This window comes from Chiloscyllium plagiosum, chromosome 35, assembly GCF_004010195.1.
Source record: "Chiloscyllium plagiosum isolate BGI_BamShark_2017 chromosome 35, ASM401019v2, whole genome shotgun sequence".
NCBI lineage: Eukaryota > Metazoa > Chordata > Chondrichthyes > Orectolobiformes > Hemiscylliidae > Chiloscyllium > Chiloscyllium plagiosum.
In genome coordinates this window covers 14,178,927-14,251,015 of record NC_057744.1, presented here as the reverse complement: position 1 = coordinate 14,251,015, position 72,089 = coordinate 14,178,927, and the positions used below count along the sequence as shown (strand labels likewise).

The 72,089-nt window shown below is 40.3% G+C and overlaps 3 protein-coding genes across 9 annotated transcripts in view; all 3 read right to left on the bottom strand.

Annotated features, from left to right (window-relative positions):
• Window positions 1-34,214, bottom strand: part of LOC122540666 (E3 ubiquitin-protein ligase TTC3-like) — a 110,066-nt gene extending 75,852 nt beyond the window's left edge. For 4 of the 5 annotated variants that reach the window (XM_043676702.1, XM_043676704.1, XM_043676703.1 and 1 more), the window contains exons 1-10: window positions 33,052-33,212; window positions 25,031-25,082; window positions 21,507-21,669; window positions 17,507-17,594; window positions 17,364-17,417; window positions 16,668-16,794; window positions 9,920-10,002; window positions 9,164-9,258; window positions 8,443-8,505; window positions 5,829-5,883 (exon numbers count right to left, since the gene is read on the bottom strand). In XM_043676702.1, coding sequence (XP_043532637.1) covers window positions 5,829-5,883; window positions 8,443-8,505; window positions 9,164-9,258; window positions 9,920-10,002; window positions 16,668-16,794; window positions 17,364-17,417; window positions 17,507-17,594; window positions 21,507-21,669; window positions 25,031-25,082; window positions 33,052-33,132 — 861 coding nt within the window. In that variant the 5' untranslated portion in view covers window positions 33,133-33,212. Of the gene's footprint in view, window positions 1-5,828; window positions 5,884-8,442; window positions 8,506-9,163; window positions 9,259-9,919; window positions 10,003-16,667; window positions 16,795-17,363; window positions 17,418-17,506; window positions 17,595-21,506; window positions 21,670-25,030; window positions 25,083-33,051; window positions 33,213-34,175 lie in introns of those variants that run through there. The other variant, XM_043676701.1, reaches the window with a different exon arrangement.
• Window positions 34,215-48,253: 14,039 nt separating this feature from the next.
• LOC122540665 (heat shock cognate 71 kDa protein-like) lies at window positions 48,254-53,345 on the bottom strand. Of its 2 annotated transcripts, none has more exons than XM_043676699.1 (9): window positions 53,219-53,345; window positions 51,688-51,897; window positions 51,172-51,377; window positions 50,944-51,096; window positions 49,895-50,450; window positions 49,604-49,806; window positions 49,251-49,449; window positions 48,814-49,046; window positions 48,254-48,606 (listed from the first exon to the last, which is right to left on the bottom strand). In XM_043676699.1, the coding sequence occupies exons 2-9, from the start codon at window positions 51,890-51,892 to the stop codon at window positions 48,430-48,432; spliced, it is 1,932 nt and encodes a 643-aa protein (XP_043532634.1). In that variant the 5' UTR covers window positions 51,893-51,897; window positions 53,219-53,345; the 3' UTR covers window positions 48,254-48,429. The 2 variants fall into 2 exon arrangements, with proteins under 2 accessions (XP_043532634.1, XP_043532635.1); XM_043676700.1 differs by having other exon boundaries at window positions 53,243-53,267.
• On the bottom strand, window positions 48,970-71,555 carry LOC122540664 (heat shock cognate 71 kDa protein). 2 transcript variants are annotated; one of them, XM_043676697.1, is made up of 9 exons: window positions 71,455-71,555; window positions 69,695-69,904; window positions 68,380-68,585; window positions 66,960-67,112; window positions 65,160-65,715; window positions 64,483-64,685; window positions 61,716-61,914; window positions 60,975-61,207; window positions 59,033-59,388 (listed from the first exon to the last, which is right to left on the bottom strand). In XM_043676697.1, the coding sequence occupies exons 2-9, from the start codon at window positions 69,897-69,899 to the stop codon at window positions 59,206-59,208; spliced, it is 1,938 nt and encodes a 645-aa protein (XP_043532632.1). In that variant the 5' UTR covers window positions 69,900-69,904; window positions 71,455-71,555; the 3' UTR covers window positions 59,033-59,205. The 2 variants fall into 2 exon arrangements, with proteins under 2 accessions (XP_043532633.1, XP_043532632.1); XM_043676698.1 differs by lacking the exons at window positions 59,033-59,388; window positions 60,975-61,207 and adding an exon at window positions 48,970-49,250 and having other exon boundaries at window positions 71,455-71,553.
• Window positions 71,556-72,089: the final 534 nt, after the last annotated feature.

Genomic DNA, 72,089 nt, shown 5'->3' with positions numbered 1-72,089 from the left:
GTGGTGGCATCTTAAAAAAAGTCCATACTACACAGTTGGAAGTGCTGGATGCCTTGATACGCATAAAAGTGGATAAATCCCCAGGACCTGATCAGGTGCACCCTAGAACTCTGTGGGAAGCGAGGGAAGTGACTGCTGGGCCCCTTGCTGAGATATTTGTATCATCGATAGTCACAGATGAGATGACAGAAGACTGAAGGTTGGCTAACATGGTGCCACTACTTAAGAAAGGTGACAAGGAAAAGCCAAGGGACAAGAGACCAGTGAGCCTGACATCGATGATGGACAAGTTGTTGGATGGAATCCTGAGGGAAAGGATGTCCATGTATTTGGAAAGGCAGGGACTGATTAGGGATAATGAGCATAGCTTTGTGTGTGGGAAATCATGTCTTACAAACTTGATTGAGTTTTTTGAAGAAGTAATAAAGGGGATTAATGAGGGCAGAGCAGTGGACATTATTCATATGGACTTCAGTAAGGCGTTCGATAAGATTCCTTATGGTAGACTGGTTAGCCATGTTAGATCTCATGGAATACAGGGAGAACTAGCTATTTGGATACAGAACTGGAAGGTAGAAGACAGAGGGTGGTGGTGGCGGAGGGTTGCTTTTCAGACTGGACGCCTGCGACCAATGGTGTTCCACAAGTATCAGTGCTGGGACCACTGCTTTTTGTCATTTACATAAATGATTTGCATGTGAACAAAGGAGGTATATAGTTAGTAAGTTTGCAGATGACACCAAAATTGGAGGTGTAGTGGACAGCAAAGGAAGTTACCTCAGAGTACAATAGGATCGTGATCAGATGTGTCAATGGGCTGAGGAGTAGCAGATGGAGTTTGATCTTGACAAATGTGAGGTGCTGCATTTTGGAAAAGCAAATCAGAGCAGCATTTATACATTTAATGGTAAGGTCCCGGGGAGTGTCACTGAAGGTGACGTTGGAGTGCAGGTTCATAGTTCCTTGAAAGTGGAGTCGCAAGTAGATAGGATAGTGAAGGCAGCATTTGGTATGCTTTCCTTTACTGGTTAGAGTAGGAGTACAGGAGTGGGGAGGTCATGTTGGCAATGTACGGGACATTGGTTAGACCACGTTTAGAATGTTGCGTGCAATTCTGGTTTCCTCCCATCGGAAGGGTGTTATGAAAACTGAAAGGGTTCAGAAAAGATTTAAAGGATGTTGCCAGGGTTGGAGGATTTGAGATATAGGGAGAGGCTGAATAGGCTGGGGCTGTTTTACCTGGAGTTGAGGGGTAACTTTATTGAAGTTTATAAAATCATGAGGGGCACAGATAGGATAAATAGACAAGATATTTTTTCCTGGGGTGAGAGAGTCCAGAACTAGAGGGCATAGGTTTAGGGTGAAAGGAGAAAGATTTAACAGGGACCTAACGGGCACTTTTCACGCAGAGGGTGATGCATGTATGGAATGAGCTGCCAGAGGAAGTGGTGGAGGCTAGTACAAAAACAACATTTAAAAGACATCTAGATGGGTATATTAATAGGATGGGTTTAGAGAGATATGGGCCACGTGCTGAAAATGGGACTGCATTAAGTTAGGATATCTTGACGCATGTTTTCATGCTGCACATCTCTATAACTCTATAAAATTGGTGGCATTGTAGACAGTGATGAAAGTTCTGTAATATTCCAAAGGGATCTTGATCAAATGGATCAATGGGTGGAAAAATGACAGATGGAGTTCAATGTGGATAAATACGAGGTATTGCATTTTGGTACAACAAACAAGGGTAGGGCTTGTACAATTAATGGTAGGGCCTTGATTAGTGTTATAAAACAGAGAAACCTAGGGATGCAGGTACATAATTCTTTTAAGTTTGCTTCACACAGAGACAGGGTGGTTAAAAATACATTTGGCAAGCGTCTGTCCCTTGAGTACAGGAGTTGGGAAGTCATGTTGAGGTTGTATCGGACATTGGCGAGGCCTCTTCTGGAATATTGTATCGAGTTCCAGTTGCTCAGTTAGAGGAAGAATATTATCAAGCTGGACAGGGTTCATATCAGGATGTTGTCAGGTTTGAGGAAAAAAAAGACTGGATAGGCTGGGATGTTTTACAATGGAGCATAGCAGGTTGAGAGGTAATCTGGAAGGAGTTTATAAAATAATGAAAGATATTAATAGAATTAATGGTAATTGCCTTTTCCCTACGATGGGGGATTTCAAGACAAGGAAGTACATTTTTAAGTGCTTGGGAGCCTCCTGTGAAGCGCTTCTGTGATGTTTCCTCCGGCATTTATAGTGATTTGTATCTGCCACTTCCGGTTGTCAGTTCCAGCTGTCCGCTGCAGTGGCCGGTATATTGGGTCCAGGTCGATGTGCTTATTGATTGAATCTGTGGATGCGTGCCATGCCTCTAGGAATTCCCTGGCTGTTCTCTGTTTGGTTTGTCCTATAATAGTAGTGTTTATATGAACAAATCAACGGCACATCCATGGGCTCACCCATCTCTAGACTCATAGCAGAAGTGGTAATGCAAAGGTTAGAACAAACAGTCTTACCGCAAATTCAACCTAAACTCTGGGTCAGGTATGTAGATGATACCTTTGTAATCATTAAAAACACAGAAATAGAGAACACACACAGGATCATCATTGCAACACTCACAGAAATCCGATTCACTAGAGAGGAAGAAAAGGACAACCAACTCCCATTCCTAGGCGTGATGGTACAGAAAACACCGAATGGAGAATTCACCAAAGGTGTACAGGAAAGCCACTCACACAGACCAAGTCCTAAGCTATGAAAGCAACCACCCCAACACACACAAAAGAAGTTGCATCAAGACACTATTCAAAAGGGCCACAACACACTGCAGTACACCAGAACTGCAAAAAGTGGAAGAAGAACACCTGTACAATGTATTCGCCAAAAACGGATACCCCCGCAATTTCATCAACAGATGCCTAAGGGAAAGACAACAGAATGAGGACATGCCACAACCCAAAGGACTAGCCACACTACCATACATCAAAAACATTCCTGAACTGACAGCCAGACTACTGCAACCACTAGGACTCATAACAGCACATAAAACAACAGCCACTCTCAGACAACAACTCACCAGGACGAAGGACCCGATACCCAGCATGAGCAAAACCAATGTAGTGTACAAACTCCCATGCAATGTAGTGTACAAACTCCCATACAAAACACTACATAGGACAAACAGGAAGACAGCTAATGATCCGCATCCATGAACACCAACTACCCACGAAACGACATGACCAGCTATCCTTAGTAGCCACACATGCAGATGAGTTCGACTGGGACATACTACTATTATAGGACAAGCCAAACAGAGAACAGCCAGGGAATTCCTCGAGGCATGGCACTCATCCACAGATTCAATCAGTAAGCACATCGACCTGGACCCAATATACCGGCCACTGCAGCGGACAGCTGGAACTGACAACTGGAAGCGGTAGATACAAATCACTATAAATGCTGGAGAAAACATCACAGAAGCGCTTCACAGGAGACTCCCAAGCACTGAGGATGTCACCTAGACAGGGGACGAAACGTCTGCAACACAAATTCCCAGCTTGGTGAACAGAACCACAACAACGAGCACCCAAGCTACAATTCTTCTCCCAAACTTTGAGTACATTTTTAAGGTGAGAGGATAGACATTTGAAAAAGATATGAGGTTTTATTTAGACACAAAGGGAGGTTCACATGTGGAATGGACCTCCTAAGGAAATGGTGGATGCACATACAATTACAACATTTAAAAGACATTTGGATAAATACATGAGTAGGAACAGTTTGGAGGGATATGGGCCAGGAGCAGGCAGGTGGGACTAGTTTGGTTTGGGATTATGTTTGGCATGGATTGGTTTGATCGTGGGGTCTGTTTCCATGCTGTGTGACTCTATGACTCTAAAGGGGGTACAGAAGCACTGAACATAGCAGTACAGTTCTGGTGGTGCAAAGGTAGTGTCTCTTCTTTTCGGCTAGATAGCTTGGATTTGCTTTTCATCTAATCATTGGTGTATATAACATGTTTGAATGGTCTGATTAAAAATATCTACAATATCCTCAGCTTTACTAATAATAGCACTGAAGGTAAGAACAAGGAAATGATGCTGAACTTGTTTCACACACTCGTTAAACTTCACTGTGTCCAGTTCTGGGGGCACATTACAAGAGAGTGCAAATGCAATTGACAAGGCTGTTCCAGGGATGAGAAGTTTTAATTAATGGGGATGGACTGCAGAAATTAAGACTGTACTCTGTGAAGAAACTCAGATGAGATCTGACAGAGGTTTACAGTGTCACAGGCAAGCCTGATAAAGTTGTTAGGGAGAAACTGTTCCTGCTTGCAAAAGGATCAAGAACCAGCAGGCACAGATTTAAAGTGAGTTGCAGAAGGTATAAATGTGAATGTAAGAAAAAACATTTTCACATGAGTAATTAGATTATGGAACGCACTATCTGGAAGTATGGTGGATATAGGCTCAATTGGCATTCAAGAGGTTACTGGATGATAAGATGAACAAAAATAAACTGAAAGGGTATGGGAGAAGTGTAGAAAATTGGCAGAAGAAAACGATACTCATCTGACTGCGATGATACTTGTAACTGTGGACGCAATAAGCTGAATGATCTCTTTCTGTTTTTCTTCTTTGCATGCTTGAGGAGTGTGTGCACTAACACATATTAATGAGAAGTAGAACATTTGTACAATTTAAAGTTTTTTATACTTTCATATGAGTGAGTGAGTTCCTGAAGAAGGGCTTATGCCCGAAACGTCGATTCTCCTGTCCCTTTGATGCTGCCTGACCTGCTGCACTTTTCCAGCAACACATTTTTAAGCTATGAGTGAGTGAGTGTTAACATGTCGGACAATTTTTCAATTACAAATAGAGGCCACACACTGATCTTGTGAAATTGATGAACACTGATTTATTTCTCATAATATCGTGGGAAGAATTGACTGGACTGATGCAAAACAGACACTTTGCACAGTTAAGTCAAGGATTCTCCTCTCCGAGCAGTAGGTACAGTCAGTTTTATAGGGTTACAGCAGTGTAATGTTAATTACAAGACAATGCAGTTTCAATTACACTTAATATAAAACAATTGCTTGTCCAGCAGTATCCATCAGTTAACACCTATAACAGGAGGTTTAGCTAATCTGCAGAAACGGATACTAATGGATAGCATCCTGGCTTCAATAGGTCCCTAGGGTAGTATTAATCCTTGTCAGGTTTCTGGGTGCCATCTAGTCTGCGTGGGCTTTGTAGGGATTGAGTACCAGGGGAGACAGGGAATGCCCTCGGGGCTTCAGGAGCAGCGATACTATTGTAAGGTAGGAAAACCAGTTAGCAGATCATCGCGGCAGTGTATTCTTTCAGTTGGGAAACTGTTTAGGTAATGTCTCGTTTCACTGTTAGTTCCTGAGTGGAGTCTGGTCAAGTTGAGGTGCAAGTGGCATTACAGGTAGACTGTCTTTGACTAAAAATAGACATGCTTTCTGTGAGTAAGTAGTGGGCAGACAAAGTGGTTTGCTTTTCTCCCACGTAACAATAAACTAATTTGTACAGTGCTTAACTGAAACATCACTTTAAAAGCTTCAGTGAGGATGTCATCAAACAATAATGGAAAGAATCCTAACATTTTCCACTAAGAGTCACCAAAGGCAGCAAAAACGGTCTTCGCAACCCAATCACATAAAACGTAGGATGCAACTTCTCAGCAGTTATCATAAGGGGTTCAGATGCACTGAAGTTTTTCTTGCTTATGGTGTATCAATTGAAACTCCCAAGAAAATCTAATTATTAACTGAATGCCTATGTTAAACATACCTCTATGGAATGAGGGCTCAGAACAATGCACCTTTTGGCATCACTCCATGCTTTTCTGTCCAAAATATAAAGTGGCACAATATGAACAAAATGTTATGCATAAATACAACAGTTTAATAAAGATTGGACTTGTTATGATGAATGCATTCAAACAAACTCTGATTTTGTCATGGCCACTTATCAAAACTGACGCAAAAATTCTACTTTAAGGACAGAACATTTACATTATTTCCCCACTGGGAAGTTGTACGAAGAAATGGCAAAGGCCTGGTCCAGTCATTTTCCAAAACCCATAGATGGCAACATTTTATCTTTTAAATCTTAAGAAGTAAACAGGAAAAAGACATGGGCTTTCACCAATGAGTCACAGTATTTGACATAATTCTGTATTTTCAAAAGCATACTTGTGGTCATGGCAAGTTTGGATTTAATTGAGCAATGAGCAATAAGATGGAACATTACACATGGCAACCTATATATTAATTGTACAAACATATGATCAAGCAGCAGGAATAGGTCATTCAGCTTTCAGTCTGTTATGCCATTCAATATCATGGACGATCTGATTATAAGCTCACAACCAATTTTAGCCTAAGCCTGATGACCTTTCACCTGCTTGCTTAACAAGAATATACCTACCTCTGTCTTAAAAATATTCAAGAACACTGCTTCTACTATCTTCTCAGGAAGAGTCCCAAATGTTCACAATCTTTAAAAAAGATTTTTTCTCACCTCAGTTTTAAATGGGCATTTGTAATTTTTAAGCAAAGGCATCTATATCCAGATTTGCCCAAAAGAGGAAGCACAATCTCCATATCTATCTTGTCAAAACCCATCAGGGTCTTGCATATTTCAATAAAGCCTCCTTTTATTGTTCGAGACACCAGCTGGTGCCAGCCTAATCTATCCAACCTTTCCTCATAAGAAATCCTACTCATTCCAGATATTAATCAAATAAACCTTTCCAGGTCTGCTTCCATGCACTTACATTCTTCCTTAAATAAAATGTCCACTATTGTATACAATCATCCATTTGTAGTCTCAGCAGTGCTGTGTATAACTGAAACATTACTTGGTTCCTTTTGCATTCAACTCACCTCTCGATGAACAATATCAATATCATTTCTTGCTGTACCTGCATATTAATCTTTTGCAATTCACATACTAAGACCCTTCTGCAAATCAAGACCTCTTCAATCTCAATTTAGAATTACTGAATCCCTACAGTGTGGAAAAAGGCCATTTGGCGCTACAAGTCCACACAAACCCTTCGAAGAGTAACCCATTCAGACCCATTCTCCTACCCTATTACTCTACATTTACCCCTGACTAATGCATCTAACACTATGGGCAATTTAGCGTGGCCAATTCTTTGGATTTTGGGAGGCAACCAGAGCACCCGGAGGAAACCCACGTACATTTACCCCTGACTAATGCATCTAACACTATGGGCAATTTAGCATGGCCAATTCATCTAACCTGTAATTCTTTGGATTTTGGGAGGCAACCAGAGCACCCGGAGGAAACCCACGCAGACATGGGGAGAATGTGCAAACTCCACACGATAGTCGCCTGAGGCTGGAATTGAACCCCGGTCCCTGACACAGTGGTTAGCATTGCTGCCTCACAGAGTCACTGTGCCCTATTTTCATTCTTCTGGCCAAAATGGATCATTTCAGATTTTTCCACAAGGCATCCAGTTGCTAGGGCTTTGCCCACTCACAACCTGTCGATATCCCTCTGCAAAATCCTTACGTCCGTTTCACAATGTACTTTTCTACTTGCGTGTCATTAGCAAATTTGACAACTATACCTTCTTTCTCTTTTTCAACTGTAATACCTGTGGTCCTAAATTCAATAATTTCCTTATAATATACCCATTGTAGTAAGATGCCACAGCTATAATTCAGTATTTAATTGCAGGCAGAAAAGAAGCCTTCATGCATAAGTGCTTAGATTGACATGGTTAGCACAGTGATAATGTAATATATTCACAACTTTTTCCACAAAACAAAATTAGGGACTGCACTTGAGTCATTCCATAAAATGAATCAGAATAGGTCTACTTGCTAGAGGATGAAGATGGAGAAGAGTGGAAACATCAGCAGTTCCTCTGATGGGTATGCCAAGCATTCAAAGCAGATGTTACAATATTGATTATTTATTGGCTCAATAAAAGAGGGCTTTTAATTTACATGTTAGCAAATTCAATGAAAGTATGGTGAAAATTGTTTGAATCTTAACTTCTTGTTCAAATTCATGTCTACAGGATGACAGACTCACTGCAAGCTGATTTACAACATTTGTGTAACACCAATCAAACACCAAAATAAGAACAATCATAAGTTTTTGTTCAAGAAGACTGGTTCTAAACTGGCTTTAAACCTAATTAGAAAGAACAAGAACACTAAATAGCAAATTTACTGTAGAGACATTTTGGCTGGTGCTGCTTGATAATTACATCTTATGGAGATCAGGGAAAAGTTCCTCAAATACTTCAGACCATACTTTTTAAAACATAATATCTCATCAGGTGATATCAAAATCTAAGCTTTTCCAAGTGTAATGGATTATCTTGAATTAAATAATATTTAGTGAACAAGTGCAAACTTACTTGTATTGACACAACTGGAAATAGCAATAAGATCTCTTCTCATACAGCAAATGATTAAATGCACTACAACAAAATTAACACAAATCAGTTCTCCATACAATCACATGCTACAGAATGCAATAAAAATCACATTGTTCACAAATGCATAATTTGCGATAACATAAACAAATAAAACATTTGTGTGGACTGCAGGTTCTAAGTAAAAACCATAATTTTGAGCATCTACTTTGTGTTTTATTGGACAATCGAGGCATCTTATGAAGTTCCCTTTGAAAGTTGAGTCACAAAATACAAAAATAAGGAGGAAAAAGCATATGAGAGGGGAAGAGTTCCAGGGGTATCTAGATTTTCATCAGCTTCATTAGTCCAAGGAAAACAGATATTGCTAATGCTCTATGAATGAACATTATATAGCTGAAAAAGCAACCTGGGGTAACCTGCCACAGCCTCAAGTCCTCCACTGAAATCACAAACTCATCACTTGAAAGGAAAAAGCAAAACATCAGATACTTTTATGACCTTAGGTCTTCTCATCTTCAGAGTAGCAATCGTTGCTGTACAGAAGGCAACAACTGTAGGATTCCCAGATAGATAACATGAAATTAATTTGTGTACCTAGCCAGGGTACTAAAAGGCTTACAGTACTAGAATAAGCCATTAGTTTCATTTACAAGAATGTACAAACTCACTTTGTATGTGAATCCTTAATATTGAAACTTACCATACTCGTATTGCCTCATTCAAAGACTTCACTGCTGCTTCATAATGTTGCTTCTTCATATCTGATTCCCAATGCTCCTGAAATATTTTTGCTCGCTGATCATAAAGAGAGTGAAATACATTAAAAATACTAATTCTTGTTTTCTAACACACTGGCAAGGCACAGAAAATGAATTCTAAATGTCTTTGCTTGCTTGGCAGCATTTTCTTATACATTACAGAATGCTGGATTTGAAAGAAAAAAATTAAAAAATTGAAGTACAACAGACGAAACAAACAACTGAGGAGGCTTAACTATACATCAAATTTGTACTATCAAGATTGAAACAGTACAGGACATTAAACAAGGAATCCAAGGCTGAATAATGATTTTATTATACAGCAAAACCTTTCATTTCGATACTTCAGTATACATTTTTAAAATACATTTTTTAACCAAAGAACGAGTTGCTGCGAAGAAACTGTGATGATGAAATATGATTATTGGTACATGGTTCAGTGATACGTGCTATTGTACTGACTGCACAGGACAGACATTGGCACGTGGTCATTTAATTGCAATGCACCTCAACACAGTATCTGTACACTGATCAATATACGTTGTGTTTCAAGGAAGACTTTAAAAAAAAGTATTCATCATCCCAAAATTCAAAAATATCAAAAATAATTAGCTAAACATTTTGAAATGATTGCATTTTTCTATAATTATTTTTACAAAGATTGACTTTCAAAATAAAGGGTCAGTTGAATCTCTTACCTCCTCTTCCTGAAAGCACTGATCTTCAAATTGCTCAAAAAGATCATTATGATCAATAGAATATTGCTTTATAAGACTGAAATCTACAACAAAGAAATAAAAGATGGTGTTGTAGCTGAACTCAGGTACAGAACAAGTACGAAGTTAAATCCTGAATTGATAAACTGTAACTCAAAAGGTAAGAGAGGTAGGCATCTAGTGCAGGAGTCTTTTGTGGATATACCCATTTCAAACAGGTATGATGTTTTGGAAAATGCAGGGGGTGATGGATTCTCAGAGGAACGTAGCCAAGTGTCTGCTATGGAGACTGGTTCTAATGCAAAGAGGGGTACATCGGCTTCCAAGAGATCAATTGTGTAAGGAGATTCTCTAGTCCGAGGTATAGACAGACGTTTCTGTGGCCAGCAGCGAAAAAGCAGAATGGTGTGTTGCTTCCCCGGTGCCAGGATCAAGGATGTCTCAGAGAGGGTGCAAAGTGTTCTCACGAGGGAGAGGGGCCAGCAAGAGGTCATTATCCACATTGGAACCAATGACATAGCAAGGGAAAAGGTTGAGATTCAGAAGGGAGATTACAGAGAGTTGGGCAGAAATTTAAAAAGGAGGTCCTCAAGAGTAGTAACATCTGGATAACTGCCACTGCTATGAGCTAGTGAGGGCAGGAATAGGAGGATAGAGCAGATGAATACATGGCTGAAGAGCTGGTATATGGGAGAAGAATTCACGTTTTTGGACCATTGGAATCTCTTTTGGGGTAGAAGTGACCTGTACAAGGAGGACGGATTGCACCTAAATTAGAAGTGGACTAATATCCTGGCACGGAAATTTGCTCGAACTGCTCGGGAGGATTTAAACTATAAGGTGGGAGGGGTGGGACCCAGGGAGATAGTGAAGAAAGAGCTCGATCTGTGACGGGTACAGCTGAGAACAGAAGCAAGTCAAACAGTCAGGGCAGGCAGGGACAAGGTAGGACTAATAAATTAAACTGCATTTATTTCATGGTGTGTTGCTTCCCCGGTGCCAGGATCAAGGATGTCTCAGAGAGGGTGCAAAATGTTCTCACGAGGGAGAGGGGCCAGCAAGAGGTCATTATCCACATTGGAACCAATGACATAGCAAGGGAAAAGGTTGAGATTTAGAAGGGAGATTACAGAGAGTTGGGCAGAAATTTAAAAAGGAGGTCCTCAAGAGTAGTAACATCTGGATAACTGCCACTGCTATGAGCTAGTGAGGGCAGGAATAGGAAGATAGAGCAGATGAATACATGGCTGAAGAGCTGGTATATGGAGAAGAATTCACGTTTTTGGACCAATGGAATCTCTTTTGGGGTAGAAGTGACCTGTACAAGAAGGACGGATTGCACCTAAATTAGAAGGGGACTAATATCCTGGCACGGAAATTTGCTCGAGCTGCTCGGGAGGATTTAAACTATAAGGTGGGAGGGGTGGGACCCAGGGAGATAGTGAAGAAAGAGCTCGATCTGTGACGGGTACAGCTGAGAACAGAAGCAAGTCAAACAGTCAGGGCAGGCAGGGACAAGGTAGGACTAATAAATTAAACTGCATTTATTTCAACGCAAGGGGCTTAACAGGGAAGCAGATGAACTCAGGGCATGGTTAGGAACATGGAACTGGGATATCATAGCAATTACAGAAACATGGCTCAGGGATGGACAGGACTGGCAGCTTAATGTTCCAGGATACAAATGCTACAGGAAGGATAGAAGGGAGGCAAGAGAGGAGGGGGAGTGGCATTTTTGATTGGGATAGCATTACAGCTGTGCTGAGGGAGGATATTCCCAGAAATACATCCAGGAAGTTATTTGGGAGGAACTGAGAAATAAGAAAGAGATGATCACCTTATTGGGATTGTATTATAGACCCCCTAATAGTCAGAGGGAAATTGAGAAACAGACTTGTAAGGAGATCTCAGCTATCTGTAAGAATAATAGGGTGGTAAAAGTAGGGGATTTTAACTTTCCAAACATAGACTGGGACTGTCATAGTGTTAAAGGTTTAGATGGAGAGGAATATATTAAGTGCCTCCAAGACAATTTTCTGATTCAGTATGTGGATGTACCTGCTAAAGAAGGTGCAAAACATTTCCTACTCTTGGGAAATAAGGCAGGGCAGGTGACTGAGGTGTCAGTGGGGGAGCACTTTGGGGCCAGCGACCGTAATCCTATTAGATTTAAAATTGTGATGGAAAAGGATAGACCAGATCGACAAGTTGAAGTTCTAAATTGGAGAAAGGCCAATTTTGATGGTATTAGGCAAGAACTTTCAAAAGCTGACTGGGGGCAGATGTTCGCAGGTAAAGGGACAGCTGAAAAATGGGAAGCCTTCAGAAATGAGATAACGAGAATTCAGAAAAAGTATATTCCTGTCAGGGTGAAGGGGAAGGCTGGTAGGCATAGGGAATGCAGGATGACTAAAGAAATTGAGGGTTTGGTTAAGAAAAAGGAAGAATATGTCAGGTATAGACAGGAGAGATCGAGTGAATCCTTAGAAGACTATAAAGGAAGTAGGAGCATATTTAAGAGGGAAATCAGGAGGGCAAAAATTGGACATTAGATAGCATTGGCAAATAGAATTAAGGAGAATCCAAAGGGTTTTTACAAATATGTTAAGTACAAAAGGCTAACTCGGGAGAGAATAGGGCCCCTCAAAGATCAGCAAGGCAGTCTTTGTGTGGAGCCGCAGAAAATAGGGGAGATACTAAATGAGTATTTTGCGTCAGTATTTACTGTGGAAAAGCTTATGGAAGAAATAGAATATAGGGAAATAGATGGTGACATCTTGCAAAATGTCCAGATTACAGAGGACGACGTGCTGGATGTCTTGAAACGGGTAAAGGTGGATAAATCCCCAGGACCTGATCAGGTGTACCCGAGATCTCTGCGGGAAGCTAGAGAAGTGATTGCTGGCCCTCTTGCTGAAATATTTGTATCATCGATAGTAACAGGTGAGGTGCCGGAATACTGGAGGTTGGCAAACGTGGTGCCGCTGTTTAAGAAGTGCGGTAAGGACAAGCCAGGGAACTATAGACCAGTGAGCCTGACCTCGGTGGTGGGCAAGTTGTTGGAGGGAATCCTGAGGGACACGATGTACATGTATTTGTAAAGACAAGGACTGATTGGTCAACATGGCTTTGTGCGTGGGAAATCACGTCTCATAAACTTGATTGAGTTTTTTGTAGTAGTAACAAAGAGAATTGATGAGAGCAGAGCAGTAGATGTGATCTATGTGGACTTCAGTAAGGCGTTCGACAAGGTTCCGCATTGGAGACTGATTAGCAAGGTTAGATCTCATGGAATACAGGGAGAACTAGCCATTTGGATACAGAACTGTCTCAAAGGTAGAAGACAGAGGGTGGTGGTGGAGGGTTGTATTTCAGACTGGAGACCTGTGACCAGTGGAGTGCCATAAGGATCAGTACTGGGTCCTCTACTTTTTGTCATTTACATAAATGATTTGAATGTAAGCATAAGAGGTACAGTTAATAAGTTTGCAGATGACACCAAAATTGGAGGTGTAGTGGACAACGAAGAGGGTTACCTCCGATAACAACAGAATCTTGACCAGATGGGCCAATGGCAGATGGAGTTTAATTCAGATAAATGCGAGATGCTGCATTTTGGGAAAGCAAATCTTAGCAGGATTTATACACTTAATGGTAAGGTCCTAGGGAATGTTGCTGAAGAAAGAGACCTTGGAGTGCGGGTTCATAACTCCTTGAAAGTGGAGTCGCAGGTAGACAGGATAGTGAAGACAGCGTTTAGTATGCTTTCCTTTATTGGTCAGAGTATTGAGTACAGGAGTTGGGAGGTCATGTTGCGGCTGTACAGGACATTGGTTAGGCCACTGTTGGAATATTGCGTGCAATTCTGGTCTCCTTCCTATTGCAAAGATGTTGTGAAACCTGAAAGGTTCAGAAAAGATTTACAAGGATGTTGCCAGGGTTGGAGGAGTTGAGCTATGGGGAGAGGCTGAACAAGCTGGGGATGTTTTCCCTGTAGCGTCAGAGGCTGAGGTGTGATTTTATAGAGGTTTACAAAATTATGAGGGGCATGGATAGGGTAAATAGGCAAAGTCTTTTACCTGGGGTCGGGGAGTCCAGAACTAGAGGGCATAGGTTTAGGGTGAGGGGAGAATGGTATCAATTAGATTAGATTCCCTACAATGTGGAAACAGGCACTTCGGCCCAACCAGTCCACACCGACCCTCTGAAGAGTAACCCACCCTGACCCATTTCCCTCTGAGTAATGCTCCTAACACTACAGGCAATTTAGCATGACCAATCCACCCTAACCTGCACATCTTTGGACTGTGGGAGGAAACCGGAGTACCCGGAGGAAACCCACGCAGACACGAGGAGAATGTGGAAACTCCAGACAGTCACCCGAGGCTGGAATCGAACCTGGGACCCTGTTGCTGTGAGGCAGCAGTGCTGACCACTGAGCCACCCTTAGGTATAAAAGGGACCTAAAGGGCAACTTTTTCACACAGAAGGTGGTACAGGTATGGAATGAGCTGCCAGAGAAAGTGGTGGAGGCTGGTATAATTGCAACATTTAAGAGGCATTTGGATGGGTATATGAATAGGAAGGGTTAGGAGGGATATGGGCCAGGTGCTGGCAGGTGGGACTAGCTTGGGTTGAGATATCTGGTCGGCGTGGACAGGTTGGACCGAAGAGTCCGTTTCCATGCTGTACATCTCTATGAGTCTATGACTCTATAATAGGAAGCCCTGATGACATCAAAAGACAAAAGTATACAAATATCTGTTCTTTCATGGACAAAATCCTATGTTTTGAGAAAAGGAATCAAGTTTCTCATTACACACCCTTGCAGATGTAATGAGGGAAGTCTCAGAATATTCTACTTTACAATGTATACTGTTTAATCTTAGCCTTTTGCAGAAAATTGTAATGTTCTGCTGCTGCTGAATGCATGTTTCATTAAAGAGAGGGTGCAACGTAAGAGTGTGGCAAAGCAAACATGGAAGTACTGCTGCTAAGTCAGTCTCCATAGAGTCGTACACAATCGGCATTCTTTTAGATCCTGAAACAAGATGGCATTCAACACAGATCACAACAAACTATGTGTTGTGAGAACTATTTTGATACCGAAAAAGAACCCATTCTACCAACGGAACTGACTTTGTACAGTTCAACCTTCCAGTCAAAGTTCAGTCATTGAAAAACTGACATTCATATCTGACTCTGAAGATGGTGCAATTGCCAGAATACAGTTATGTAAAATCACATCTTTAGACCATGGTTGTCAGATAAAGTCATGGAATCAATTTTTATCTGAATAATTTTTGGAGAGTTAATATGCATGTCTGAATTTGGCCAAAAATGGACCATCATAGTGGAAGAAAGCAAAAGTAATCTGAATTCATTTGAATTATAAATTCCTCATCAGATCACAAACATAATTTGAATAAATAAGAAATCAAAGATAGAAAAGCCTTAAGCATTTACTCATTATCATTCATTTTCATTACTATCTGGATTAGAGGGCCTGAGCAATACCGAGAGGCTGAACTGGCTCTCTGGAGTGACGGAGGGGTGGCCTTGTAAAGGTTTATAAAATAATAAGGGGTATATATAAGGTGAAGAGCCAAGATCTTTTTCCCAAGGTAAGTGCGTTCAAAATTAGACAGCACAGGTTTCAGTGAGAGGGGAAAGATTTAAAATGGACTTGAATGGCAACTATTTAAGTCAGAGTATGGCCCATGTCTGGAATAAGCTGCCAGACGAAGTGGTGGAGGCGATTATAATTACAACATTTAAAAAGCACCTGGATGGGTACGTGAATAAGAAGGGTTTAGAGTGATCTGGGGCAAATGATGGCAAATAGAACTGGATCAGTTCAGGATATATGGTCGGCATAGACGAGTTGGACCAAAGGGTCTGTTTTCTGTGGTATATGACTCTATCTGTACACTCATAATGTAATAGATCATTAATCTCTCTAGTTTGGTTTTGAAATTTTTGGGTTTTGATCTTTGAAAATCCAAGGTCAGCTTTTGCAAGACATCAATGAAAAGTTAGGCCAATAACGAGGGTTCTGAACTTTTTACACAAATGTACATGCTAACTTTGTAATGGTATGGCTGAAAATCATTTTTCCTTCTGTCTTATAAACTAGCCACAACGAAACCAAATTATAATGTCTAACGCATAGTCTGTTTTTGTAAACTAAACAAGATGTCCCATTTAAGCATTACAATACTGGAAGGTATTGGCTAAAGTGATACGAACTGTAAATTATTTTCTATCCCTTCACCATGCTCCACTCTGCTGTCCTCCCTTTCCTTCTTGATTTCCATGTGCAGCTATAAACCATTGGACAATGTCTAACAGGATAAAGGAACTGTAAAGCTGGCCCTAAACTCTCAATCTCTTTTATACACACTAAACCAAACATTATCCATCAACTGGAAAATTATTTTAACAGTAGGTCAAAGGCCTACTGCCATCAAATGATGCTTACCCAAAGCACAAGTTTAACATCAGCATCCAGTCAAAAGAACGTCCTTTGCATGAATGTTTCCTGTGTTTTTTTTTTGCGAACAAACATTTAATTACAAGTCCTATGAATTTGAAATATTTATCATTTAACAAAAATTAAATCTTACCAAATTGAAAATGAGAACTTCAGATTAGGCAATGCATAATTTATCAAGAACAACAGAAGCCAAGTTTTGACAGAGAGTAATGTAACAGATCACATGGTACTCACAATGAAGACCAGTAAGAGCAAGGACTGTAGCTGCTTGCATTTTATTCCCAAAGGCCAACACCTTCAAGGCATCCCGAAAAATTGTTTGCTGCTTTACCACTTTTACTGCTTCTTCCAAAGTGCAACACTGAAAATAAACTTAACTTTAACGTTTGATTTCAAATAGACATATCATCTCCAAGACACAATCAAGCACAAAATGAAAATAACTATTATTTTAAACATAATAAATCTCCACAATTTCAATATATTGTAACAGATAATGTTCTGGCAGCACGTAAAAAGCACTTCAGCAAGAAAGCACTTTCAGCTACACTAACCTCTGAATAAAAGTACCTTTCACTTACCAAGATAAACCCAAAACATCCCTTTTTCTCTGTTTCAGAGGGTGATGCATCATTTTAACTTTTGTAACAAGCAGTATATTTAAATAATAAAATGTTCTGAGCATAGCACACACACAATAATTCTCTTATCAATTTAGCCTTTTAAAGGACCTAATCTTTTTATGACAGAATATTGTATTGTATTTTCTTGACTTTGAGACTGGTCTGATAGTCAGTACAGCTATTGCAGTCCTTGGCATTTCTATTTAATTTTATTTCATGAATTTATTTTAAATATTCATATCTAATATTGTTGTTGAGTGCTTTTTAAAAGTCAGCTTTGCAATAATGGAAAAAATTAGATTCTCACCTGGATGAGGTTTTCACCAACACGAACAAACTGTATCAGCAGTGGTCGCTTCAACTAAAAAACAATTTGAAATTAGATAAAAAGTGAGCATTCAGGAGCATGGAGAGAGAATTAGGACACTTAGATACACTTAAAGTACTTACAGCATATACAAGTAGAGCCCTATGTGCAGATTCCAGAAGATTGATTATCTTCAGTGTTTTGAGATCAAGGTCCCGCAGTTCGTCATAACTACAAGGAAAAAATGCTTTGTGAATGGTTTTCCACTGTTTCCAAAAGTCAAGATTTAACCCTTCACTCATCAAACCCAAATGTCAGCCAAACCAGTAAGATACCAGTTTAATACTGATCCTTAGCCTTTTGCATGGTTAATTCATGTTCACTAAAGATAGATAACGTTAATGATCTAGACTACAGCTCATTTATCTTCCAGAGGTAAAAACAGGTGTCTCACTAAGAAAATTAATGATGATAGGTGGTTTTTGCCATATCTTTCTAACTACATAATTGGACTTGAATGGTTAATGAGCGATGATCACTATTAGAAAGAAGAAACAACATAGAAGACATTACACTTTACAGCTGTTAGGAATAGAAACCTCCAACATAGGTGAATGAGGACAAAATGAAGAGAAAATGCCAGAGAAAATTATATTTTTTTACCTAATTTTCTTTCTGGTAAACAAGACCCCCTTTATTAAATATGGATCCACAGGCACTCAAGTCCCTGAGTTTCTTCATTATCAATTTTAACAGTGAGTATTAAATGTGAAATTAAATATGCATTCAATTAATATTGTAATCTCCATATTTTTAGTATAAATTTCCATTGATCTGAAAACTAAATTAACTTTTCTTGAAAGGTCAATTTCCTTGACACCATAAACATGATGGTTTCTTCTCTTTCCTAGTTAGTCTGAAAGTCATGCAGTTACACTATAAGATATAAAGATTTGGGTGAAAACACAGTAAAGGCACCTGATTTAATGAATAATGAAAATCTCTGGAAAATCTATTAGCTGTATATCAAGAAGAAATCAATAGCTTGATTGATGGAATCACATTAACAATCTATGCAACATTGACATTTTTGCTTTTATTGGATTCCAAAAATACAGGGAGGCATTCCATGACTCAGGTGTGATGATTTGGAGATGCTGATGTTGGATTGGGGTGTACAAAGTTAAAAATCACACAACACACAGATATTCCTACATACGCACACTCTCACATACACACGGACACAGGTACACACAGACACGCACATAGACACCCATACACAGAACTCTGAGCTCAAAAACTGCATGAATTTATGTAAAACTCTGTTATCTTACTTTTTAGATTAGAATCAATCTAAACATCATGGCATAGACAGAGAACACAGGGGGCTAACACCTTCAACATATTGCCTAGCTATCACCATTGTTAACTGCTAACCCGAGAATGCAACTTTAAAAAAAAGGTTTTGCGATTTACACATGAAAGAAGTGAAACTATCACTGTATTCTAATAGATGAAAGGCTTAACAGACAATCAATTTTTCAATGTATAATTTCAGTTACATCACACTGTAAATTTTTTGCTACAAATTCTGTGTTACGATCGAGCCCTCCATTACCACCTGATGAAGGAGCGTCGCTCCGAAAGCTAGTGTGCTTCCAATTAAACCTGTTGGACTATAACCTGGTGTTGTGTGATTTTTAACTTTATGACTCAGGTGGTGCTTCATGATTAACTAACATGTTATTTTACAAAGCATAGTGTAAAATTGTGCAACATATTGTGTGTTACATATAACACCATTCATAGAAAACATTGGCCCTGAAATAAAGGACTGTAGAAAAATTGAAAGGAACCATTCCAGCCCAAATTTTTTTGGCCATTACCAACACAGCTCGTAAATATGACAAATTTCCTGTGTGCCATATGAAAGGCTTAAAAGGCTATGATTGCACCTAAAATTGGCTGATTTGCAGCCAGGTTTCTAAGTCACTGTTCTCTTCACTGAATACCTAATCCAAAGTGACATTCTGTAAGAGGCCATCAGTTTCCTCCTTTTCAAAATAGAAGCTGGAGTCATATAACTGAAAAAAAACATGAGTTTCGCAACTTGAAATTCAAGTGCTGCATACTGAGTTGTATGATACAAAGATTTCTTTCGGAAGAATACAGAGAATTCAAGACTTAAATGCACCAAGAATCTCTTGAATTAAGGAAATTCTGCCTGGCAACAGCTCTCTGATGGGTTCAGCTGCAGTGTTAAAAAAACTGAGTGTCAAGCGAGGCAGAGAGGGGAAAACATGCAGAACCTGCAGACACCCAGCACCTTCTCTCTCCAACTGTGAAGAGAAAGTCAGAAAACTCACAAAGGTAGAAAAAAAATTCATATATGAAGGGATCCACTTTCACCTGATCAACCACTGAGTCAAAGGTCGACTGCTACTGCATAAAGAACAGCATCTCACCATTGCAAAAACCAAAAAATCAAAAGTGAGGCATGATTATCAGCATGGTTTCCCAAGTAGTGACACATTCTAATGTAACAAACAGTTCAAGTGTTGTATGCAGTTGACGATAACATTCTTTTGAATGCATCCTATTTCGAACAATTAAATTTAACCATATATCAGTTTTACTGCACTATTAAAAGACAACCAGGATTTTTTCCCAGCAACACTTTGATACGCTGCTGTCACAAAATGGCTATCAAATCTTCTAACAGAACAGCTACTGGACCTATTTATGGAGCAAGGAGTTGACGGCCTCACAAAACCCAAGGAATTAAAATGATGAATGGCATTTGTGTAGCGAGTTCTGGTCAGCTTTTGTTTTGAATTTCAGCCTGTCTTTGGAAATTGAGATTCTGGAAGTATATGATGCTATAGAAAATTTCACTTCTTATTGAGCCAGTTGAAATTCAGGTGCAGATTATAAAAAAATGCACTTCCTAATTGGCTTAGCTGCAGACAATTTGCTTATGTGTGCGTTCTTAAAATTAAAATTGCTAGGACCACAATAATCATTTATTGTAAAGGGGCCTTAAATTGGAAACCATTCCACAATCTGCATTCAGATTGTTGATCTGTGCCATTCTGTCTGACTTAGAGTCAGACAGATGTACAATTTGGAAACAGACCCTTCAGTCCAAATCGTCCATGTCAACCAGACATCCTAAATTAATCTAGTCCCAATTGCCAGCACTTTGGCCCATGTCCCTCTAAACCCTTCCTATTCATATACCCATCCAGATGCCTTTTAAATACTGTGATTGCACCAACCTCCACCAACCTTCCTCTGGCAGCTCATTCCATACATACCCCACTCTTGAGTGAAAACGTAACGCCTTAGGTCCCTTTTACATTTTTTTCCCTCTCACCCTAAACCTATGCCCTCTCGTTCTGGACTCACCACCCCAGGGAAAAGACCTTGTCTATTTACACTATCCATGCCCCTCATGATTTTATTAACCTCGAAAAAGTCACCCATCAGTCTCCCCCATCAGGCTCCAAGGAAAACAGCTCCAGTCTATTCAGCCTCTCCCTAAAGCACAAACCTTCCAACCCTGGCAACAGTCTTGTCAATCTTTTCTGAATCCTTTCACGTTTCACAATATCCTTCCAATCGGAGGGAGACTAGAATTGCACAATATTCCAAAAGCAGCCAAACCAAGGTCCTGTACAGTTGCAAACTGACCTCCGAAATCCTGTACACAATGTTCTGTCCAATAAAGGAAAGCATTCCAAATGCCTTCTTCACTATCCTATCTACCTGCAACTCTACTTTCAAAGAACTATGAATCTGCACGGCAAGATTCCTTTGTTCAGCAACACTCCCCAGGACCTTACCATTAAGTTTATAAGTCCTGCCCTGATTTGCCTTTCCAAAATGCAATACCTCACATTTATCGAGATTAAACTCCATCTGTCAATCCTCGGCCCATTGGCCCATCTGATCAAGATCCCACTGTACTCTGAGGTAACCTTCTTCACTGTCCACTACACCTCCAATTTCATCTGCAAACTTACTAACTATATACCTCCTATGTTCACATCCAAATCATTTATATAAATGAGGAAAAGCAGTGGACCCAGCACCGATCCTTATGCCACACCACACCTCTGAAGCTATCACTACAAAACTTACTGTTCGTATTGGATAAGCTCTGCTTCAGCTGCCCAGTTCCTATAGCGTTCATCTGAGTGAGGTCTGCCAAAAAGAATTGGACCCAGGAGCTGAACTTTCACAATGTGACAGTACCGCTTCAAAACGGACATCCTCAGGTAACACCATCTCTTAGGAATCAACACTGAAAATGAAAACATGCATTACTTTGGTAAAACAAATTGATTTGATTCCGTAAACAAATCAAAACCTTTCAGCATGGAAAATAGGCTCAGGCTAAGCAATAACAAAAATAATGGAGTTTGAATCTGAACAGCCAATAGCCTCCATTTCTATTCAAGTAATATTTTTTAGATCTTAGTGCCAATTGTAGCTTTCAAATAACAATGAAAAACAATGTTAAAGCACAGTGGGAGAAATACAGAGAATTGTTAGGACTAAATATAAAATCATGCATTTAGCCTGCATCCAACACATTTTTTCTGAATGCTGTCCCTCCTATTTTGCTTCAGAATGCTCACTTGGTACAATTTCTGGTACAGCAGCATTTTGTGCTACAAAATTATAACATCATTACTTCGTCTAAGTAAATTTTGAACTTAAGACTGTCAGAAAAATGACAAGCACAGGCCAGTTATTTTCCATCTGGTAAATGGAAGTAAGGGGAAAGTATCTGCACATTAGGTAGCAGCAACTTAAAGAAGGGTGGGCACCAAGCTGTCAGGTTTCACCATAAATTATAAACAGAAGTGTTAGCAAAAACATTACTGCTTTGATCTCCATCATCAATACTGCACAATTTTACTGTTACAGGGAGTCTCCAGTTCCGGACACCCCACCCCAGGGAAAGGATGTTGCCTACTTAACATATCCATGCCCCTCATGATTCATAAGCCTCTATAAGGTCACCCCTCAGCCTCCGATACTCCAGGGAAAACAGTCCAGCTTATTCAGCTTCTCTTAAGAAACAAATTAAAACCAAAATTGCCTTAAGTTATCTAACTCAAAATGTTAGCTCTTTACAGATGTTGCTGAACTTGCTGAGTGTAACCGGCATTTTGTTTTTATTTCAGATTTCCAACAACCGCAGTATTTTTGAAATTTCACTTCAGATATCTGCAATAACATCTCTTATTTCTTAACGGCACTGAAAGTGCACTTACACCACTTTGAATGCAATGGCTCAAAAGGCATATTCTCATGGACAATCAGGGACGTGCACGGGCAATTAGGGTGGCACGGTGACCCAGTGGTGAGCACTGCTGCCTCACAGTACCAGGGACCTGGGTCCGATTCCAGCCTCAGGCGACTGTCTGAGCGGAGTTTGCACATTCTCCCCGTGTCTGTGTGGATTTCCTCTCGGTGCTCTGGTTTCCTCCCACAGTTCAAAAATGTGCAGGTTAGGTAAATGGCCATGCGAAATTGCCCATTGTATTCAGGGATGTGTAGGTTAGGCGCATTAGTCAGGGGTAAAATGTAGGGTGGGGAATAGATCTGGGTGGGTTACTCTACAGAGGGTCAGTGTAGACTTGTTGGGCCGAAGGGCCTGTTTCCACACTGTAGGGATTCTATGAAGAATTCCTTTATGATCCTTTAGTGGCCAGACCTCGAGGGCTCAGGAGGCATGCTAAACTACGTCTTAGAAAATTCCTTTCATTTGGAGAAGTAACTAATTTTAAATTAGATTTTCAACAACAAAACAACTATCTGTCACTTCATCACTGAGAAAGTGCGTAGCCTTAGATGTGACACATTTGCTGCACAGAATGCAGGAAAGTGCTTGTTCAGAAGAATTGGGCGCATCAGTTCTTAGTGTAAATGGATTGGTGCAAATAAGGTGATAACATTTGTTCACTTGTGGAACGTGTGACAGTACTTTCTTCACACGCCAGAGGCTGGAAGCATGCATATTTCACAGTGGTGTGTCAGATAACTAAATTTCTGTTTATATCGAAGACTCTTAGCAAAACTCATACTCAACAGGAAAATAAATTGTAGTTTAATAAGCTGAATAGAATATACACGTAATAGAACAATCCTAATACATATTTTCACGTATACCACACTGACCAAATTTGAATTTATGAAGCTCAGCTCCCTAATCTTGACTGCTCTGGGAAGTGAATGTCTCACTACCCTTCCAGGTTAGGAAAACATGAGGGCTGAAAGTTGCAAGGTGTTAATGTATGAGTGAGAGAGAGAAAACATTCTTCTGAAAATTACATTCACTGACTGAAGGATTCGGGGGTGGGGGGAGACAGAATGGAAACTGGTGGAAAGATTAACCCTTTATGGTCTGATTTGAGTGAACACTGGCTTGTCATGGATTGAATGTTTGCGTGTCATTCCCTGGAGCTCAAGATCCGGGAAGGTTATGAATTTAATTTGCATTCTGGGAATCTAAGGTGATTTTAAAAGAAAAAGCCATTTTGTCAGACAATGATACTGGACATGTTAGGTGAGCACTGTTACCTCATGACCTTTCCACATAATTTAGACTAGTCCCTCGTTATGATGTCCTGTTAAAAGGGAAGGTTATCTAGCCAAAGCAATCAGCAATTTGGGGCCTGGCTGGATCAAGGTTTCCCAATTTGATGTGCATATAGCTTAATTAGTCAAGCGTACACAGATCTGTCAATGAGTTTCTCTTCCTCTGCAAACTTTTGCCGTTTTATTGCTGCTTATCTGATTAAGGACGGGGAATTTTTTTGTAATTTTAATACCAAATTCTGCATAAAATTAGAGGCAACATGGTGGCGCAGTGGTCAGCACTGCTGCCTCACAGCACCAGGGTCCCAGGTTCGATTCCAGCCTCGAGCGACTGTCTGTGGAATTTGCACATTCTCCCCGTGTCCGCATGGGTTTCATCCGGTTTCCGCCCACAGTCCAAAAATGTGCAGGTTAGGTGAATTGACCATGCTAAATTGCCCATAGTGTTAGGTGAATTAGTCAGAGGGAAATGGGTCTGGGTGGGTTACTCTTCGGAGGGTCGATGTGGACTTGTTGGGTCGAATGGCCTGTTTTTACACTGTAGGGAATCTAACCTAACAAAGACAGCTTGTTTGCAGCAATAAGGGGAGTTGCCTGAGAGGGGTCTTCGGGGTAATAGCTGGTGCCGCTACTCTGCTAAAGGTTTTAGAACCTTAGCTGAAGCCTGGTTTGTACGCATCTATGTTAGAGTGCAACATTTATTTCCCAATGGCATCAAGGTAACAATTTAAACTTAACTGTCTTTAAGAGTTTTATATTCCAGTCTCCCACAGAGTACGATCTCCCGGACGAAACAAGAGAGGCTACAGGTTTAGTCCATCAGGGATTCCCTGAGCCATCTCGAATAGGTACTTTAACACCATCTGGCATATTAAAGGCACCAATTCACAATCTAAAATGTCACTGCTACTTCAATGCACTGCCTACTTCTTCTGCAATCTTTAATTGAATCACTTACCAAACACATCTTAAAAATTAGAGCTTCCATTCATTTTTGAACTTTGTTAACTGCATAACAGCCAATCTCTTCTCTCAAAATTAAGCAGGTTTCTTACCTTCATAGCTTAGCTGTGGTGGATCGATTGGAGGAAACCATGGTTTCAAATCCTGCAATTATGATTAAGCAAAAGTTGATATTCACACAATCAAAACAAATTAAGTTGATAAGAAATATAAAATAACCATCACATTGTCTTTGTAATAAATAGACACTGTTTCCCTGGCTGGAGAATCTGCAACAAGGGATCACAGTGTTGGGAAAAAGGCTCACTATTAGAAACTGAAATGAGGAAAAGAGTCTTCATTCAGGGTGTTGAGGATCTTTGGAAATCATAGAACAGATGAATGCATGGCTGAGAAGCTGGTGTATGGGAGAAGGATTCACATTTTTGGATCATTGGAATCTCTTTTTGGGTAGAAGTGACCTGTACAAGAAGGACAGATTGCACCTAAATTGGAAGGGGACTAATATACTGGCAGGGAAATTTGCAAGAACTGCTTGGAGGATTTAAACTAGTAAGGTGGAGGGTGGGACCCAGGGAGATAGTGAGGAAAGAGATCGATCTGTGACGAGTACAGCTGAGAACAGAAGTGAGTCAAACAGTCAGGGCAGGCAGGGACAAGGTAGGACTAATAAATTAAATTGCATTTATTTCAATGCAAGGGGCCTGACAGGAAAGGCAGATTAACTCAGGGCATGGTTAGGAACATGGGACTGGGATATCATAGCAATTACGGAATCATGGCTCAGGAATGGACAGGACTGGCAGCTTAATGTTCCAGGATACAAATGCTACAGGAAAGATAGAAAGGGAGGCAAGAGAGGAGGGGAAGTGGCGTTTTTGATAAGGGATAGCATTACAGCTGTGCTGAGGAAGGATATTCCCGGAAATACATACAGGGAAGTTATTAGGGTGGAACTGAGAAATAAGAAAGGGATGATCATCTTATTGGGATTGTATTATAGACCCCTCAATAATCAGAGGGCAATTGAGAAACAAACTTGTAAGGAGATCTCAGCTATCTCCTTATCAGGTATCAGGTAGTTATGGTAGGGGATTTTAACTTTCCAAATATTGACTGGGACTGCCATAGTGTTAAAGATTTAGACGGAGAGGAATTTCTTAAGTGTGTAAAGGACAATTTTCTGATTCAGTATGTGGATGCACCTACTAGAGAAGGTGCAAAACTTGACCTACTCTTGGGAAATCAGGCAGGGCAGGTGACGGAGGTGCCGGGGGGGAGCACTTTGGGGCCAGTGGCCATAATTCTATTCGTTTTAAAATAGTGATGGATAAGGATAGACCAGGTCTAAAAGTTGAAGTTCTAAATTGGAAAAAGGCCAATTTTGACGGTATTAGGCAAGAACTTTCAAAAGCTGATTGGAGACAGATGTTCACAGGTAAACAGATGGCTGGAAAATGGGAAGCCTTCAGAAATGAGATAACAAGATTAGATTAGATTACATTACAGTGTGGAAACAGGCCCTTCGGCCCAACAAGTCCACACCGCCCCGCCGAAGCGCAACCCACCCATACCCTTACCGAACACTACGGGCAATTTAGCATGGCCAATTCACCTGACCTGCACATCTTTGGACTGTGGGAGGAAACCGGAGCACCTGGAGGAAACCCACGCAGACACGGGGAGAACGTGCAAACTCCACACAGTCAGTCGCCTGAGGCGGGAATTGAACCCGGGTCTCTGTGGCTGTGAGGCAGCAGTACTAACCACTGTGCCACCGTGCCGCCCACGAGAATCCAGAGAAAGTATATTTCTATCAAGGTGAAAGGGAAGGCTGGTGGGTATAGGAATGCTGGACGACTAAAGAAATTGAGTGTTTGGTTAAGAAAAAGAAGGAAGCATACGTCAAGTATAGACAGGATAGATAGAGTGAATCCTTAGCAGAGTATAAAGAAAGTAGGAGTATACTTAAGAGGGAAATCACGAGGGCAAAACGGGGACACGAGATAGCTTTGGCAAATAGAATTAAGGAGAATCCAAAGGGTTTTTACAAATATATTAAAGGACAAAAGGGTAACTAGGGAGAAAATAGGACCCCTCAAAGATCAGCAAGGTGGCTTGGAGCCACAGAAAATGGGGGAGATACTAAATTAATATTTGCATCAGCATTTACTGTGGAAAAGGATATGGAAGATATAGTAGGGAAATAGATAGTGACATCTTGCAAAATGTCCAGATTGCAGAGGAGGAAGTGCTGGATGTTTTGAAACGGTTATAAGTGGATAAATCCCCAGGACTTGATCAAGTGTACCCGAGAAGCTAGAGAAGTGATTGCTGGGCCTCTTGCTGAGATATTTGTATCATCGATAGTCACAGGTGAGGTGTCGGAAGACTGGAGGTTGGCAAACGTGGTGCCACTGTTTAAAAGGGCGGTAAAGGCAAACCAGGGAACTATAGACCGGTGAGCCTGACCTCGGTGGTGGGCAAGTTGTTGGAGGGAATCCTGAGGGACACGATGTACATGTATTTGGAAAGGCAAGGATTGATTTGGGATATTCAACATGGCTTTGTGCGTGGGAGATCATGTCTCACAAACTTGATTGAGTTTTTTGAAGAAGTAAGAGGGCAGAGCAGTAGATGTGATCTATATGGACTTCAGTAAGGCCTTCGACAAGGTTCCCCATGGAAGGCTGATGAGCAAGGTTAGATCTCATGGAATACAGGGAGAACTAGCCATTTGCATACAGAACTGGCTCAAAGGTAGAAGACAGAGGGTGGTGGTGGAGGGTTGTTTTTCAGACTGCAGGGCTGTGACCAGTGGAGTGCCACAAGGATCGGTACTGGGCCCTTTACTTTGTGTCATTTACATAAATGATTTGGATGTGAGCATAAGAGGTACAGTTAGTAAGTTTGCAGATGACACCAAAATTGGAGGTGTAGTGGACAACAAAGAGGGTTACCTCAGATTACAACAGGATCTGGACCAGATGGGCCAATGGGCTGAGAAGTGGCAGATGGAGTTTAATTCAGATAAATGCGAGGTGTTGCATTTTGGGAAAGCAAATCTTAGCAGGACTTATTCACTTAATGGTAAGGTCCTAGGGAGTGTTGCTGAACAAAGAGACCTTGAAGTGCAGGTTTATAGCTCCTTGAAAGTGGAGTCGCAGGTAGATAGGATAGTGAAGGCGGCGTTTGGTATGCTTTCATTTATTGGTCAGAGTATTGAGTACAGGAGTTGGGAAGTCATGTTGGGGCTGTACAGAACATTGGTTACGCCACTGTTGGAGTATTGCGTGCAATTCTAGTCTCCTTCCTATCGTAAAGATGTTGTGAAACTTGAAAGGGTTCAGAAAAGAGGCAACCTTATAGAGGTTTACAAAATTATGAGGGGCCTGGATAGGGTAAATAGGCAAAGTCCTTTCCCTGGGGTCGGGGAGTCCAGAACTAGAGGGCATAGGTTTAGGGTGAGAGGGGAAAGATATAAAAGAGACCTAAGGTGCAACTTTTTCACACAGAGGGTGGTACGTGTATGGAATGAGCTGCCAGAGGATGTGGTGGAGGCTGGTACAATTGCAACATTTAAGAGGCATTTGGATGGGTATATGAATAGGAAGGGTTTGGAGGGATAGGCGTCGGGTGCTGGCAGGTCGGACTAGATTGGGTTGGGATCACTGGTGGGCATGGACAAGTTGGGCTGAAGGGTCTGTTTCCGTGCTGTACTTCTCTAGGACTCTATTGCCCTAGAACCGTGGATGCACAGTCATTCAACATTTCTAAATGTATTAGATATTTGGACACAAAAGAAATCAAAGAATGTGGCAACAGATGAGGAAAAATAGAGATGAGATAAATTATCTCTGAATGGTTAAGTTGAGTCAAGAGATTGGATTACCTGTCCCTGCGATTTCATACATCTTTACAGGTTTCAATATTACCTGCTGATACAAGGTGCTGCATTTTGGGAAAGCAAATTTTAACAGGACTTATACACTTAATGGTAAGGTCCACAGAGGGTTGCTGAATAAAGAGACCTTGGAGTGCAGGTTCATTGCTCCTTGAAAGTTGAGTTGCAAGTAGATAGGATCGTGAAGAAGGCGCTTGGTATGCTTTCCTTTATTGGTCAGAGTATTGAGTACAGGAGTTGGGAGGTCACATTGTAGCTGTACAGGACATCGGTTAGGCCACTTTGGAATATTGCATGCAATTCTGGTCTCCTTCCTATCGGAAGGATGTAGTGAAACGTGAAAGGGTTCAGAAAAGATTTACAAGGATGTTGCCAAAGTTGGAGGGTTTGAGCTATGAGGGAGAGGTTGAATAGGCTGAGGCTGTTTTTTCTGGAGCGTCAGAGGCTGTGGAATGACCTTAAAGAGATTTATAAAATCATGAGGGGCATGGATAAGATAAATAGACAAAGTTTCTTCCCTGGACTGGGGGAGTCCAGAACTAGAGAGCATAGCTTTATGGTGAGAGGAGAAAGATATAAGAGACCTAAGGGGCAATTTTTTCACACAAAGGGTGGTATGTGTATGGAATGAGCTGCCAGAGAAAATGGTGGAGGCTAGTACAATTGTAACATTTAAAAGGCATCTGAATGGGTATATGAATAGGAAGGGTTTGGAGGGTTATGGGTCGGATGCTGGCAAGTCGGACTAGATTGGGTTGGGATATCTGGTCAGCATGGACAAGTTGGACCAAAGGGTCTGTTTCCGTGCTGTTCTTCTCGATGACTCTCTAATACCTTAGCATCAAATGGAAGAATATTTTCTCTGCTCACTCGTTTATTTCTACTAATTTAAGAAAAAATATAACAAGACAGACTTGAATGCCAAAGGTGCAGAGAAGATTATAGATGGTAGAAACAGAAGAATCCCAAAACTCTACAAGCTTCAAAAAGAATGGGATTTTTATTTAACATTTGAAATGTAATGCTTTTGTACTAATATGAACCATACACAGGTTTTAAAGATGGACTGCAATCTATGTCGGAAAACTCTACTGATGCATACATCTGTTTTACACTGAAATAAAGATCCAAACATCAGAATCCAGTTTTTGGTGACTTTCTGTTCAGAATTATGAAAAATGGACAGTGGTCACAGTTTTACAATTTTTTTTCTGAAACAGAGCTGCATGCAAGAAACAGAGGGTTGTAATAAATTTTCAATGAAACCAGACAGACCACCTGGCATTGACCTAGGCACTGGAAACAATGAGAAAACTCCACCCTTTTGATCCTGCAAAGTTGTCCTTACTAACATCTGTGGATGAGTGCTGTCTCAGAGACTAGTCAAGCAACAGCATGCCAATTAAACATAAGGAATTGTGTAGTATTTGTCAATATCCCAGACGCCACTATCACTGGCTATGTCCTATTCCACCAGGAGGACAAACCCACCGAAGTTTGCAGCAGTGGTCGAGAGAGAATTGCTCTGGGAGTCCTCACGATTGACTCCAGTACCTGAAGTCTCATATCATCAGATTAACCATGTCCAAGGTAACCCCCTCCTATGTTTTATTAATTCATTCACAGGACTTGGAGATTGCTGTTTGGGCTGTAATTTATTGGCCGTCCCTAGCTGTACTGGAGAAGGTGACAGTAAGCTGCCTTCTTGAACCACTGCAATCCACGTGCAGCAGGCAGAATTAGGATATGATTACCACACACTGGTCCTCTCTCAGTTGATGTGAATATTACTTACAGGAAACACTGAAGGAGGCAAGGGCATAGAATGTGATATAAGGGACTTCAATGTTCATCACCAAGTGTGGCTCAGCAGTACCACTACTGGTCAAGGCCTAAAGGACATGGCTGCTTGACTGGGACTGCAACAATTGGTAAGAAAACAAACAAGAGGAATAAACATTCTCACCAACCTGCCTGTTGCAAGTGTATGTGTCCAGGACAAGTATCAGTGGGAATGAACCAGCAATGTAACCCTTTTCCAAGTTTATAAAGTCATTCACGGAGCAGTACCCAAAATTCAACTAGTAATCAAACACTGCTTTAGCCTCTTTGTATTGCAGCTCTGTTAAAGGCAACATGCCATTAATCTTTTTGAATACTTACTCTACATGTGCAATGGCTTTTACAGATGTGTACAAACAGACAGCAAATACTTGTTCCTCTGTAGTTCCTAGTCTCTTGCCATTAAAGTAGTCTGGCATCTTTCTAGGATACAAACCAAACCACCCTTTCCAATTGAATTCCATCTGCAAAACTTTGTCTGTTTCATTCAACTATTCACACTTTTTTGTAACTTGCAACTCCCGCCCGACATAATTTTGCATCATCAAGTGTGGAGGCATATAAAGTAAATCCCATTCTGTTTGTTAATGGGTGCACGTTTTACATATAACTTATGACATTCTAAACATATACATGTTTTTAATGAAAATAAAAAGAAAATAACCCACCACTTGCTCACTGATTTTAAAGCATGAGAACATACATGCAAGAATTAACACAAAATAACTTCAGCAGCATGATCTTATGCTACCCATTATTTTATTTTAATTTCAGTTTAAATAATTTGCATACCTTAATTTGCAAATACAAACATGCACTGAGATCCACTGCACCATGTCCAGGTCATACAATTTCCCTCAAAGTCCAGTCAGTTAGAAATTACGTACTGTCATTCTGCACTGTATGACTCTATGCACAACTACATGTAAAAGGGTTTCACCCATCCATTTGAGGCCATTGCTTTTTAATGCCATGAAATCTCGCAACAGCTTTTGAACGGACTGTTCCTGCCCTGCCCAATGGAAAAATAATTTTGGCTTCTCACGTGCATTAGCATAATAAATATTGCTTTTGAATGCATCTAAAATGTCTTTAGCAAGTAAAATAACTTTCGGCAACAAGTTTCAACATGTTCTTTACAAATAGTAATAGTTTACTTCAATACTTAAATTATTCAGTTTTCCATAAAAATCATGTTCGGAAGAAACGACAAATCTGCACTGAACTGGAAGGTAGTTTGAAACCAGTAGCAAGGAAACAGGATGAGTGTGTGTGGGCAACATATTTATCCAAATAATAGTAATGAGACTTCATTCACCCACTGAATGAGTCACTGTCAAGACAAAACTTTTACAGTAAGGTGTCAGCGGACAGGACACTATAGCCAGAGCTCATCCGCTCCACCCGTACTTTATATTTTTTCTATCCCTCTTTTCTTCCCTTCTATCAGCCTTGGACACCTGGCCCTGGTCTCCAACTCCGCGCCTCTAAAACAAGGTTGGCAGTCCGAAGTGAGGTCAGCGGTCGGAAGTGGGGACACCAAAGATCAGCGGCCCAGTGCGAAACGGAGGCAGTGGCCCGGCACAGAGCATGGTGTTATGGGCCAGTGCGGAGCCAGCAGCCAGTGGTTAGACCATGTGGAGGCCAGCTGCACTGGCCTGCTGCAGGGTGCTCTTGAGAGAGACTGTCATGTTTATCTTTTGAACTTGCTTCATTTTTTCTGATCTATGATTATACAGTGCACAGCTACAATGTAACTTTTTTTCTTCATTTCTCTATTCTGTAACTAATGAATGTACTCAGGCACTCTGTACGCAACACTGCACAGTGTGTTGGTCAGATTGTTATGCTGTAACTAATCTGTAACTGAAGCTGTACCTAGATACCTTTGTACCTAAGATGGCCCTGTAAGTGGTGACTGATAAACTTTTCAGTTTATCCATTTGACAATAAAGTTAATTCATTCATATATTCTTGGTTGGCCTTTATTAACATTTTCAAAAAAAGTGATTGAATCAAGATTCTTTTATAACGTTACCAAAGTTGATTTTATAAGAGTATAACTTACATTTGTACTCCGATCTATATGAAAAAATATTTTTTAAAAAGTAAAGTATTTTTGATGACTGGAGGAGAGAAAGATGGAAAATGCATTTTACAAGCTATTGTCTTGTTCACTTGAACCACAGTCCATATCTATTAAGAACAAACAACGTTTTTCTGATATTGTTGGATAACAGGAAACTTATTATTGTGCATTGTTACTATTGTGCTCTTTTAAAAAACTATGTTAAAATAACTGTGACTGAACATAAATTTTATCCACATGTCAAAAATATTGAATTATTTTCTTGCAGAGAGACATACCTCATCAGAGGAAACTATATCTGGCAAGTCACTTGAATCAGATGTAGTACAGCCATCACTATCCCAAATCTCATGTTCCATAACTGTGTTCTAAGAATGGCAATAATCAAAAGTAGACATCTATGATTTACAGCACCTTCAGTCATCCAATTCCCTCCTATCTGAATAGAATAAAGAATTGATCAGAACTTGAACTATATTATTAAATCTCATGCAAGCAATTCACTTATGGCAATAAAAATAAAACATTGTATGGCAGATATTGGAAGTTGGAAACAAAAACAAAGTGTCAGAGAAATTCAGGTCTGGCAGTGTCTGTGGAGAAACAGCTATAACATTGGGGCCAATATGGAGTTCTGAAGAAGAGTATTTGAAATGTTAACTCTTTCTCTCTCCAAAGATGCTACCAAACCTGTTGCGTTTCTCCAGCACTTTGTTTTTAATTCCTTTATGACACTGGCCTTGCATTATACAACACAATAATGTGAATGCTCAACAGGGAAACAGCATTCAGATAAAAGGATGCAACGATAAAATACCAACCCATCCCCAAAATGAACATAATTAGGTGTGTGTGAGGGTGTGTAAATGGCATGGAGGCCGAAATTTGTGCACGGTGGTATTAGCAACACAGGGAGAATGTTTTACTCTTCCAAAGCCAGTGCCTTGTCAGAGGAACCCAAAGGTGGAATGTTGGGAGTTGCTCTCGTTTTGAGACACATCTTTATGGTTTTGACATCAAATTTTCAGCAGGAGTGAGTTGTGCATTTGTATTACATCCTTTGGGTGGGGTTAAAGGCGAAGCTGAAGGTTTCTGGAAGTGTGTGTATCTTAGCCCCACACCATGCATTGCCTGCTCCTTCCTCGACCGGGGCCGAGCCGGTCCAAACTTTGTCCAGATTGATCTCGGGGCAACATCCAGTAAAAAACAGACAACTACCCCGCCCCTCATATCGAAAACAAAACCCTCCTTCTTCTTCTCACTTTAAGCTGGCAAGATTGCAAAGCCGTAACTATTTCCATCCACCCCGAACTTTCCTTTCTTTGCTTGTTTATTTCTTTTTCAACCTCAGAGACAATAAACAATTACCGAACCCCTGGACACAAACACTTCTCAAACTCACCAGCTAGTAGACAGACAACAAAATGGTGGCCAGCTCCCTCCTTCAGATCTCGCGACAAACAGCCAGAATCTCATCGCAAAGCACATCGGGAGTTGTAGTTCTACCAGTGTATCCCCATGGCAAGAATCCCATGAAATATGATGCAGTCTGCTGTATGCAACACTGAGTTCAAAATTTCAGCTTCCCCCATCACCACCACTGGTTTCATTTTCTTTGCACATGGCAGTCTTCATTTTTATTCTTACATTTGCTTGACGTTTTTTTTGCTTGAGCATTCTGTAGTTCCTCCTCTTGACTAGTTTAAGGGGCTCCCGAGAAGGGTAACTGGACCAAAAACATGAAGCCTGCTTTCTCTCTGCAGAGGCTGCAAGACCTGCTGAGTTTTTCCAACAATTCCTTTTTTGTTGTTGTAGGTTAGTGGGTTGGTTGGCTGGTTTGCGATGTCGAGTGATGCCAAGGTTGTGGGTTCAATTTCCATACTGGCTGAGGTCATCATGAAGGTCTCTGCTTCTCAGCCTTTCCCTTTGCTTGAAGCATGGTGACCCTCAGGTTAAACCACTGCCAGTCATCTCTGTCTAAAAGAGCAGCCCTCTTTTGGGAGGACGATGGTGATTTTACCTTTACCAGCCTACCTCTCCTCGTTCTGTAGTCAAGTGACCTATGATTTAGCATGGCCAATTCATCTGGCCTGCACATCTTTGGATTATGGGAGGAAACTAGAGCACCCACAGGAAACCCACACAGGCAGTCATCTGAGGCAGGGATCAAACCCAGGTCCAAAACAGTGTGGGGCAGTAGTGCTAACCACTGAGCCAATGTGCTGCCCCAGCTTCTGAAGTCCTCACTTTCTCCATAAGAGAGTCCACCTGGTCAGGTCCCAGGGATTTAGTCAACTTGATGCATTTTATGATGTCCAGCACCTCCTCCTCATAGAGTCATAGAGATGTACAGCATGGAAACAGACCCTTCGGTCCAACCCATCCAAGCCGACCATATATCCCAACCCAATCCAGTCCCACCTGCCAGCACCCGGCCCATATCCCTCCAAACCCTTCCTATTCGTATACCCATCCAAATGCCTCTTAAATGTTGCAATTGTACCACCCTCTGTGTGAAAAAGTTGCACCTTAGGTCTCTTTTATAGCTTTCCCCTCTCACCCTAAACCTACGCTCTCTAGTCTGGACTCCCCGATACCATGCCCCTCATAATTTTGTAAACCTCTATAAGGTCACCCCTCAGCCTCCGATGCTCCAGGGAAAACAGCCACAGCATGTTCAGCCTCTCCCTGTAGCTCTCTTCACTATCCTATCTACCTGCGACACCACTTTCAAGGAGCTATGAACCTGCACTCCGAGGTCTCTTTGTTCAGCAACACTCCCTAGGACCTTACCATTAAGTGTATAAGTCCTGCTAAGATTTGCTTTCCCAAAATGCAACACCTCGCATCTATCTGAATTAAACTCCATCTGCCACTTATCAGTCCATTGGCCCATCTGGTCCAGATCCTGTTGTAATCTGATGTAACCTCTTCGTTGTCCACTACACCTCCAATTTGGTGTCATTTGATACTAACTGTACCTCTTATGCTTGCATCCAAATCATTTATGTAAATGACAAAAAGTAGAGGACCCAGCACCGATCCTTGTGGCACTCCACTGGTCACAGGCCTCCAGTCTTCTACCTTTGAGCCAGTTCTGTATCCAAATGACTAGTTCTCCCTGTATTCCATGAGATCTAACCTTGCTAATCAGTCTCCCATGTGGAACCTTATCGAACGCCTTACTGAAGTCCATATAGATCACATCTACTGCTCTGCCCTCATCAATCTTCTTTATTACTTCTTCAAAAAACTGAATCAAGTTTGTGAGACATGATCTCCCACGCATAAAGCCATGTTGACTATCCCGAATCAGTCCTTGCCTTTCCAAATACATGTACATCCTGCCCCTCAGGATTCCCTCCAACAACTTGCCCACCACTGAGGTCAGGCTCACCGGTCTATAGTTCCCTGGCTTGTCTTTACCGCCCTTCTTAAACAGTGGCACCACGCTTGCCAACCTCCAGTCTTCCGGCACCTCACCTGTGACTATCGATGATACAAATATCTCAGCAAGAGGCCCAGCAATCACTTCTCTATGCTTCCCACAGAAGGTCCTGGGGATTGATCCATCTTTAACCATTTCAAGACATCCAGCATTTCCTCCTCTGTAATCTGGACATTTTGCAAGATGTCACCATCTATTTCCCTACAGTCATTATCTTCCATATCCTTTTCCACAGTAAATACTGATGCAAAATACTCATTTAATATCTCCCCCATTTTCAGTAGCTCCACACAAAGGCCTTGCTGATCTTTGAGGGGCTCTGTTCTTTCCTTAGTTACCCTTTTGTCCTTAATATATTTTTAAAAACTCTTTGGATTCTCTTTAATTCTATTTGCCAATGCTATCTCATGTCCAATTTTTGCCCTCCTGATTTCCCTCTTAAGTATACTCCTACTTCCTTTATATTCTAAGGATTCACACAATCTATCCTGTCTATACCTTACATACGCTTCCTTCTTTTTCTTAACCAAACCCTCAATTTCTTTCGTCATCCAGCATTCCCTATACCTACCAGCCTTCCCTTTCTCCCTGACAGGAATATACTTTCTCGAGATTCTTGTTATCTCATTTCTGAAGGCTTTCCATTTTCCAGCCGCCCCTTTACCTGCGACAATCTGCCTCCAATCAGCTTTTGAAAGTTCTTGCCGAATACCGTCAAAATTGGCCTTCCTCCAATTTAGAACTTCAACTTTCAGATCTGGTCTATCCTTTTCCAGCACAATTTTAAAACAAGTAGATTTATGGTCGCTGGCCCCAAAGTGCTTCCCCACTGACACCTCAGTCACCTGCCCTGCCTTATTTCCCAAGAGTAGGTCAAATTTTGCAACTTATCTAGTAGTTACAAGCACATACTGAATCAGAACATTGTCTTGTACGCACTTAACAAATTCCTCTCCATCTAAACCTTTAACACTATGGCAGTCCGAGTCGATGTTTGGAAAGTTAAAATCCCCTACCATAACTATCCTATTATTCTTACAGATAGCTGAGATCTCCTTACAAATTTGTTTCTCAATTTCCCTCTGACTATTAGGGGGTCTATAATATAATCCCAATAAGGTGATCATACCTTTCTTATTTCTCAGTTCCACCCAAATAACTTCCCTGGATGTATTTCCGGGAATATCCTCCCTCAGCACAGCTGTAATGCTATCCCTTATCAAATATGCCACTTCCCCCTCCTCTCTTGCCTCCCTTTCTATCCTTCCTGTAGCATTTGTATCCTGGAACATTAAGCTGCCAGTCCTGTCCATCCCTGAGCCATGTTTCAATAATTGCTATGATATCCCAGTCCCATGTTCCTAACCATGCCCTGAGTTCATCTGCCTTCCCTATTAGGCCCCTTGCATTGAAATAAATGCGCTGTAATTTATTAGTCCTACCTTGTCCCTGCCTGCCCTGACTGTTTGATTCACTTCTGTTCTCAACTGAACCAGTCTCAGATTGATCTCTTTCTTCACTATCTCCCAGAATCTTCCTCTGTGATTTGAAATTTTTCCTGTCCTCCATCTTGGATTACCCAGAATCTTCCTCTGTGATTTGACATTTTTCATGATGTCAATACTTATTACGCCAAGTTCACTCGCTTCCATATCATTCTCCACAGTAAACACTGATGCAAAATTCTCACTTAGTATCTCCCCCATCTCCTGCGATTCCATGCATAGATGGTCTTGCTGATCTTTCAGCAGCCCTATTGTCTCCCTAGTTACTCTTCTTTCCCTAATGTAGAACTCCTCTGGATTCTCCATAACCCTATTTGCCAAAGCTATCTCATGTCTCCTTTGTTTTAATTTGTTCTTGGAATGTGACTATCTCTGCCATGGCCTGCATTTACTGCACATTCCCAATACCCTGAAAAGACGGTGCTGAGCTGTCAATTTGAAAAGCTATGCAAGTTCTCTCACAACGCTGTTAAAGAACTGGAAATAAAATGTCAGTGATTGTGCAGATGTGTGAATAGAGGTTACTGACAGGTTCATCCAAAGACAACTGACAGGCAGACGGATAGATTCAGTGGGAGAGAAAGGGATTTGTAGGGAAGAATAATGGCAATGGTTTCAATCTTTGCAAAATTTTTCTCCAAGGAACTTGCTGCTCCTCCAGTACTGGAGGTTTGACAAGCAGTCTGACAATTTAGAGACAGAGAGATAACCTTCAGGTAAACCCAGATGTCATATGCAGACATGTTGAAATTGAAGCTGTGATTCTGAGGGATAATGCTGAGGGTAGTATGTGGAAGATGACAAATAGCAGGAGGCTAAGGATAGATTTAAAGGTGCAATTGACATAATGTTACAAAAGAAGAAAAGTAATTATAAACTACTTTCTCTTTGAGCTGATAGATCAAAATAGAAGTCCGACCACCCTGAACAATGGTGAAGATGCTTTGGAAAATGGGATGGTCAAGAAGGATGAGGAGTGATAATTTAGTACGGTCACAGTCACAAAGAATGAGACACTGAAATTAGCTGTTTTGGTACTGACACATAGGCAGAAATCTGAACAGAGAAATGCAAAAATGGTGTTCAGGAAAGATGAGTATGCATTTGGGAGCCAACTGCAGGTTCAAGGACTTGAGATGAGAAGGAATAGTTGGAGATGGAGTAATAATTTACAAATATGGAAGGATGAAGGGCTGATCTTTGTGGGGGGTCTTTTTGTGACTTCAAATTTGAACAAAATGTGGCTCAAAATAATTCTCCTGAATGAATAAAATATTAGCGCAACACCAAGATACACACCATAAATTGAGATTATGCTGATCAAATTCTATTCCACCCAGTTTGTGTGTTCAGTCAAATCATTGTGAGAAGATGCAAATTAGTGGCTGGGTATTCCTCTCAGACAGGGCAAGAAAATAAGTAGAAAACCTGTCCTCGTGCACCTCAGATGTCTGATTAATAACAGTATCTTGAAAGTAGATGGCTTGACCATTTGTTTTCTCAATCACAGATTCAACCCAGGAGGAAATAAATAGTGAAAAATAATTTAACATAAAACTTGAAACCTTTATTCTTTGCATTGTTTTACAGAAATGAAAGTGTTCGAGATAAAAACTTCACTGCTGCATTCTCCATGGCAATGTATCAACCATCAAAGACAACTTACCAACCAGTCAGCATCCATTTCTCATACAGTATACTGTTATGAATGGGTGAGTAGAGATGACGTTTTTTCTCTTTTTTTAAAACACATCTTGGTCAGTAACAACAATTTTTATTTTTTAGCACATAGCTGTCACAATGGCAGGTTAAATAAGTGGCAACAAATGAAGGTTGAATTTTGAAGAAAGGTCATGAAATATTAACTCTGCTTTATCTCCACAGATGCTGCCAGACCTGCTGAGTTTTTCCAGAAATTTTTGCTTTTGTTTCTGACTTCAGCATCCTCAGTTCTTGGAGCTTGGAGCAGATGGAGCTTGTTCATTTTATTAACAAGAATAGAAAAGCAGAATACTTTTTTAAAAGGCACAAGACTTATAAAAGCTGACGTTCAGAAAGATTAGGTGTACTTACACAAGGAAAAAAGGAAATTAGCATGCAGGTACAACAAACAATTAGGCAGACAAATTACAGGCTACCCTTTATTGTAAGAGGATTGCAATATTAGGACACTCTCCTCTGATTGTACAGGAACTTGATGAAACCACACCTGGAGTACCATGCACAGTCTTCGTCTCCACATTTTAAAACAAGATGTACTTGTAATTGAGGTGATATAACAAAGATTGATCCCTGGGGAGAGATCTCTGTTTTATGATAAGACATTGAGTAGATTGTGTCTTCTGGACAATGAGAGATGATTGCATTGAAACAGAAAAGATTTGAAGGTGCTTGATAGAGTATCCATGGAGAGGTTGTTTTCTCCAATTGGGGAATTTGGGATTAAAGTGAAATACTGCAGGCAAATTTTTAATCTCAAATGGAATCAAAAGACATTCAGAATGAGAGGGGATGTGGGGGTAAAGCTGAACAAAAAATTGTATCAAATGGCAGATCAGAATTAAGCAAGACCTGCAATGGTCTATTCCTGCTCCGAGTTTTTAAGTTTGTAGCAAAGATATTTTTAAGCCATTTCACCCACAACTTGCAGATTTGCACTGCTAAGAAAAAAATATGGTCACCTTGCATTTAGGTACCCATAATTTTACAGTGTAAGTGGTCAGAGGTCACACACATAGCAGTACAGTCCAGCTGACTGATCTGGAACGGCTCCTAATCCCTATTTGACACTTTTCTAGTAACCTCACCAAGGTCAAGAATGAATCAACAAGGGAATGATCATGCAATAATAACAGGTGCAAACTGTGTTATTAATCATTATTCAATTTCAATTTAACTGACTTCTGCTGTAGTTATAGTCCAATCCATTATACAAATACTCACTGTTACCAATATGCAACTGGCTGTACATATGAAACAATTTATTCAACACATCCTTGTTGAAAATATGTCACTCATGAACAATGACCTCAATGAAATTTTTGTTGTTTCTCTTAAAGGTAGGTACAAATGATGAAATTTTAGCTATCATATTGTCACCATTCATGTAATGAAGAATATTTCAAAGCAACAAACTACATCATCAAAAAATAGAAAAGTAAAGTATAATAGCCCTTGCAGTCACAGCAAACTTAAGAAGGCATAAAATTTGTGTCATTACACCATATCAGTTTACATGGCATTATGCTGACTTCCATTTATTTTTCATTTTCTGACAACCAAACTTGCTGTTTTTCCAAATTTTTTGTCAGGAACGATTTCAGATCTTTATTACATATCGTCCAAAGAATGAATAGAATAATAAATAAGTGTTGAACACCTTTAGGTAAGTCTTTTTTTTAAACAACAATTTATATGCTTTTAATTTCTATTTACCTTTAAATCTGTACAGTCAGTTCTGGCATGTTTTGAAAAGACATTCTGAATGAACTATTGCTAAACATATGCAGAATCACAGCAGATGTCAACAGATCGTGTTCACATAAGGTGGGAAAGCAGTTCAAGTGATTATCACACAACCTTCATTTATTCTTTGTTATTTGTACCAGCAGAAGTTTTGAAAGTCATTCTCTTTCGAAGTTGGCTACAATATACGAATGTACAAATTAGGAGCACAAGTAGGCCATTTGGTACTTTGAACCTGCTCCACCATTCAATAAGATTGTGCCTGAACTGTTTGTGTTTTGAAATCCGCATTCTCATCTACTCCGAGTAACCTTGGATTCCACCGCCGAAAAAAAATCCAATTTACCTCCACCACAGGTTTCCAAACATGCAAAAGATATTAAACTTGTGAACTTCATCTGATCTATCTCCAAACCATTTACATTCTTCCCTAAAAAAACAGACCAAAACTGTACAATTTTTCTTTTATTCAGTAATGGAATTTGGCATTGCTGGCTGGCCAACATTTATTGCCCATCCCTAGTTGCCCTAGAGAAAGTGGTGGTTAGCTGCTTTTCAGAACCACTGCAGCCCACCTGCTGTGGGTTGACCCACATTACCATTAGTGAGAGAATTCCAGGATTTTGAACCAGCAACAGTGAAGAACTTATCTGTAAGAAAAATAGGGTGGTTGTGAGAGGGGATTTTAACTTTCCAAACACTGACTGGGACTGCCATACTGTTCAGGATTTAGATGGAGAGGAATTTGTTAAGTGCGTACAAGACAATTTTCTGATTCAGTATGTGGATGTACCTACTAGAGAAGGTGCAAAACTTGACTTACTCTTGGGAAATAAGGCAGGGAAGGTGACTGAGGTGCCAGTGGGGGAGCACTTTGGGGCCAGCAACCATAATTCTATTAGATTTAAAATAATGATGGAAAAGGATAGACCAGATCTAAAACTTGAAGTTCTAAATTGGAGAAAGCCAATTTTGACGGTATTAGGCAAGATCTTTCAAAAGCTGATTGGGGGCAGTTGTTCGCAGATAAAGGGACGTCTGGAAAATGGGAAGCCTTCAGAAATGAGATAACGAGAATCCAGAGAAAGTATATTCCTGTTAGGATGAAAGGAAAGGCAGGTAGGTATAGGGAATGCTGGATGACTAAAGAAATTGAGGGTTTAGTGAAGAAAAAGAAGGCAGCATATGTAAGGCATAGACAGGATAAATCGAGTGAATCCTTAGAAGAGTATAAAGGAAATAGGAGTATACTTAAGAGCGAAATCTGGAAGGCAAAGAGAGGACATGAGATAGCTTTGGCAAATAGAATTAAGGAGAGTCCAAAGAGCTTTTACAAATACATTAAGGACAAAAGGGTAACTAAGGAGAGAATAGGGCCCATCAAAGTTCAGTGAGGTGGCCTTTGTGTGGAGCCGCAGAAAATGGGGGAGATACTAAATGAGTATTTTACATCAGTATTTACTGTGGAAAAGGATATGGAAGATAATGACTGTAGGAAAATAGATAGTGACATCTTGCAAAATGTTCAGATTACAGAGGAGAAAGTGCTGGATGTCTTGAAACGGTTAAAGGTGGATCAATCCCCAGGACCTGATCAGGTGTACCCGAGAACTCTGTGGGAAGCTAGAGAAGTGATTGCTGGGCTTCTTGCTGAGATATTTGTATCATCGATAGTCACAGGTGAAGTGCCGGAAGACTGGATATTGGCAAACGTGGTGCCACTGTTTAAGAAGGGCGGTAAAGACAAGCCAGGGAACTATAGACCGGTGAGCAGGACTTATACACTTAATGGTAAGGTCATAGAGAGTGTTGCTGAACAAAGAGACCTTGGATTGCAGGTTCATAGCTCCTTGAAATTGGAGTCACAGGTAGATAAGATAGTGAAGACAGCGTTTGGTATGCTTTCCTTTATTGGTCAGAGTATTGAGTACAGGAGTTGGGAGGTCATGTTGTGGCTGTACAGGACATTGGTTAGGCCACTGTTGAAATATTGCATGCAATTCTGGTCTCCTTCCTATCTGAAACATGCTGTGACACTTGAAAGGGTTCAGAAATGATTTACAAGGATGTTGCCAGGGTTGGAGGATTTGAGCTATAGGGAAAGGCTGAACAGGCTGGGGATGTTTTCCCTGTCGCGTCAGAGGCTGAGGTGTGATTTTATAGAGGTTTACAAAATGATGAGGGGCATGGATAGCGTAAATAGGCAAAGTCTTTTCCCTGGGGTCGGGGAGTCAAGAACTAGAGGGCTTGGTTTAGGGTGAGAGGGGAAAGATATAAAAGAGACCTACGGGGCAACTTTTTCACACAGAGGGTGGTATGTGTATGGAATGAGCAGCCGGAGGAAGTGGAGGAGGCTGGTACAATTGCAACATTTAAGAGGCATTTGGGTGGGTATATGAATAGGAATGATTTGGAGGGAATGGGCCGGTTGCTGGCAGGTGCGACTGGATTGGGTTAGGATATCTGGTCAGCATGGACAGGTTGCACCGAAGGGTCTGTTTCCATGCTGTACATCTCTATGACTCTAAATGACGATATATTTCAAAGCCAGGATGGTGTGTGGTGTGGAGGGGAATTTGAAGGTGGTGGTGTTCCCACTTATCCACTGCCCTTTTTCTTACAGATGGAAGTGGTCGTGCATTTGGAAGGTGTTGTCTGAGGATCTTGCTATGGTGAATTTCTATGGTGCATTAGTACACACTGCAGATACCTAGCATCAATGGTGGAGGGAGTGAATGTTTGTGGATGTAGTGCCAATTAAGTGGGCTACTTTTTCCTGGATGATGTCAAGCATCTTGAGTGTTGTTGGAGCTGCACTCATCCAGGCAGGTGGGGAATATTCCATCACACTCCTGACTAGTGTCTTGTAGATGTGGACAGGCTTTGGGGAATCAGGAATCTGACCTACTCTTGTCGCCATTGCATTTAGGTGTTGAGAGTCCAGTTGACCTTCTGGTCAATGATAATCCTCAGGATGTTGATAATGGGAGAATTCAGTGAAGGTAACACCATTGAATGTTAATGGGTGGTGGTTAGATTGTTTCTTATTGGTCATTCGCATTTGTGTGATGTGAATGTTACTAGCCACTTGTCATCCCAAGGCTGGATATTATACAGATGCTGTTGCATTTGAACATGGACTATTCCAGTATCTGAGGAGTCGCAAACAGTGATGCAATTATTACTGAACATCCCCACTTCTGACCTTATGATGGAGGGAAGATCATTGATGAAGCAGCTGAAAATGGTTGGGCTTAAGAACTACCCTGAGGAACTCATACAGAGATGTCCTGGAGATGAGATGACCTCCAACAACTATGATCATGTTCCTATTTGTCAAGTATGACTCCAACCACGTGACAGTTTTCCTTCTAATACCCATTGATTCCAATTTTGCTGGGACTGCTTGATGCCACACTTGGTCAATTGCAGCCTTGATGTCTATGGCTATCACACTCACCTCAGCTCTGAAATTCAATTCTTTTGTCTATATTTGAACCAAGGCTGTAATGAGGACAGGAGCTGAGTGGTCCCAGTGGAACCAAAACTGGGCGTCGCTGAGCAGGTGCTGCTTGACAGCTCGATTGATGACACTTTCCATCAATTTACTGATGATCGAGAATAAAGTGATGAGGTGGTAATTGGCTAGGACATAATTGAGGTGGTTATTGTTCAGGACATACCTGAACAATTTTCCACATTGTCGGGTAGGTGTCAATGTTGTGATTGTACTGAGACAGTTTGGCTAAGAGGGTGGCAAGTTCTGGACCACCAGGCTTAAATATGCAGCTAATTGGGCCAGATTAAGTTTTTTCAGAAGGTCCTAAACTCTGTCAAATCTAGATGAGCACATGAGTTAGCTGTGTAGCTGAATTGGGATGCCAGGTAAATTAAGAGTAAAGAATTTGGAATTGCTGGGGGAATTGTCTAGAGGCAGTCAGTACTAGTGAATTACAATATATAGCTATATCGAATTTTAAATTTGTATTGCATTTTACAAACGTGATAGCAAAATACTTAGGAACGTAGGGATCACATGACTTGACAATAAGGACTTACCTGTATCCAAATAAATGGCTGCTGCTAAGGTCAGCCCACATCCATGGGGATAAGAGTTAAGTATACTTTTGGAACTGACCTAAACTGTCCCTTTGAAATTTTCAGCCTCACACAAACTTATTTCAGGTGGTAAGTAGAGAAAGTGAATATTGTGTGACCACCAATGAGCCTAAGTCCCAGGAGTGGATCACGTGAAGAGCATTGTGTTATGAAGGAAGCAAGAATAACTAAATATGAGTCGCATGGTTGTTTATCTTAGGCAAAGCAGGAAGGTTTAAAACATTTTATTAATCCAGAATGATCGTACCAGAAAATCCAGGGCTCATGCTGGCAGATTTCCGAGCACATCTAAATGTTAAATGTATTACTTCTTGACCAACAGGAATGACAACTTTGTTTTAACTTGAAGTCTAAAGCACACAAACAGGTAGTACAGCTCAGCTGACCTTTTCAGGCTTTTCATATGAACTTTATACACATTTTGATCTCAACAATACGTTAAGCAGGTTCCATATTGTGAGTATATCTCCGGGTGAATAAGTTTCTCCTGAATTTTCTAGTAAGTTTATCAGTAAAATACAACTATCTTGCATATCATTAGTAATTAGTGGATTAACCTACTCACAAAAAATGGGAATGCTATGCAATGTTACTATCCTCCTTATTCTGCCACTGTAGTTATTTATATAAAAGCTCATCCTTTACTTATCTTTCAAGATTTGTGGTTTTGCATTTTAAATTTCAGTTGTTAAGGAGTCTTTCACTCCCAATTTCAGGTTTGGTGGCATTAGCATTGTTTCTCCCACTTCAGCAAGTTCCCATGTCATATAACTATCAGCCTCAGAAGTCACATGACACCAGGTTACAGTCCAACAGGTTTATTTGAGATCATATGCTTTTGGAGCTGATGAATGATCTGATCTGAAATGTTGACTTCACTGCCTGGTTTGCTGTGTTCTTCCTGCCTCCTGTTTGTCTTCTTTGGATTCCAGCATTTTTTTTGTCTCTGACCAGATCAGTTTGTAATTCCCCATCTTTTGTCTTATTCCCTTCTTAAACAGTGGAGTTACAATAATGATTAATGAGTCCTCTGGGACCTTCCCTGACGCCAGTGATTCCTGAAAGATCACCACTATCTCATTCATCTTCAGCAGTGGCTGTTAACACTGTTGCCTCACATCACCAGGAGCCCGGGTTAGACTCCACCCGCATGTGATTGTGTGGAGTTTGCACATTCTCCCCATGTCTGTCGGTTTCCTCCCACATCTGAAAATGCGCAGGTAGATGAACTGGCTGTGCTAAATTGCCCATAGTGTTCAGGGATGCATAGATTAGGTACATTAGTCAGGGGAAATGTAATGATGAATTGGCTATGCTAAATTGCTCAGTGATATGTAGATGAGAAGCATTACTCAGGGGAAATGTAGAGTAATACAGTAGGAAAATGAGTCTGGGTAGTTGCTCTTCAGAGGGTCAGTATGAACTTGTTGAGCCAAATGGCCTATTTCCACACTGTCGCAATTCTTAAAAAAAAACAAACACTGGGGTGAATTTCATTTGGTCCAGGTGATTTATCCACCTTCATATCTTTGTTTTTCTAGTATTCTACTTGGTGATGGCATCCACCTGCACCTATGCCCCCAAATCCCTTGAATTTTTGGTGTTACTCATGTTTACCAACTTGCATATTAACACAAATATTTTTTTTATTCCCCATTATCTCTCATCCATCCCAATGTTGTGAAGCACTTCTATGTTCTGTGTGGTTTCCTCCAGCATTTATAGTGGTTTGTCTCTGCTGCTTCCGGTTGTCCATTTCAGCTGTCTGCAGCAGTGGCTGGTATATTGGGTCCAGGTTGATGTGTTTGTCGATGAGTGCTATGCCTCTAGGAATCCCCTGGCTGTTCTGTTTGACTTGTCCTATAAATAGTAGTGTTGTCCCTGTTGAACTCATGTTGCTTGTCATCTGTGTGGCTAAGTATAGCTGGTTGTGTCGTTTTGTGGCATGGGATTCTGTACACTCAGTTTTGCTCATACTGGGATATCAAGTCCTTTGCCCTGGCTTTTAAGCTGCACATGACTTCTGTCAGTCAGTTGCCTTGTCCTTCCTTTAGAGCTTCTTTCTCCTACACAAGAACTCTTGCTACAGCTCCTGAATTACTCTCACCTGTGCTGTTCCACTCTTTTCTGCCAGCTCCTCCCTTGTGCAGGTGTGTAAAGGCAACTAGAGGCAATACTGTTACATTTGATTCTGTGAATACTATTCACCAGTGATGCAAGTTAGGTGTTCTAGACCCAGCCATCTTCAGCTGCACTAATTACTTGCCCCTCAAAAGGTCAGATGCTTGCTGCTGATTGGCAGAACACGTTCAAATGCTACAAGATTTGGATAATATCCAGACTTAGGCTAACACTAACAAATAGTCACATCTCTTGCCATTCAATGGTATCACTAAATCACTGAACCCCCATTATCAACTAAAAAATACATTCCTGGAAAAGCTAGGCAGCATGTGATGAGAAATCAAGAGAATTTAGGTCTGTTGACCCTCCTTCAGAATTGTTATGTTAAAGAACTTGTCATCAATTTCATTATGTCTCTTGTACTAAATTTTTCAGTACAAGCAGCATAGGGAAATTGACATGATCAACTTGACAGAACACGATACTATTAACTGTCCTATACAAGCCAAACCTGTGGTTTAAACTTGAATTCGACTTCCACCTTTTGGCTCTTAACACTGTCACTGCAAGATCACTGGTTTCAGCTCACCACTGAACTATTTCCCTGAATTTCTTATTTCCCTATGAAAGGAAACTCATCCACCTTCATTTTCACATTCCCCAATTAGATTAGGGTCAAGAACATGAGTTGGAGCCTGACTAAGTTTAAAATCACAAATGATCACCAGAACCTTAAAATTACATGAGAAAACGTGTGCTCTGAAACAGACATTTAACCCAAATAACAATATGATATGCTGACAAAAAAGCCCACAAGAGTTCTGGTCATAGTTTTTTTTTATTAAGACTGACAATTATTAGATTGATGTTCAAGTGCATCCAAAACTTTGGCACTTAAAAGTCAGTTGAGTGTTAGAACAATATACAAGACAGTTTAAGTGCACTTATTAGCCAATCCCAGTCAAACACTAGTGACCAATAGACATGCTGTATATTTAATCAACCTCTTCAATTGTTGGACCAGATGATGCACCAGCACCAGAAGGAGCACCACCAGCACCAGGAAAGCCCCCAGGTGGTCCACCAGCTCCTTGGTATAGCTTTGTAATGATAGGATTACAGATTTTTTCCAGCTCCTTCTGTTGGTGCTCATACTCATCCTTTTCAGCGGTCTAAAAAAAAAAGGAAAAAAGTTATATACTACTTAGCAAGATAATATTGCTTGCTTACAAAAAAAAAAAGTGACGCTCAGACATCCAAGGAAGATTGGCTAACATGACCCATTGCAGAGTTCTAGTGGAAACTACGAATGGTTTTGGTATTTACTTCATCATAGCAAACAACTTCTAGTCAGAAAAATAAACCACTAAATAGTTTACCTGGTTCTTGTCTAGCCAGCTGATAACTTCATTACATTTGTCCAAGATCTTCTGCTTATCATCATCTCCAACTTTGCCTTTTAGCTTCTCATCCTCAACTGTGGCCTTCATGTTGAAGGCATAAGATTCCAAAGCATTCTTTGCAGCAACTTTTTCACGTTGCTGGTCATCTTCAGTTTTGTACTTCTCAGCTTCCTGGACCATACGTTCAATCTCTTCTTTGCTCAAGCGACCTAAAGAAAAATGTAATAACTATTATTATCACAAAAGTTAAAGAACAGACCCGTTTTTAAAAAAAAAGGAACGCTCAGACATCCAAGGAAGGTACTTCTGCCAACATTGGCTTAAGCCTTCTGGTGGAAACTACGAATGGTTTTGGTACCTTTCATCACAGCAGAAAGAATTCAGTTTAATAGTTAGATCAGAGATTTCTTCACCTTTGTCATTTGTGATAGTGATCTTGTTTTCCTTTCCTGTGCTCTTGTCCACTGCAGACACATTCAAGATACCATTGGCATCAATATCAAATGTCACCTCAATTTGAGGTACACCTCGTGGAGCAGGTGGAATTCCTGTCAGCTCAAACTTGCCCAGCAAATTGTTATCCTTAGTCATGGCTCTCTCACCCTCAAACACCTAATTAAAACAAAAACAATGTTTAAAAATCAGACCCATCATGTATGCAAGTGTTTATCAACTTCACAATATGGATGAAGTCAGATATCAATGCATTTCTTTGCTTCAAACTGGGAATTCCACAGATCAAGCCACTAAATAGTAAAATGCTTACCTGAATTAGCACACCAGGCTGATTATCAGAATATGTAGTAAACGTCTGTGTTTGCTTTGTTGGAATTGTGGTGTTGCGCTTGATTAACGTAGTCATGACGCCACCAGCAGTTTCAATACCGAGTGACAGAGGAGTCACATCAAGCAGCAGCAGATCTTGCACAGCCTCAGACTTGTCACCAGCCAAGATAGCAGCCTGCACAGCTGAAAAAAATAGTGGTAAGAAAAGTGCCAGAGAGAAAAATGGAATAAATAATATGAACAGTAAACAGAGAAAGAGCTTTTCAATTACCTGCACCATATGCAACAGCTTCATCAGGGTTAATGCTCTTGTTCAGTTCTTTGCCATTGAAGAAATCTTGCAGCAACTTCTGGATTTTGGGAATACGGGTGGATCCGCCAACCAGAACAATGTCATGGATTTGAGCCTTGTCAAGCTTGGCATCTCGCAAGGATTTCTCTACAGGGTCAAGCGTGCCACGGAATAGGTCAGCATTGAGCTCTTCAAATCGTGCCCGAGTGATGGAGGTGTAGAAGTCAACACCCTCGTACAGGGAGTCAATTTCAATGCTAGCTTGCGTACTGGATGACAGGGTACGCTTGGCACGTTCACATGCGGTGCGGAGACGGCGAACAGCTCTCTTGTTGTCAGTGATGTCTTTCTTGTACTTGCGCTTGAATTCAGCAATAAAATGGTTGACCATACGGTTGTCAAAATCCTCACCGCCAAGATGGGTGTCACCAGCTGTAGATTTGACTTCAAAAATGCCATCTTCAATGGTCAAGATAGAGACATCAAAAGTACCACCACCAAGGTCAAAAATCAGAACATTTCTTTCAGCACCAACCTATGAGCAAACATAATTCACTTAACATGAATGACATCAGCAGAAAGCTTTAAAAGAATATTTGACAGAATAAGTGAGCTGTAATTAAAAACTTTTGAAATAGTTAACCCTACATCTATATTTGACACTGCTACAAGTATCAGTGGTTGACCAAAATAACTTAGATCAAGTTGGGAATGATAAGTACTCAATCCATGTAACAGAGTGCAGTGACAATGAGCTACAGATTAGATTATGATTCCCTACACAGTGCAGAAACAGACCCTTGCGTCCGACCAAATAATTGGATGTTAAAAAACAGATCCAATGTTTCAGATAGGATTTACGCCCGCTAGAGAATTAGAAGCATTTCATGTTGTACAAACATTCCTTGTGAATTAAGCAACGTACTTATCCTACCAGGAAAATGGAACTAGCAAGTGAATGATGTTAACAAGACAACTATTTCAGCACTAACAAACTAAAAACTTCCAAGTTATTCAATACCACATACCTTCTTATCCAAGCCATATGCAATAGCAGCTGCAGTTGGTTCATTGATGATACGCAGCACATTAAGTCCAGAAATAGTACCAGCATCCTTAGTAGCTTGTCGTTGAGAATCATTGAAGTAAGCTGGTACAGTGATGACTGCATTTGTTATAGTCTAGATTAAAAGACACAGTATTTAGCCATCAATTTCAATTGTAGAATATTCAAAATGAAACATTATAAATAGTACCTTTCCAAGGTAGGCCTCAGCAATCTCCTTCATTTTAGTCAACACCATGGATGACACTTCTTCTGGATAAAAAGACTTCTTCTCAGCTTTGTACTCCACTTCAACTTTGGGACGGCCACCATCATTGATAACTTGGAATGGCCAGTGCTTCATGTCAGATTGAACAACAGAATCATCAAATCTGCGGCCAATAAGGCGCTTAGCATCTACAATAAAACAGATTACTGAATTATAGTGTACTCAAGACAATGTTAGTCAGCATGGACCCATAGCAAAACTTTGGCAACCATCATACACAATATGCAAACCTTTGAAGGCCAATCACAACTGCAGATCAATTACTGATATTCTGCAACTACAGCTAGTTGAGTGTATTAAACTTTTACCAATTACTTCAAAAGTCAGCTGTTTGGATATTTCATTCTGTACATTCCCAAGATCCATCATAACCACATTAGTAAACAAAAGCCAATTGCAGAATAGTTTAAAAAAGCATATTATCAAATCTTAGCTCACCAAAGACAGTGTTGGTTGGGTTCATTGCCACCTGGTTCTTGGCCGCATCACCAATGAGCCTTTCCGTATCAGTAAAGGCAACATAGCTTGGAGTGGTTCGGTTGCCTTGGTCATTGGCAATAATTTCAACTTTCCCATGCTGAAAGACACCTACACAGGAGTAGGTTGTCCCAAGATCAATACCAATTGCTGGTCCCTTAGACATTTCACCTGCAAGAGTCAATATTCAGAGCTTAGCTGAAGTCTAAAGTCCACAAATCAGTCATCTGTCACCCTGATGCATGATTTAGACTTTCAGCAGTTTTATAGCATAAAAGTACTTTAAATTATCACTGTTATATTGTGTTACAATCACCCTTGTGATGATCCCAATGAGTAACTCCAGTTACTAACTTGTTGCAACATGACTGAAACAAGCAGCCACACCTAGCCTTCTGTCCACTGCCTGCCAGGAAGGCTTGCTGTATTAACAAAGTATGCTGCTAGAAACTAAAAAACCATGAGATGGGGAAAGCACAGCAAACATATTTGCCTCCCAGGGCTATGCATTCAGCCCTACCAATGAGAAATGAATGTTTTGGGTAAAAATACGCAAAATCTTCTGAGGAAAGCGAGCACTGCATATGCTGGAGATCCAAGTCCAGAGTGTGGTGCTAGAAAAACGCTGCCGGTCAGGCAGCGACCGAGGAGCAGGAGAATCCATGTTTGGCCAAAAGCCCTTCCTGATACACAAGTTCTCTTGCCCTTGAGATGCTATCTGTATCTGCTGCGCTTCTCCAGCGCCACACTCGAGGGCTGCCAAGTCTTCCATTCCGGGAAGGCTAAGTTAACTTAAAAACGTGAAATCATCTCTCCAAAAGATCGCTATTATTACTTTATTCCCCACCCAAGAAACCACCAAGAGTTGGAGGTAATCCAAGCAACCCGTTCTTGTTGCATAACACGCGGTCTTTTGAAAGCAATCCCTTGGGGGAAGTGCTCCCCGTCAGCCACCTCGACCCCCCCCCCAAGCACGTGTCCGGCCGCAGCACGTGGTCTCCCCGGCAAGGGGCCCCATCAGTAACAAAACACACCGAGGCCGAAACAGTTTCGCTTTCGCCGAGGCCGGCTTCCGCCATTTCTAGATTGTTCTATTCAAGAGCACTACGTTCCGCTCTACAGAGATGTACGGCCTGAAGCCTCCAAGCAAACACCCCACCCCCACCACCACCACCCATTCGCCAAAACCATGGGCGAAGGTGGAGAATCGACCACCATCTCCTCACAGGAAGGTCCAGATCTCCCATCCAGTTCTCAAGTGGCGGAAGGGGGCAAAATCCATAGTCTTACCCCACACCCGAATCACGAAAACCAAACGGAAACGCGGCAAAGAGAAACAAATTAACACAAACACGCAAACTGACGCCGTGGCCTCAGGCTAGGACCCCGCTCGCTTCCCCCAGCTATTCTAATGCGATTCCAGGTGTTACTAAGGTTGGGCTTTTTTTCCCCCCCCCCTGAATAATTTGCCTTCTCCGCCTCCTGCTGTTACCTGCTACTCAGTGCCCGGTCTTACACAGAGAGCTGTTGGCAATGTCCGCAGCTCCGCAATGAGAACGAACCGCGCCCAGAGTCGCCTTTTAAAGTTCGCTGGAATGTTCTAGAAAGCGGACTGCGTCATCCACCGCCGCTGACCAATCAGGCGCCCGAGCCGGGCCGGGTACGTCAGCGGGTGTGGCGGGAAGCCGTACGCGGGCTCTGATTGGCGGACGTTCCGGGCTCTCTCCCCCCCCCGAACTCAGTAAAACCTGTTGGGCCTTTCTAGCACTTTCTGTCCTTACCTCATTTCTCCAACATCCGCATTCTTTTGTTGAATTGATTCTGCTGTAATACGGAGGGTCTCTTAAATTTACATCTTGTAGCTGGAATCAGAGTATAAATAGTTTCTTGTCATATTTAGACAATGTTCCAATTTTGCATGAGGCACCGAAGTGTGCAAAATATTCAAACGGAAAACGTAATTTCTACATTTCTGACTTGAAACGTTCAGTAACGTACTTACGGAGATCATAAATAAATGTATTTTTGTAAACCTTTGTTTTTATTCACGTATAACTAGTCCTGTAAGACCAAACATTCATTGCACATTAAAGGTATTACCATTACTACAAAAAAGTAGTTGGATACCATCCGATATTCTGTCGTGACTTCCGAATTCACCAGTTCTCTTCAGTTCTGAAGACGTCAAATCAAACCTTTTGATTTTCTTAAGCATTTTTTTCTGCAAAGATTTCCAACATTTGCAGTATTTTGCTTTTATCTAGCTTTGTCACATTTTTCAGCCTCATGGTTTGCATGATATCTGACTCTTTATTAAATATTTCCAGAAGTTCATGATCTTTCCAAGCTTCTCGTAACCATAACGTTGTCAATGGCTCAACCTGACTCTCTCCACCCCGGAGGCTGTGTGCCTCATTTCCGATGAAGGGCTTTTGCCCGAAACGTCGATTTTCCAAAACCACTCTCATCTTGACTCCAACCAATTGATGTCGAATGTGCTGCTGGAAAAGCACAGCAGGTCAGGCAGCATCTGAGGAACACGAGTCCACCGTTCCCTTCCGGATGAAGGGCTTTTGTCCGAAACGTCCACTCTCCTGCTCCTTGGATGCTGCCTGACCAGCTGTGCTTTTCCAGTACCACAGTCTTGACTCTTAATCTCCAGCTTCTGCAATCCTCAATTTTGTCTGGTCCAACCAATTGATGTCAACTTTATCTCACTATAGTATTTCTGACATTTTCTACTCCTATCATTTCCACTGTGTTCTGATGCAACCACAATTTACTGTCCACATTTTCGATTTTCTGGATTACAATCTACTACTTCTGTTTTCCTCAAGACCTTGTAGGTATTGTCATTAATTCAAACCATGTTCAACTAACTTGCAACTCTATGTTGTAACCTTTATCAGGTTTCAATCTGTTCACAGCACTGAAATAGCCCTAATCAAAATCATAACTAATATCCAACGTTACTAAGGTGAATGACCCCTTCTTGTTCTTTCTCACTTATATGTATATTTGATACAGTTGATCACATCATGTTCTTACAAATTTCACTTCTGCTGATATTATACACACCTGATAACAGTCCTCCTGGTCCATTTATGACCAAAGAAGTTTCTGCATTATTTTCTCTTCATACCTTTTACCATTACCTCTGAAATACTTCAAGAATTTATCCTTGGCCTACTACTATTTCTTACCTGTGCTACCCCTCAGCAATTTCATCAGAATATATGATACCAAGTTCCACATGGACTCTTTTCACAACAGATAGCTGAATCTCATGACCTCACTTGATTGTCTGTTGTCTCTCCATCATGCTGCTTGCTCAACTTCCAGGTATGGATGAACAGAATTTTCTTCAACATAATTGTTTTGGTCTGCACAATACCGTCTTCTGACCATAGTTTTCATCCCACCCCGATCATTATCTAAGGGACCCTGGTATGCTATTTATTGCTAAGATGAACTTCCATCTGCTCCCTCACAAAGATTACCTTCCTCAGCATTGCCAAACTCTACCCCTGCCTCAAAGCACCTGCTGCTGAAATCCTCTTCTTTTGGTGCCTTCAGACTTACCTGCTCAATTGCACTTTTAACCTTTCACATTCCACTCTCCATAAATTCTTGCACTCAAAACACATACCATGTTTTGTTCATCAGTCACCTAATTGACTTTGGATGATGGCTGACATCTTTGATTGCAAATCGTATTCCTTGGTTTCACATCTGCCTATGGTTTTACACCTCACCATCTCTTCAACTTCTAGTTCTACGGTGCTGTTTGATATTTCACTTCAGTTCTGTCCTCTTACTCTTTTCATTTCAATATTGGTAAACAGTTGAAGGTATGGATATTCTCTCTCCTATAACTGAACACTCCAGCTCTCTTAGTTCTACTGCAAAGGAAAGAATCAGTTTAGCCCAGTTGCCTGGATGGTTAGTTTGCAAAGTGGTGTGTTATCAACAGTGTGGGGTTCAATTCTTCCACTGGCTGAGGTTACCACAAAGCAAACTCCTTCTCAACTGTCTGCTTGCCTGAGGTATGGTGGCCCTCAGACGACCAGTCATCTTTCTACGAGACAGCAGCCCTATGGTTTGTGAAGACTATGGCAACATAATGGAAGATTGAACTTTGAGTACTTGCTCTAACTCGTCTGTCATTTAATAACAAATTGTAATGGATTCTATTCCCGTAAAGTACCATTTAAAGGCACTATAAAGATAAACTGGTCTTTCTATCCATTCTCTGGCTATTGCAGGGAAGCCTGCCATTTCTTGTCCACGCTTAATTGTGCTGAGAAGGTAGCTAAAACGTTCTGAAAAGTTTGGGAAACAACTCCTGAGTAAAACAGAGTAAACCCCCTTTGAAATGGTACTGGTTTCTCACATTGAGATTGGGATGGGGGGGGGGGGCAGGTGCTAAAAGCATATTTTCCTTTATCCAAGATAGCCAAAGTGGTTAGCTTCTATGACAATTCAGCAACATCAAGGTCACCCTTAATACATAGCTGCTATTTATATTCAGATAATTTAGAACCTCAAACTGCTACAATGACATCTGAACTTGTATTCTCTGGATTATTCTGCAAGCATCCAGAATCCTCAACCAATAACAATGACCAATATGCTATAGGCCTCTATACCCAAGAGATTTGTAAAATGCTATCCAGTATCACCAGAAACATTTTTGCACAAATAGTTCAACATGTGCAATGTTAGCATACTGAAAAACTGAAATATTATGCACTTGTCACTTTTAGTTACAAAGTAGGCTATAGTTCACGGTTGGCAAGGTTTCCATTCCACTCTAATGTGTTCCATCTTTGGGTGAGATAAATTGAATCACACCTGACTTTACATGGAGATAATAGATTACAACTTTCATAGTTCAATGTGTCATATCCCCTTGTTTATACCTGTGCTGCCATTTTGGTAAATTTTCCAACTAGTCCCACCTGAGTACTCTTTCTGCATAGTCCTACAATTTGCTTTCCCTTCAGGAATTGGTCAAATTACTTTTTAAAATACATTGAATGTTTCAACACCTTTTCAAGCAGTGCATTCCTAATTTTAACATGCTTTATAGAAACATTGATTCTGATTCTCCTGACTACTTCAAATCTGTCTCTGCTGCCTGCTAATCCATTAATTCAAAGTTATGCTCTTATGCAAGGTATAAATTCAAAACTATCATATCTCCTTTTGTCCTTCTCTGCTCTATACCAGATGTTGGATTAGGAGATCGTGCACTTCTCACCCACTGCCCTGGTAGCCAAATGTCTTAAGATGTGAAAATGCAAGGTAGGAAAACATCAGCTAGCCTTTCATAATACCCAAAGCATTGTAACCTAACATTTCTTCAACCTGCTGGATACAAGAAGCAGTTGGCAAGCCAAATTAGACATTAGTATTATTGCAAACAGTTTACAATTTTAACCAAGCAAATGGTCTTGGCAATTAAAGGGCTTAGGTAGGATCAAATCTGATAAAGGAGATTTCCCACGAAAGGAATAGAAGGACACAATTTGACTTCTGGAATAACCTAGCTTTGAAACATATACCTAAGTTGAACAAACCTAGCCCTGGAAAAAAAAGAACAATAAGTCATTTTTCATGGCTATGATGGCTCCATTCTGGAGAACCCCTGCAAATTATGAAATTTGAACTAGCTCTGCACTTGAAAGATAAAAAAATTGCACAGACATGGGTTTTGCCCATGGATGTTGAATTTTAATTTTTTGGCACATAAGTGACCAAAACATCAGAACAAAATCTACCAGCTCAACAAGCAAGCTGACAAGTGGATAACATGAATGAGATTTACAATTTCATGGATAGTGAAGATTTACAGCATTTATGGGATGCAAATGTCACTGCTTAGTCCAGCATTTACCATCTGTTCTTAATTATTAAAAACAGAGTTAAGTCAACCCCATTATGGTGAGTTGAGTCAGATGCAAGACAGGGTAACAATATATTTCCCTCAAAATGCTTAAGTGAACCAGGTAGATTTCTAGCAGTCAGCTGAGTACCATGAGTTTGGCTTTTTTTAAGAACTGAAAAAAATGTCAGACTGCTATGGAATTCTGGATCCATTTATTAATAACATTACCATTGCATCAGACTACTAGCCCAGTGACATTACTACTGCACCGTCAGAGTAATATTTTTAGATGATAGTTTCCAAACTCCAAAATGGAACCTAGAATCCAAAACCAAAATACTCATGTCTTTAACTGGAAATAAAGATGAGAAATTCCTTTACTAAAGGTCCGACATAAAAACCTTTACATACTGAGGGCTGTATATGGTGCACATATTGAAGACACTGATTTTGAGCACCAAAGAATCACGATTCAACAAGTACTTCAGCACAAGGGAGGCAAGAGGGAAGTAACCTGGAAGATAAAAATTGTTTAAGCAGATAAACTTACATAAAATGTCTTGATAGTAAAAGGGGATGAAACATTTCAGTCAACTGAGCAAACCGCTCACGAGCTGCTCTGACATTAGAGGATTGGTAGGGAGGTGTGGAAGAGGAAGGCTAGGAGAATGAGGAACATTGGTGAAATGAAATCAACTTAAAAAGCTTACTTTCCAATATCTTATATAGTAGCTAGTTAAAACATTGATTTTGCTCCTTATCTGAAGGATATTTAGTGAAAGTGTCAAATGTCAAGTATGTTTAAGTCATCACTCCTTAAGTGAAAGACAGTAACCATACTTTAAATAGTAATTGGATGCAAAACAAAAAAGGTTGTGTTGCAAAGATATGAAAGCAAATGGAGGTCCTGGTCAAGCCAAATTAACAGCTGCAAGTACTAGGGAAAAAAAAAATCTATTGGAACACAATTATCCAATGACTTCTAGCAGAAGGGTCACAGATGAAGGACACCTGCAGTTTTATGAAATTGTATTTAGAAAACCTGGCCCCTGGCAATTGAAATCTAGGTTCCAACAATTTCAGACTTTCAATACATTGCTTAACAAAAATCCAAACTAAATAGAACAAAGGATATCAAAGGTGACAAACTATACACATTGATTTGTTGGGTGTGGTACATTTTACTTTATTGGCTAGAAAGAACATGCCCAGAGCTCTTGATGGATCCACAAATTCTGCTGCAAGTATACCTGGATCTTGGAGAGTACAGGATTCCATTTAGGCATATGCTATTTAAATTCACTTGAAAAGTGATTACAAAGAACTGGAGGCTTTAAACCTCAGTGCTGTACAATTCCAACTGTCATCTTTACCCAGATGAGATAAAGGTTAGGAGTGAAGGAAAACAACTTCTAGTATATGTATTGTTCTTTTATTAGAAGACAAGTTTTGAACTGGAATTTAAAGATGCTTTTCAGTCTCATGAACTTTTACACCATATTCGGTTACAGCAGTGATACATTTTGCATTCTTATGTCACAGTACACGAATAACATCCAGTTTAGTCTCACTGATTCTTACTGTACATTTTAGTCAACTTCTTCAATGGTTGGTCCAGAGGATCCACCTCCAGGAGCAGCACCAGTACCAGGAAAGCCCTCTGGCATTCCACCAGGCATGCCCCCAGCACCCTGATACAATTTGCTGACAATTGGATTACAGATCTTCTCTATTTCTTTCAGTTGATGTTCATATTCCTCTTTTTCTGCAGTCTGCAAAAGAAAACATTTCACAAGTCAGCATACCATTGAGGTAGTTCTACACAAAAAAAAGTGTTCACCAGTTAATTACTTAATTGATCCTAAAGCGTAATTTTAATCAAATCTCCAACTCCAGAATTAAAGATATTCCTCTCTGGAGTAGCACAAAAGAAACATGTTTACAAGCACTAATTAGACATGCTCTGGTTCATCGCTCATTAAAATTCACCCTCACGCTTTTGGTTCAGTGATGCTTTTCAAAATCAGGAGTCAAGTCTTTGAAGGAAAATTAGAATAAAAGCTGCTCTAGTTCAAACTGCTTAATATTTTGCACACCTAGGAATAGGCAATTGCTCAAGTCTGCTGCAGTTAATCTATTCTGAACCAATATACCATAACAATTCACCTGCCTTTTGCTCCATGTTGTGACAACCCTACATATACTTCAAAGTGAACTAACCTAGCACATAAGCCACAAGGGCCTTGTGATTTTCAACATTGGGAAAAATAGTTTTTCACTCCGTAAAGGCCTAGTTGCTAATCTTAGACTGCTGAACTCAAGTATACACAAACCTTTGTACAGTGAACTAAGCATCAACAACACCTCCATTCATAATGAATTTCAACTCAAAAAATACTTTGAGACTCATTCTGGTGAACTTATTGTATGCCCCCAAGATCAATGAATTTCAGGCCTAATGCAGTCAATAGAAATGCATTTTTCTCAAGCTGCCAAACAAATCTGTCCCAGTAGACTAGAAACATCACTGCTAAACCTCACTGGATCTAATAGTCAATTTACATTTGTAGGTTATTAAATACTTGGAGTTTGTGGACTCCATTAGCAGGACAGCTGGTTTGTGATCAGTCTAATAGCAACAGTGTAGTCTTAAATTTGCAATTTCATTTCTAAATCAGGAGATACCACCCCTTAATTTAAAGCTATGCCCCCTCGTAATATGCTAAATTGAGCAAAGTGAATAGATGCTTTGTTCAACATTGCCATTGGATGACCCCCAGTTCTGAACAAGGGTTACACCCAAAAATGTTGACTTCACCTGGTGCTGCCTGACTGCTGTGATGGTGATGATGCAGGTAATGACAAGTTTGTTTTCAGTTTTCTCCACATACGGGGAAAATACCAAAGAATTAAAGTGGAAACTGGCAATTTCCATATTCAAAAATGAAGCACTAACTTATTTCAAGTAGAGATGATTGGCTTAACTTCAGGGTCAGGGTCAGAGATTTGAGAAACATGCTAAGATAGGAAAAAAGAAAAAGGTGCTTTTCAGTATACAAGGTTCAAAGAAACAAGTTTAAAGGCTTTGCAGAAGAGTTGAGAAAAATGTTTAAAAAATACAGCAAGTGGAAAGTCTTGGAGATCATACTTGTTTGGGAGATGGAAACATGATCATTGGCAAAGAAAAATTACATGGGCTCTTAAAAATAAGCTTGCAGGTTACACCAAATTAGGGTAGACTGGATTACTTCAAAGGGGAGCTAGCTACTCTGACAATCAAGCATAGACCTTCTTCTGCAATGAGGATTGTTGACATGATAACCATGCTTAAAACAGGATTATTTCAGTCTTATTTTACCTGGTTTTTATCCAGCCAGCTAATAACCTCATTACATTTGTCCAAAACTTTCTGCTTGTCATCATCACTGATTTTGCCCTTTAGTTTTTCATCCTCAATGGTAGCCTTCATGTTGAAAGCATATGACTCTAGAGAATTCTTGGATGAAACTTTGTCACGCTGTTGTTCATCCTCTGCTTTGTATTTCTCAGCTTCCTGGACCATACGTTCAATGTCTTCTTTACTCAAACGACCTGTTGACAAAAATGATGCAAATACCATCTTGGTTATGTGTTGAGATATGCTTAATCCCATTTACATTCAGCTAATGTCAAGCACCACAAAACTAGAAGAAGAAGATGATTTATGAAAAAGGGATTCAAAAACTTTAGTTTCCAAAAATAACTGGTACAAGTCAGGGTGATTAGTACGAAAAAGCAGTAGCCTTTTGTCAATGGTCACCTGCAGTACAGACGAAATGCGTGCTCCATGCTGTCGTTAGATGTTACACTAGTCTTTAACACATGCATGAGTATCTTAAATGAACATAAATTTTTCCAGAGTTGATGAACCAATAAAGAGTTAGCTATCAGAAAGAGGTATTGGACTCAAAACAAGCGGACATCTAAAAATAAGTAATGATGTTGTCTTTCTTGCAGTTCAGAGGAAGAGTGCTCAATGCAGTTTTCCAATCTCAACAGCAGTAATATAAAAAAAGAGATTCAATACCCAAATGTTAAAATTCAACATGCAGCAATTCACCTTTGTCATTTGTGATAGTGATCTTGTTTTCCTTTCCTGTGCTCTTGTCCACTGCAGACACATTCAAGATACCATTGGCATCAATATCAAATGTCACCTCAATTTGAGGCACACCTCGTGGAGCAGGTGGAATTCCTGTCAGTTCAAACTTGCCCAGCAAATTGTTATCCTTAGTCATGGCTCTCTCACCCTCAAACACCTAAATTGAAAAAAGATCAAAGTTACACAAATATTCACACGTAATTTCTAGGATACATGCACACACAGTACATGAATTCTTTCGATTCGACAGCTGAAGTCAACAAAAATTCGGACCAAAAAAAGATAGTTAATACATTTGCAATGTAGAAAGTAAAATTAGCTTCACTTTGTTTAGTACAACTTGGAATATTTAGCCTGTTCGTTAAAATGCTGTCCCAGATGAGAGTTAACCTTCCTTACAGTTCAATGAAAGGAAATCTCTTGGCATATCATGCTCAGAAACTTAGTACTACAGCAGGCTGATAAATTTGGCTCCAAAGTTGGAAATGGATAACCCAGCTTTCAAAAAGTTAGTAATATCACCTGGAAGGTTTGTAGTGCAGCTGAGACTAGATAAGGACAGTGACTTGGGAGGAAGGAAGTGAACATACTGTAGCCAGCAAAAGGGTGGAATATAAACATGAGATATTGATAGCTAAGTTGGCAAAATGTTGCCAAGTGGAGTACATGGAAAAAGAGGAAACTCAATTCATTTAAGAACAAAGTGGAGAAAAAAAAAAAGTAGAGGCAGTTTCTACATGGTTCACTGGGATGATTCATAGTACAAGGGGGTGGAGTAAAGGTTGAACAGGTTGGCACTTTACACAATGCAGTTCAGAAGAGGATCTCACTGGGACAAAGTCATTTCTTTAACTACAACAGTTCTGTTCAAGAACCTCCATGAGCCATGAATTTCATGATTGCAGAGTTGAGATAAAAAACCAGGATTTGCCTTCAGATGATTTTTGTTGCTTTTTAGTGTGGACAGGTGAGTGTGATTTCATGCTTAGAGGTTTTAAAGATTCTTAAGGGGTTAACATAATAGTTGCCAAGGAGATGTTTCCTTCTGGATAATCCAGGACCAGTGGCTCAGAATAAAACAGGCAGCAATTTAAGACAAGGAATTTGATAGTTTGTTGTCAGACAACCATGGGGGCAGAGTCATTGTATTATTTAAGGTAGAGACAGATTGCTGATTGTAGGGGAAATCATGGGTTACATGTTACAGGGAACATGCAGGAAACTGAACTGAGGGATGTCAGATCAGCCATTATCCTATTAAAATGGCATAGCAGGCTCAAGGGACTGAACAGTTTATTTCTGTTCCAAGTTCTTATGGTTAACTAGCTCAGCTACAATGCTGCTACAATAAACAGTTTGTGAAGTGTGACTACTTTATTCCACTACTTTTGGAATTAATTCCAAATGAATATCAAAAAGATGAAAGACTTAAGCCAAGTTTTACATTCCATGACACTGCAATCCTGTTGCTACAAACCGTGTCTTATGATTCTGCTCCACAACCACTGAAGCAGCGCTTCCAAATAAACCTGTTGGATTGTAACCTTGAGTTAGGAGATTTTTTCCACTTTGTCCACCCCAGACCAACACCTCCAAATCAAAACTAAGCTGAGTTTGACTGATAAAACTCAGGTTTGTTATGGTAGTAAGCACTACCCCAGTACCAGATGAAAACCTCATGGTCTTGGTCACTTTCAGAACTATCCCATCGCCCACAGTCATTTAGTCAGATGAACAGCATGTAAACAGTCCTTTTGGTCCAATGCATCCATGATGACTAGGTATGGTAAATCTAGTCCTATTTACCAACACTTAGCCAATATCCCTCAACTCTATTTATATACCATCCAGAGGTCTTTAAAATGCTGTAATTGTACCAGCCTCCTCCACTTCCTCTGGCAGCTCATTCCATAAATGCACCACCCTGAGGTGAAAAAGTTGCTAGAAGTCCCCCTCAAATATTTCCCCCTCACCTCAAACCTCTGCCCTCTAGTTTTAAACTCACTTATACAACAGCTTAAGATGTAAATCTTCAAAAATCAGGGTGACCACAACTCCAAATAGAATTCCAAAAACAGCTTAACAAATGTCCTGTACAGCTTCAACATGACCTCCCAACTCCTATATTCAATCCCCTTTCCAATAAAGGAAAACAATACCTTCTTCACTCCGTTTGCACATGACTCCACTTCCAAACAATTAACCTGCAATCCAAGGTCTTTTTTTGGGCAACATTCTCCAGGACCTTAAAATTAAAGTGTGCAAGTTGTGCCCCACCAAAATGCAGCAAACTCCATCTTCCACTCCTCAGCTCATCAGATCGAGGTTCCATTGTCCTTAAAAAGGTCACCTTCTTAGCTGTCCACTACACCTATTTTGATGTCATGTATATTCACAAAAATTATTCAGTAATGTATCCAAATTCTATTTGTATCAACCCAGAGCACTGCCACATCTTAGAACTGACAGTCACTTTCCCTCAATGTGTCTTAAACCCATCTGGGTTTCAAGTTCTGCTCCAATACTTGTTGCTTCACCTACCTCTTCAAACTTCTGGTTAAGGTGAGTTTTCGTCTGTCCATCAGTCGTCTTCATTTCATTCATCTATCATATTCTACTACACACTTTGTATTGAAAGTATTAATTGTTGGTATTCATAGACATGTATGCCCAAGTATACAGTTTTGAAATAATCACAGCAACCCTTCAAATATTGCATTCTTACCTGGATGAGCACACCAGGCTGGTTGTCAGAGTAGGTGGTGAAGGTCTGTGTTTGCTTGGTTGGAATAGTGGTATTCCGTTTGATTAGGACAGTCATTACACCACCAGCTGTCTCAATCCCCAGTGACAGGGGTGTTACATCCAGTAAGAGCAGGTCCTGTACATTCTCCGATTTATCACCAGCTAAGATAGCAGCCTGCACAGCTGAAGACATTTTAATAATATAAATAACTATTTGGTACTAATATTAGCTCAAAAGTAGATGCTCTAGACAAGAATATTGCTTCATGATTATGAATACAGAAATACCCAAATGCTTTGTTCTAAAAGAGGGAGATCCCATTTATGGATCACTCCATTATATCCAAAAAGTATGACTCCATCTAGATTAAGTTACAAAGCTAATCAACTTTCCCCTACAATTATCTTAGAATTAGATTTTATTGTCACCTGTACTAAAGTACAGGCATACACCAGTACAGTGAAAAGTGTACTTAGTGCTGGGTATGGCAAAGGTATCTAGATATAAAATAGCAAAGACAAACATGAAAAAAGTTAAACATTTTCTTATTGTACTTAGGACTGTAGAGTACAATGTTACAGGCTAGAAGTTAATTCGAGCACCTAATCTAAACTTAAGCAGTAAATATTTCCCAAAGAAGATACTAGTTAGGTTACCTGCACCATATGCAACAGCTTCATCAGGGTTAATGCTCTTGTTCAGTTCTTTGCCATTGAAGAAATCTTGCAGCAACTTCTGGATTTTGGGAATACGGGTGGATCCGCCAACCAGAACAATGTCATGGATTTGAGCCTTGTCAAGCTTGGCATCTCGCAAGGATTTCTCTACAGGGTCAAGCGTGCCACGGAATAGGTCAGCATTGAGCTCTTCAAATCGTGCCCGAGTGATGGATGTGTAGAAGTCAACACCCTCGTACAGGGAGTCAATTTCAATGCTAGCTTGCGTACTGGATGACAGGGTACGCTTGGCACGTTCACATGCGGTGCGGAGACGGCGAACAGCTCTCTTGTTGTCAGTGATGTCTTTCTTGTACTTGCGCTTGAATTCAGCAATAAAATGGTTGACCATACGGTTGTCAAAATCCTCACCGCCAAGATGGGTGTCACCAGCTGTAGATTTGACTTCAAAAATGCCATCTTCAATGGTCAAGATAGAGACATCAAAAGTACCACCACCAAGGTCAAAAATCAGAACATTTCTTTCAGCACCAACCTATGAGCAAAAAATTTGCTTTCAGTGCTAAGTCTCCAACATCCCATGAATTAAATTTTAAAAGCCATTCCCTGTACAGCTGAATTCCGCAACTAGTTAGAATAAAAGTCATATGACCAGCAAGAGACAATGTCACCCATTCATGGTGCTGGACAGACAGAGACACCCATGTTTGTCAGGCAGAATACATCAACTTTGAACAAAAAGTGACTGATCATAAACCAAGGCATTCCCTTAAACCTCACCTCCATCCCACTGCCTCACAATGGATTCCATGGTTGCCTCAATTCATACATTAACATTCTCTATCTTAGCCTTTATCCAGATACCTTGTTTATTGACAGCATAAACCAGGAGTTCACTGCAATTCCCCATCCAACTGACTTCCAGATTCTAATTTAATTGGCTTGACTCATCACATAAGTCTCAGCTCCTCCCAAAATTTACTTAGGTAGATTGAAAAGTTAAAACTTGACCTGCAATTCATTCTTTCTCCATCCCATTTTAGAATCTTTATCCCTTCTCATCTACTTCAGACTTGGATTCTAGCCATCAACATGGAGGTGGGGCAGACAAAGCGATCAATGTATCTTTTAGCTACCTCAAATTCTACTCTTCAGAAGTGCCTTCAAATTTGACTCTCTGAAGTATTGAAAGATCAATTAGTTTTGTCTGAAGGATCGCAATTGTGCCTTCTGGCAAGATTGTGTGTTAGGGATAACAGTATCAGTAGCATAAACAAAGTCAGCTATACGTCACTTGTCAGAGCTTCCTAGAACACTGCTACTTTTTAGACAACCAGTTGGATACCAAGTAAAAACAATTTGGAAGTGGATTTGGAATTCAGTGCTTGAATGGACAGGATACAAGTTAAATTTGTATTTGATCCCACAACAATGATAGTACCTATGATTAGTGTGATAAAGATTAATCTGCTTCTCAAAATGTACAATGGGATTTTTCAGTTCCATGTGAAAAGAAAGACTGTTCCTAATATTATTTCACTTGAAAGACAGCATCTACCAGTGCATCACTCCCTCAGCACTGATTTGGAGAGCTTAAAAAGGCAAGCCTGATTCTGATCCCACAGATGTGGGCATAAGAACACTGATTCAAGCTCAGCATTACCAAGTATTTCATGTCAAATAAGCTCCTGTTGACAGATGATTCTAAAGCTGTTACAACATGCTACATGGTAAAAAGAAGCCCAAAACCTGTACATTATGTAATGTAACAGAACATACCTTTTTATCCAAGCCATAAGCAATGGCAGCAGCTGTTGGTTCATTAATAATACGGAGAACATTAAGACCAGAAATTGTTCCAGCATCCTTAGTTGCTTGGCGTTGAGAATCATTGAAGTAAGCAGGTACGGTAATAACAGCATTGGTGACAGTCTGCAAGGGTGAGAATATTTTACCAATGACATTCTCTCATTTGGGAAGTTTGCTTCTGTTTAAGTGCTTGAATGAATCTTTAGCCTGTACTATCCTAAAAGTAGGAAGTTAATGTTACTTTATTTTCCTACATTGTACCCAAGATTTTTTTTTAAACCTAAGTATCTTTGTTCCCAAGATGGATCCAGTAATGGCAACATTGTACACATGTACTTCTGTACATGACAAACTAATTCTTTAAAATATTGCCATTCATAACTTAAGGTTGGTTCATTTGTGTGATGAAAGCACTTTCATGAGCACAAACATTGTGGAACCTTGCATCCCTATTCCATTACCAACTGCTTTCTACACAGCCTATTTATTGATGTTCATTTTCTACCTCAAGTTACACCCAACCTACTTAGCTGTTCTTAATTTCCCTAAAGTACTCATTTATTGATTACTTGATGAAGTATAATTCTTAACAAATCCAATGTTTAAAAACTGTACTCAAAAGGTGGGAGATTCAAGTTAAGTGTTCTATTTACATATTAACAGCTGTAATAGACACTGATTAAGAATGAGCCATCTTTGCTTTAAAAAGCTATTCATCCTTCATATTCTAAATCTCCTCAGTTACCCTAAACAGAAAACTTCAGCTTCTTTCATATCACTTCCCACACTAGATGTCTTTCTTCTGACAAACCGACCCTCAACTGACTGCTTGCCCTACTGTTCCCAGTCTAGAATCTAGACACGGGAGATATGTTATAACACCTCAGGTATATTATGGGACTCAAACCTATACCCTCTGGCTCCGAGAGCTCGTAGCAATGCTTATGAACCTTTACCTCAATTCCCAAATACCATTAATATGCTCTTTGCCAACTGAATGGCCAGATTTCAAAGCATTCCCTTTTACTTCCACTTTGACCATAACAAAATGCTTTTGATATAACATTAAGAAAAGGCAATTACAAGAAGTCTAAATAAAAATTTGCCTGAATCATCAAAACTAACATTGCATGTTTTGGCAAGTGTCTACAGGTGACCAAAATAGAAACTCTTGGATTTACTGATCAGTGTATAGATGTAACTCAATCCCATTTTTAAAAGACATTCATTATAAATTGCAAGTCCACTTTAACTGTCCACCTGCTTCCAATCATTAGTCCTCAATTCAACCATATGAAACAAAGCAAATATTTTTTTAAAAAATTAGGTTTAGAAGAAGTGGCCAGGAAAAGCAACACCAAGGTGGGGTTTATCACAAGTTGTTACACACCTTTCCAAGGTAAGCTTCTGCAATTTCTTTCATTTTTGTGAGCACCATTGAAGATATTTCTTCAGGGTAAAAAGATTTGTTTTCTCCCTTGTATTCCACTTTAACCTTGGGACGACCGCCATCATTTACTACATCAAAAGGCCAGTGCTTCAAATCAGCCTGAACTACAGTGTCTTCAAATCTGCGTCCAATCAGGCGCTTGGCATCTATTAAATTCAAATCACGTTAGCCAGATTAAAACGAAATTAAAATAGATCACTTAGTGTGGAAACAGGCCCTTTGACCCAATTAGTCCACACGGACCCTCCGAAAAGCAACCCACCCAAACCCATCCCCCTACATTTACCCCTTCACCTAACACTATGGGGCAACTTAGCATTGCCAATTCACCTAACCTGCACATTTTTGGACTGTGGGAAGAAACCGACGCAGACACGGTGATAATGTGCAAACTCCACACAGACAGTTGCCCGAGGTGGGAATTGAACCCAGGTCTCTGGTGCTGTGAGGCAGCAGTGCTAACCACTGTGCCACCCATATAACAAAATAATAATCATTCCGCCCACACAGCAATAAGTCATATCAGGATTGCTGATAATAGCTTGGGCAGTAATCCATTGATCATAGAATCCCTGCAGTGCAGAAAGAGACCATTCAACATGCGCTGGCCCTTTCAGAGTATCCCGCCCCATACCTGTAATCCTGCATGGCAACCTAAAACCATGGCAAACTCACTGAACTTGCACATCCCTGTAAACTATAGGGCAATTTTTAGCACAGCCAATCCATCTAATGTGCTCATTTTTTTGACCATGGCAGGAAACCACAGCACCTGCAAGAAATCCATGCAGACATGGAATATGTGCAAACTCAATACAGGCACAGTCAGCCAAGGCTGGAATCAAGCCTGGATCCCTGGACTTGAGAGGCAGCAGTACTAAACATTGAATAATGGCTGACATAGGTGGCACAACGTGGGGTCTAATAATAAACCAATCTTTAATCCCACCCACATGTAATAAAGGACACCAACACTTGTGCTAATGCCCTAATAGATGGAGTTAAAAGAAGCAAGCGTTGAATCAAAGAATGGATGGTGTTACCCAGACTGCATTGTTTTAAAAGAGTGATGTCTACCCAGTAGCTTGATTGTTAACTAGGTTAACCAAGTTAAATCCAATACTTTAAAAGGTTAGAGACAGACCAAACTATAAAATTTTATATCAGAAACAAGATGCATCTTGTATTGCAGAATCAGCACAAAATAGGAAAGACCTCTTCCTGGTATCAATGTCACTTCTTTAATAGAACTCACCAAAGATCGTATTGGTTGGGTTCATTGCCACCTGGTTCTTAGCTGCATCACCAATGAGTCTTTCAGAATCAGTGAAGGCAACATAGCTTGGAGTGGTTCTATTGCCTTGGTCATTGGCAATAATTTCAACTTTGCCATGCTGGAAAACACCTACACAGGAGTAGGTTGTCCCAAGATCAATACCAACAGCTGGTCCCTTAGACATTTTGTCTGTAAAAAGAAAGTTTGAACAATTGAGGCCGTTTCTTCAGTTTTGATTTGATAAAAGTATTCAAGATCATGAGGGATCTGGACAGAGCAGAACAAGGGTGATTTAGAATGCAAGATTGATCAGACACTGAAAAGAGAAAGACAGGAGAACACCCCATGATTTGCTACTTAGAGCTGGCACAAATTCAAACTAAAAGGGTCTCTGTGCTGCAGTAATTTTGATTTGAGTTCAAGTTCATTAAAAAAGTTAATAGCTAACAGGAATTAAATATCACTAATCTTAATTAATGACATTCTTGAGACTACATATTACTTAAAGCAGGGAAGAGTGTGAAAGAAAAAACAAGTCTTAAGACCTATCCATATTAGCCTCATCCAACCATTGCACCACTGAATGATTTACCAAGATGAAATCAGTGAACAAGACCTTGATCTCCTTTTAGTATGGTATTATTATACATGAAATAGTTTGTCACCACCAATTGGAAATCTAGTTCTGGAAAAATTAAGTTTTCTAAGCAGAGGAATACATTTTGAATAGTCTTAAGTCATTGAACAAGCGACAATTAATTGCTGAATGGGGCTTAACTCCTGTGGTTCTTGTTCAGAATCATTTAAATGTACACGTAACATATCTGAACATCTATGCAGATAATGCACATTAACATGCCGCTCGTTTGCAGTTTTTAAATTGGATTATATTGATTTGGAGGGCAAGTCAAAGACAGAATGTGCTGCTTAAAACGTTCCAAAGTGAGACAGGCATTAATTACAGCTCCCCCCCTTCGGATTATAATCTTTCAGACCCATTATGAATTTTAAAAAGCGATTCCAATTCTATGATGATATACTTAGAATATTTCACACAAGGCTGGGTTGAAACTGTTAAGAATCATTTTTGGTGGCATTAAAGAGACACGCTTAAGTGTTTTGTGAACAAAGTTAGCTGCAACAAAACCCATTTACTTAATAGATGAATAAGTGAAAGCGTTCGGAGGTCGACAATATTTGAATGAAAAGTGGTGATTCGTTATCACAAGCTTCGCGAACGAATTGTTTTATTAGAAACAAGAAGCATACCGCGTATTAGATCTAAACTGTGGATTAAAAAAAAAGGTTGATCACTGAAAGATCAAACAGAAAGTGCTTAAAAAACCCGTAACCAACCTATCAAACTGCGAGGATCCTTAAAACTTAATTAAACACTTTAAAAAAGTATCACTCAAATTCACATCAGTGTGGCTAAGAATAAAAATCTGGCTCAATGAAAGATGCTGCAGGATGTAAGATGCTGCTGAGATCAGGATTGTTTCTTCACAGCAAAGTCACCTCCTCACCTTCACAAATCCGCAACAGCTATAACTAAACAATTTAAACCATCACGGGCGAAAGAAACCAGTTCTTTGTCAATTGATTATTTATAAGAATAACATACATACGCACAGGATAAGTATGCAGCATTCAAAGGACCGTTATCCAGAAAAAAAATTCAACAGCCCTATTATTGACGCACCACATTTGGAGATGAGCGAGCAAGAAACAATACTTACTTTCGTTGGAAAAACAATTTTTAAAAAAGCAGCAAACTACAACTCTGCCTCTTCAAGTGAACAAACAATAAATGCTCCCACTGCTCTACCGGTCACACTGCAGCTCACAGCGTTTTTTCTTTTGCCAATCACCACAGAAGCTTCTGGAAAGAACCGGAACCTTCCAACCAACCAGGAGCGCGTTCTCCGGCCACGGCGTCACAAGACCCCGCCCCTAATTGGTACCCAATGGCCAATAGGAAGGAGCGCCCGCCCTCTCCCCTGTTCTTGGTGCTGAGCGGGCTCCGCGGGCTATCCCCATCGGTCCATCTGGAAAGATCCAGAACCTTCGCCTCAATTAGCTGAGTGGGAGTAAAGAAAACGAGCTTGAACAAACCGAAATATTTCTTCAGCAACAAAAAAGAAATTCTATTGGAAAGGTTTCTCATCCATCTCCCTCCTCATTCGAAGGAATGAGATAAGCAAAACATCTAAATAGAATGAAGTAATGCTGATGTTGGAATCTGAAACAAGAGCAAAAACATTTTCCATCAATTTCTGATTTTTTTGTTGGCAAGCAAAACACATGTTTGTCGGATTAGATGTTTAGTTGCAGCCGAAATCAAGGAAATTTAATATGATAATTGTACCATTTT

Excerpts from the sequence above, each read along its gene's own strand:
- LOC122540665 (XM_043676699.1), bottom strand. The coding sequence starts at position 51,892 with ATGTCTAAGGGACCAGCAATTGGTATTGATCTTGGGACAACCTACTCC. Across the intron at positions 50,451-50,943 it reads CATATGGCTTGGATAAGAAG|GTTGGTGCTGAAAGAAATGT; the intron begins GTATGTGGTATT and ends GTTTGCTCATAG. Across the intron at positions 49,807-49,894 it reads AGCTGTTGCATATGGTGCAG|CTGTGCAGGCTGCTATCTTG; the intron begins GTAATTGAAAAG and ends TATTTTTTTCAG.
- LOC122540664 (XM_043676697.1), bottom strand. The coding sequence starts at position 69,899 with ATGTCTAAGGGACCAGCTGTTGGTATTGATCTTGGGACAACCTACTCC. Across the intron at positions 65,716-66,959 it reads CTTATGGCTTGGATAAAAAG|GTTGGTGCTGAAAGAAATGT; the intron begins GTATGTTCTGTT and ends TTTTGCTCATAG. Across the intron at positions 61,915-64,482 it reads AGCCTGGTGTGCTCATCCAG|GTGTTTGAGGGTGAGAGAGC; the intron begins GTAAGAATGCAA and ends TTTTCAATTTAG.